Below are 60,948 nucleotides of genomic sequence, written 5' to 3'. Positions count from 1 at the left end.
AAAACCTAAATAAACCAATAAACAGTGAGGAAATTGAAACAAATGCAATGAATTATCCCCGACATAAAAGGTCATGACCAGATGGCTTTACTAGTCAATTTTAGAAGCGTTCAAAGAAGATTTGGTACCTATCTTTCTCAAACTCTTCTAGAAAATTGAAGTAAAGGCAATACTCTTTAACACATTTTATGAGACAAACATAACCCTGATTCCAACACGTGACAAGGAAAACACAAAATATAAAGCTACAAATATCTCTGATGAATACAGATGCAAAAATCTTAAACAAAAAATAGCAAATTGAATATAAAAATACCTTAGAAAAATAATACATCACAGTTCAGTGGGATTTTTTTCTGGGTATAAGAATGGTTCAACACATCTAAATCAATCAATATAATACACCATGTTAACCAAATACAGGGCAAAAAAATGATCCTATCAATAGATGAGGAAAAGGCATTTGATAAAATACAACATTTATTTATGATTGAAAAACTCTATAAGTGATGTATAGAAGAAAAGTATCTCAACATAGTAAAGGTCCAGTATGAAAACCGTCAGCCAATATTATACTCCATTGTAAAAAATTGAAAGCTTTTTCTCTAAAATCAGAAAAAAACAAGGTTGTTTACTCATATCACTCCTATTCAACATAATTTTGGCAGTTCTAGACAGAGCAATCAGTCCAATAAAGGAAATAAAGGCATCCAAATCAGAAAAGAAGAAGTAAAAGTGTCACTTTTGCAGATGACATGATTCTGTATACAGAAAACCCCCCAAAACTCTTAAAAACAATAAATACTGTAATGTGCCAAAATATAAAAAAAAAATCTGCTGCTCTCTTATATGCCAACAATGAATCCTTAAAAAATAAAATTTAAAAACTCCATTTTGTTTTAAAATTGCAACAAAAATAATAAAATATTTAGGAATAAACCTAAATATGTATGTGCAGTACCTATTTACTGAAAACTATAAATCTGTATTAAAAACAATGATAAATATGCAATGCAATGAAAAGATACTCGATGTTTATGGATTGAAAGAATCAGCATAGTTGAAATGGCTATATTACCAAAAGCAATATACAGATTTAATGTAATTCCCATTAAAATTCCAATGTCATTTTTTTTTTAAAGAAATAGAACAAGAAATCATCATATTTTTATACAATCACAAAGATCCTGAATAACCAATGCAAAGTGAAAAAAGAAAATGAAGCCAGAGGTATCATACTACTTGACTTCAAATTATACCACAGAGCCAGGATAAAAGAACATGGTATTGGCAATAAATTACACTGACCAATGGGACAAATTGAGAGTCCTGAAATAAAACCACTTGTATAAGGAAAATAATTTTTGACAAAGGAGCCAAAAACACAAAATGAAGAAAAAAAGTCTCTTCAAATTGTGCTGAGAAATTGGAAACCACATGTAAAAGGAATGATACAGATTAGTTAGTCCCCACATGCAAAAATGAACTCAAACTGATTAAAAACCTAAATATAAGACCAGAAACAAGAAATTACATAAAGAAAACTGGAATAACTATACTTATGAACCTTGGTGTTAGAGTGGATTCTATGCATTTGACCCAAAAGCAAGAAAAATAAAGGCAAAAATAAATGAATGGAACTACATCAAACTAAAAACTTTTTGTATAGTGAAACAGAATACCAGCAAACAATAGAAAAGCCAACCAAATGAGAGAAGATATTTTTAAATATCTCTGACAAGGGGTTTAAATCCAAAAAGGGTAAAGAACTTAAACAAATCAACACCAAAGAATAAACAATCCAATAAAAAATGAGCAGAGGACATGAACAGACATTTTTCCCAAGAAAACATACAAACGGCCAAAAGGTATATGAATGTCAACTTCACTACCCATTAAGGAAATGAAAATCAAAACTATGGTGAGATAGCACCTCACACTGTTACAATATGTTTCGTTATTACTAACGAAACAAGTAATAATAAGAGTCGAGGAAGTTGTGGAGAACAATAAACCCTCATTCACTTCTGGTGGAAATAAAAAATGTAGTCACTATGGAAAATAGTGTGAAGGTTCCTCAAAAAATTAAGAATAGTGTTACCACACGACCCAGTATTCCACTTCTAGGCATCTACACAAAAAATTTGAAATTATTTATTTGCAATGATTTATACACCTGTAAGTTCATTACAACATTATTTATGGTGCCCAAGACATGGAAACAACCAAAGTGTCATTTGATAGATAATTGGATAAAAAAGACATAGTACCAATACACAATGGAATATTACTCAGACATAGAAGAAAATGAAATATTGTCATTTACAACAACATAAGTAGATTTTGAGAATATTGTGCTAAGCAAAGTAAGTCAATCAGAAAAAGTCAGGAACTATATGATCTCATTCGTTTACATTTGGGACATAAAACTGAAGCAACAAATAAACAAGAAAAACAAACAAAAACTCATAGACACAGACAATAGTATGGTGGTTGGTTACCAGAGAGAAGGAGGTGGGAGAGTAATATGAGTTAAAGGGATTCAAGTATGTTGTGATGGAATAAGATTTGACTTTGTGTTGTGAACACACAAGGCAATATACAGATAAAGTATTATAGAACTTACACTTTAATCCTATATAGTTTCATTTACTAATGTCACCTCAATAAATTTAATTAAGAAACCAAATAACTATTGGCAGAAAAAGGAAATAATATGCTTATAGAAACACCTATCAAAGCCAAAGCTCAGTTTTTGAAAAATTATAAAATTGTTAAATACCTGTCAAAATTAGAAAGAGAAAGAAAATATGAGAAAGAGAATAAATTTCAAGACCTGGAAAAAGGGTACATAACTGTGAACCCTCCAGATATTAACGTGATAATTAATAAATATGCACAGTGCCAACAATAAATTAGACATTGAATACTTGGAAAAATTCTTGAAAAACACAACATAACAAGTATGACACAAAAATAAGTATATAATTTGAATAAAGATATATTTATTTTTTAATTAGCTGTGAGGTTTACACCCTACTCAAAAAATTATGTTCCAACATATATGTCTTCACAGGTGAATTATACCAGACAGTAACAGTAAAACAACACACAAACCATCTCTGAAAACAGAAATATGGAAAATATTTCTTGATTCAGTTCATGAGGCAAACAAGTTTTAATAGAATTATTTAACAGGACCATTACAGATAATAAGTAACAATATACTATAAACAAAATATTACTAACTAAATTCATATACATACTTTAAGAACAAGAGAGATATGTTATAGAAACACAATTTTATTTTACCATTTGATTATTAATAAATGTGATTTACTATATTAAGGACAAAATATAAAATATCTTGTTATTTCAAAAGAGGCAGAATAAGCACCTAATAAAATTCAATAGCTATTCATAGTAACAGTAATAATGATAAATATTTAGCAAATTGAAAGAAAATGTTTTTAATTTTATAAAAATATTCACAAACTCTTAACAGTAATTATAATAACTAATATTAAATCCTGAATAATTCTTATCTGATATATTTAAACAGATGAGAATGTCAGCTGTCAGTTCTACTGATCAGTACTAGAGCTCATAGTGCAGGTGGGCAAGACAATGCAATAAAGGATCAAAATAAACAATTGGATTTTTCATATTTATAGATGTCATAAAAGTATGTATAAACTATCCAAGAGGAAATACAGATAAAATGTAAAAGTTCCTAAGTTAATTTTATAGATACTAGGAGCCAGTTATAAATATTTTAAACATATTTTTATGCAGTAGCAAAAATCACAGAAACATATTGATGCACAAACACTATCGTCAAAAAAGAAAAAAAAGAATAACTTGAAAAGCTCATGTATCATGAAACTGAAATTGTCTTCCTAAAAGTCATTTATTTAGAAGTCATATGAAAATCATGAGTAAATTAACATGTTCCAAGCTGAGGATACTTAGAGGAAAATTATGAGTTCAGGAAACTACATCGGAAAGATGATGATTTGGGGGAGAGGAAGGAGGTTAAGAAGAATAAAGAAAATAAAGAAAATTTAAGAACAACATGAAAAGACTGTTGCAAGTCATGAGATGGCAAAGAAATCAGAATTTTCAAGGAATTTAAAGATTAAACTAAATTGATTTAAAAGGAACAATGAAAGCTGAATTTATATATATATAACTAAGGTATCCAGAAGTAGCCTAATCTCCATGAAGAGCAGGATTTGATCATTGGCTCTGTCAATTCATCATTCTGTTTATTTGTGCGCTTTATTCCTCGTTGGCTTTACTCATGGAAAATAATTCTGTGGCAATTTTGAGCTTTGAAGTTGGTATACCATCCAGACAAAAAAAAAAAAACCCCATCTTTTCTCATCCATCAAATATAATCGGTCAGTGTTAGCTGGTTTGGACCAAATTAGGTCACATACAAACTGTGAACATATTATTCCAATTAAGCAGGCTTCCATCAGAAGTTGACTTTACTCTCTAAAGGACATTTGGCAGTATCTGAAGATATATATGGTAGCCAAAATTGGAAATGTACTACTGGCATCTTGTAAGTAAAGATGCTGCTAAAATTTGTATTGTGCATAGGACAACCCTCCATAACAAAGAATCATCTGCCCCCAAATGTCAATAGTAAAAGGCTGAGAAATCTTTAGACCAGGAGTTCTCAAACTTAAATGTATATCAGAATAATCTGAAAGCCTTGTTAATACACAACTTTTTAGTTTTCTTTTTTGGGTTCTTTTGTAGTAAGTTATAGTGGGGTCTGAAAATTATATTTTCTAACAAACTCATAGGTACTGCTGCTGGTGGTGACTCATAGTCCACACTCCAAGAAACATGGATTATTTAGGGCCCTCCACTGTAGCTGAGGGTGCAGTAAAGCATACAACAACAGGCCTACTCTACCAGATGAGGTGGAGTTTAATGCATTCTGGAGAAGTAATCCACTATTCTAATGCCTAGAGGATAAACCTATATTTTCAGCCATTTCCTTCCAATCTCAACTTCTAAAGTTGACATTGTCCTAAAATTTTGAGGTGGGAGAAAAGCTTCCAGAAGTCCTCACTTCTCTAAAAGTTCTGCTTGCTCTGACTTCCCTTTTTAAATTCTTTACAAAATAAATTCAAATGCTTTCCACCTTTCTCCTGCTGCTGTTCTAATCAAATGAATTTGGATTTTTAAAGTAGTGATTTTAGAAAACTATGTAATAAGCCAGTGGTAGTATTCAGCCAGTTTACACTGGTTCATCAGAACTGCTACCTAATTTTTTATTGTTTGGCAAACTGGTTGTTAAAATGGCATTTGTAATCAGGGTTCTATCCAATGTGGAATCCTGGGCAGTCACTCAATGTGGAAATCACAAGTTAACATTCTTTACTCTTTTTTAACATTCATCTGTGCAACATCATATTATAAGCATCTGTGGTAATGTTCATTCCATCCATAGGTAAAAATATTGCAAGTGAGGATGCTAATCATAAAGCAATATAGAAATATCTTTTTATTATTAATTAATTTATTTACTTATTTATTTACTGTGACAGAGACAGAGAGAGCAAGACAGAGGGACAAACAGATAGGAAAAATAGAGATGAGAAGCATCAATTCTTTATTGTGGCATATGGGTTGTTTATTGATTGTTTTTTCATATGTACCTTGACTGGGGAGGGGGGCCACAGCAGATCGAGTGAACCCTTACTCAAGCCAGTGACCTTGAGCTCAAGCCAGCAACCTTGGGCTTCAAGACAGCCACCTTTGGGCTCAAGGCAGAGACCATGGGATTATGTCTATGATCCCATGCTCAAGTCAGCAATACCATGCACAAGCTGGTGAACCTTGCTCAAACCAAATGAGCCCACATTCAAGCTGGCAACCTCAGGGTTTCAAACCTTGGTCCTCTGCATTCCAGTCTAATGCTCTATTCACTGTACCACCACCTAGTCAGGCTGAAAATATTTTAAATAACAGTTGTATTGCTTTTTTGTCTAGTATTATTCAATTTTTTCATGAATATTTAAAAACTGTTTCTTCTAATATAATCTAGTTTTATGTACCTCTTTTGTTGTTCTTATTTAATTATAAATGCATAAAATAATAAAATACCTTTTGTTATATCATTTTTAATACTTAAAAGGATTATTAGGGCAGAGAACCTGTTGTTAAATTATCTGAATCCTACCACTAGAATAAGCAAAATAAATAAATAAAATAGATAAATCAAAGATCAAAATGAATTGATGCACCATAGATCTCCAAGTCCCTGAAGGCAAGAAAAGCCCTCTTGATTCTGACTTGTCTATTTAATAACTTTCTTGCACTATTATCCCTCACACATCCTACATCTCATTCATTCTAAGAAATTAGTGAGCAGAATCATATTCAGATAAATCTTTGTAGATAAACTCTAGTTATAGTATGAGCATGAGGGTGTTTTCCAGAGGGGTTCAGGGCATAAAAGAGGAGAACATGATATATATATATATATATATATTTGCTATATAAGAAATACTTTATTGATAATAAGAGGAAAATATAAAATATCAAATATAAAGAATAAAAGGAGGAAGGAAGTAATTTTGAGGAAAACTATTAACATGGCAGCTATATCAACTCAGATAATTTTACTGAACCAATACATATGCAAGTTAAAACTCTTGCCAGAGATCCATTTAGAACAAGCTTTCCCTCAAGCGACTTTCAAATACAAAAGAAAAAGAAGTCACTGCTATGTTGAGGACACGGAGTAAAATGGATCTCTGCATGACACCAGACAAGGGAAGATACTTCCATTGTAGAGCTAGGGAAAGAGAAAGAAGCATCACAAATGGCCTTGAGGGTTAGAAAGTCATCTAGATAATGACAGAAAAATCACATTAAAATGATTGGTATCTCTGCAAACACAACTATTCCAGCATAATTTTAGTTAGCTTACTTTGGCAAATGTTATTTCAGCACAAGTAGAAAAAATATTTTGAAACAGGAAGACAAAGATACTTCACCATTAAATTATATACAGAAGCTCCTTGATCTACAATGTAGAAACATGCCAAAAAATCCATTGTAAATGGAAAATATTGTATGTCAAAAAAGCTTTTAATGCATGTTGAGCAGATAAAATATATTATTCTCACTGTGTTAAAGATGGTGCTGCCCTCGTGGAAGCCCATCACCCAGGTGATTGCTTGGGATGGGCATGATTATGTTAATATGTGTTGGGGGAGGGCTTTCATGCCAAAAGGCTTTAAAGGAAAGAGAGATCATGTTGTTCCGGGAGAAGAGTGATTCCGTTCTAGGAGGAGCCCATACTGTAAGAGAGCAGAGAAAGGCCATGTGGAGGAGGCCAGGAGAAGCAGCCAAGATGACAGAATGCTGAAGGAGAAGCCAGTTTGTGCAGAGTTTGTGCAGAGAGAAGGAGTTGGGGAACAGAGGTGAATAAGGCTAGTGAGGTAGAAACCTTTGATTCTAGGAAACTTGAATAAGTCAGTAGCTTTGTGAGCACTGAATGAGTGGGTTTTGGATCCAAGTGTGTGTTTTTACTTGCCCTCTGGGTGCAAGCTAGGTTTAAGAGAATGACCCACTAGTTTTTGGCTTCGTTGTTTCATTACCAACTGTCCTAATCAAATACAAACCTGCACAGGGCAGGCAGCTATGATGGTGGCAGTGGCTACTGGTTTTACAATGCACCTGACTAGGTGGTTGCATAGAGCATCAGCCTGGGATGCTGAAGACCTAGGTTTGAAACCCCAAGGTCACCAGCTTGAGTACAGTTTCATCTGGCTTTAACGCGGGCTCACCAGCTTGAATGCTAGTTCACAAGCTTGAGTGTGGGATCATACACATGACCACATGGTTACTGGCAGACCTAAAGGTCACTGGCTTAAGCCCAAACTTGCTGACTTGAGCAAGGGGACAGAGTTTCAGCTAGAGCCTCCCAGTAAAGGTACATATGAAAAATCAATCAATGAGCAACTAAGGTGCTACAACTTCGAGTTCATGCTTCTCACTTCCCTTCCAGTCTGTCCCTGTCTATTCTTCTCTCTTGCTAAAAATAAAAATAAAAAAGCATTTAATGTAAGTAGTTTACTCCATAGCAAACTAAACTATGCATACCTTAAACATGCTTGAAACACATTAGCCTACATGTGGGCAATATCATCTAACACAATAAGCACACAGTAGAATATTGGTGGTTTATCCTCATGACTTTGTGACTCCATGCGTAGTAAGGTACCAAAAAGCTGCAAAACTAATATTGATATTCTAGGAGAAAAGGTGAGGCTTTTCTGTCCTGTCCTTCCTTTGGGGAGGGGAGGGGAGGGGAGGGAAAAGAATGTAGAAGTTTCTGGCTTGCAAAGACAGTGGGTCATTTAGTTCTAACTATCGAATAAAGGTTAACTGAGGAACTTCTTTTACCTTTTAATAAGAGACAGAATTTACATACCTCCCTTCCTGGAATCCTGAGAGTAAAATACCTCTAAGCAAAGAAGGAGAGAGAGACACTGAAAGCTCTGTAAATATCTTTGATTATATTACCTTAAAAATCTTAATGTTTTTGTGTATCCCCTAAAAAATGTTGTAAACTTGTGCCATGATGTCATGCTCCACTCAGCCTGTGTGTGATCAAGGGTATATATCCAGGCTCTGAAATATATTTATGCACACAATTTATGCACACGGGGTCTGCAAATGCCCCATGTCAGTCATATGCAGCCAGCATATTTAATAAATCTCCTCCTTTAATAAAACCCTTCAAAATTCATCTGGACTTCATGTCTGTTGGGCAGATAAAATATATTATGCTCATTTTGTTAAAGATGGCACTGCCCACGTGGAAGTTGTTGCCCAGGTGATATTAATGTGTGTTGGGCGTGGGCGGTGGACAGGCAGGATCCTTGTGGCCTGGGGCTTGGTTTTGGGACTAAGCCTTTCCCATCCTTTATGATGTGGGATGGTACAATCCTATCATGCCTCAGTGACTTTGTATTAGAGACTTCCCTATTTTGTATATGGGTTAAAGGTTTTGATTTCTACACTATAAAATGGGGGCAGAATGAGAGCTTGCGCTCTTGGTTCCTGACATTAGCATTAGAGAGGAGAGAGCAGAGAGGAGAGCAGAGAAAGGTCATGTGGAGGAGGCTAGGAGAAGCAGCCAAGATGGTGGAGTGTTGAGTGAGAAGCCAGTTTGTGCAGAGTTTGTGCAGGGAGAAGGAAAGAGACAGGGAACAGAGGTGAATAAGTCTGGTGAGCTAGAAACCTTTGATTCTAGGAAACTCGGATAAGTCAGTAGCTTTGTGAGCACTGAATGTGAGTGGGTTTTGGAGCCCAGTGTGTGTTTTTGCTTGCATGCCGGGTGCAAGCTAGGATTAAAGATGATGGCCCATCAGTTTATGTCTCCATTGTTTCTTTATCGACTGTCCGAATCCAATGGTAACCTGCATGGGCCAGGTTGCTGGGATAGCGGCCGTGGCTACTGGCTTTACAGTGTCTTTATGTAAACCCGCAGAAGTGAGGTACAGTACTTTTCGGCATCTGGGGTACAGTACTTTACAACACATGTGGGTAGCTAAGGAAAGAATAAAAATTCAAGTACCATTTCTACTAAATATGTATTGCTTTCACACCATTGTAAAGTAAAAAAATGTCAGTCGGGGACCATCTGTACTTTATCTATTATAAGATACATTCTTTCTCCTATCTTACATCTCTGAAATCTAGTTGGAGTCCACTATTAATACCATTTATAGTTCTTAATTCTTTTTTGCTACTGTGTAAATTATGATATATCTCACAACCTACGAAAACTCTGAGTTGATAAAATATGATAATTATTTTATTAAATATGATGACATTGACTCCTGCGCTGACAACTTGAGCTTCTGGTCTTCTGGGTATTTATTCCAAATGGGAAAGGAGACATGATGAAATCTCACTGGATATTCTGATATGACCTGTTAAGAACACAAGCAGTTTTAGCTCTACATAAGATATATTAGCACACCCGTTTCATACCAGAATTATTCATAATGACCAAAAGATAGAATCAACCCAGATATCCATCACCAGGTGAATAGATAAACAAACATGTTATATAAATACAATAGAATATTATTCAGTGATTTTTAAAAAGAAAATAAATTCTGACACATGCTATAACATAGCTGAATCATAAGTACATTATGCTAAATAAAATAATCCAGTCATAAAAAAACAACAAATAATGATTCCGCTAACATGAGGTATGTAGAGTAGTCAAATTTATATAGGCAGAAAGTGGAATGTTGGTTGCCTGGGCCTAGAAGACCAGAAAATGACAAGATGTTCTTTAATGGGTATACAACTGTAGTTTTTCTAGATCAGGGGTAGTCAACCTTTTTATACCTACTGCCCAATTTTGTGTCTCTGTTAGTAGTAAAATTTTCTAACTGCCCACCAATTCCACAGTAATGGTGATTTATAAAGTAGGGAAGTAACTTTATTTTTTAAAATTTATAAAGCAGTGTTACAGCAAGTTAAAGCATATAATAATAATTACTTACCAAGTACTTTATGTCAGATTTTTGCTAAGTTTGGCAGAATAAATCTTTGTAAAACAACTTAAATCTATCTTTTTATTTATAATTTGGTAGTTCCGCTACTGCCCACCATGAAAGGTGGAACACCCACTAGTGGGCGGTAGGGACCAGGTTGACTACCACTGTTCTAGATGAAAAGAGTAGTAGAGATTAATTGCACAAAATGGAAGTGTAATTAATACTGTTAAGCTATGCATTTAAAAATGACTGAGATAATAACTTTCATGTCATGCATACTTTACCACAGTTAAAAAAGAGATTTACATAAATAGGTGGGAAGTGGGGGGAAGTGCAGAGGCAGGGACACAGGGAGCAGATGGACAGCTGTCAGAGGGACAGGGGAAGAGAGGACTGGATCAAAGAAGGTGAAGGGATTAGCCCAAAACATAAATAGATAACACATGGATACAGACAACAGAGTGGCAGTAGGCAGAGCGAAAGGGGGTGGAGAGAAGGGAGGAGGGCAGAGGGAGCGGAGTGGGGCAGAATGAGACTGAGCTGGGGAGAAGAAGCAGGATATGGAGTGCAGATGGTGGTATATTGAGTTGTACATTTGAAACCTGTATAGTTTGGTGAACCATGTTAACCCAATAAATTAAAAAATAATTGAAAGGAAGATAGAGGCTGAAGTGATATAAATATATAAAAATGGTATAAAAGAGTGGGAGGTGAACAAAAAAGAAAGATTTTTAAAAACATACCTTCGCCTCAAGTACCATAATGCAAGACATATCAAAAGAATGAAGGTGGGCGATATTATTGCCAAAATTATCACCATCGTGTAGGTAGGATGTCCTGACAATTGAAAGAAGACACACAGATGTCACTGCAAAACTCATTCTCTGACTCTTCTTGCCCTTCTTTTGCTCACCTGAGTGTCAGCTCCATCACTTAGCAGCTTTTGATGTAAACGCATGGCCAACTTCCACTCTCAGATTCTCTAATACAATCATCCATACCTATCTTCAATCATTTCTTCTTGTCTCATGTCACTCAATTTATAGGCCCATAATTCTTACCTTCTTTGTAACAGGTGAGTGATTTTCAATTTTTTTTATTTGGTGACACACACTAATTACTAAAATTCTGTGGCACCCCACCAAAATATATTTTAAGCTGATCTGATTAGAAAAATAAGTAAAATTTGATCCAGGCACACCAAATGGATATTATTTTGTTGGTTGTCATTTTTTTAAAATAAGGCAATCTAAGAAACAAAGAGTTTAGCACTCATTACTAAATAGTCAAGTACTGAGTGTTTTAAAAATCCTGTGGCACACCAGTTGAAAACTGCTGCCTAGGTCACCTATGTCTTTCTCTCTCTTGTTTTTCCTCCTTCTTTCCTTTTCACCCTCTCTCCCTCCTTGCTTCTTGATCACATCCATTAAGTCTCATCATTTTGCTTGCCCCTCCCTACATGTTTGTGTATCATCTCCTCCCATATCCAGCCAGGGACAGTTCTTCTCACCCCAGTGGAGGACGATGTCCTGGCCTCCCAGGCTGCTGTGCTTTACTCGGCAATTCAGGTTAGCCTCCTCCCCAGCCACAATGTCCAGGGTTACTCGGAGATACCACGTCCCGTCAGCATTGGGCAAGATGTCACCTTGACGAGTTTCTGGATGCTCCTGCTCACCCCTCATCCACATCACCCGTACAGGTTTGGGGTAAAATCCTGAGACATGGCACACCAGCAGCAGATGACCAGGCAAAGGAGGGGGGCCACTGGAAAGCCAGGCCTCAGGCTTCACTGGGGCAGAAAGGAGCAGGACAGTGTCACATTATGACACTAATCTAGAGCATAGGAACTCAGAAACCCACAACTTTGGATAGTGAACCCTCCCTCTCCTTTGGAACACCCCAAAATTTATTGATTAAGCTTCTCTCTCCTAGGAAAATACTCCCATAAAATTTAAAGAGGTGATGGAAAGTGAAATAGAAAAGTCTTGGAGAGAGAACAGGACTAACCTTGTCTCTGCAGTTCTGCCTTCCCTGCATCGAGAACACCCAAGAGAAATCGAGGACAGGTGTTTGAGAGGAGTGTCTCTATGATATTAAGGAGACCTTGGTATTCAGAGACAAGTGCGCAAAACATCTGTGCTCTGCGTCCGCCCTCCTTGGCAGGCACACACATATTATTCTGGAGGCTCATGAAATCCAATCCTCCCAAAGCGTTTCTCAAGAAGCTTACAGTGGTCTCCCCAGAATGCAGCTCACAGCCACCTATACCCTGGAACTCAAAGGGATCTGGATAGAAGAAAAAAGAGAAACAGATATTTAAAAGCCAACAAGGAGAAAAGGGATGGAGAAAGAACCTACTCTTTTGATTTGGGTGAGCAGAAATGTTTGAGATGTGAAAGAAGCCAAAAGCCATTCCACTACCGTCACGTTCTACATAATGACTTTCAGTGAATAATAAACTATGTACAAGAGGGTAATCCCATAGATTGTAATGAAGCTTAAAAATTCCCATTGCTTTCTGACATCATGTCCATTTGTTAACAGCATAAAGCGTTGCTCATGTGTTTGTGGAGATGCTGGGTTAAAAAACCACTGAGAGAATAAAAGTACAATATGTACAGGACATAATATTTGATAATGATAATAAGTAATGTGACTAGTTTATGTATTTATTATATTTTTAATTTTAATTTTAGAATGCACGCTTCCTACTTACAAAAACTGTTGTAAAAGTATGTCATGTTATATGAGCAATAGCCTTATACCTCTTATGTTTACAGCATAATTTACTCTTCTGTTTGATTTAATGATACATATTTTTTGTACTGTAATGTGCTGTATAGTATATTAGCCTTGAAGCAAATAAATATACCATATAGCCTAGGTGTGTGATAAGTTATCTTATCTAGGTATATTTAAGTGTTCTGTATGATAGTTATACAACAATAACATTGTCTAATAATGTATTTCTCAGAACATGTCCTCAATGTCAAGTGTTGTATGACTGTATTCAGAGACTGTTAATTTTATTTTTAATTTTTATTGATTGATTGATTTTAGATATGGAGGGAGGGAGGCAAGAGAGAGAGAGAAGAAGAGAGAGAAAGAGAGAAACATCGATTATTTTCCACTTATACATGCACCCATTGGTTGAGTCTTCTATATGCCCTGTCTTGAGGTTAAACCTACAAACTTAACATATTGGGATAGTGCTCTAAACCAGTGGTCCCCAACCTTTTTTGGGCCACGGACCGGTTTTATGTCAGAAAATATTTTCACGGACCGGCCTTTAGGGTGGGATGGATAAATGCACAAAATAAAATTATGCGACCCGCGTAAAAACTGTGGTATTTTTAAATATAATTGTCGAAATTACAAGACAAGTTTCAAGAGTGAGTTAGACGGATGTAACAGAGGGAATCTGGTCATTTTTTAAAAAATTAAACAGGCCCTGGCTGGTTGGCTCAGTGGTAGAGCGTCGGCTTGGCGTGAGGAGGTCCAGGGTTCGATTCCCGGCCAGGGCACACAGGAGAAGTGCCCATCTGCTTCTTCACCCCTCCCCCTCTCCTTCCTCTCTGTCTCTCTCTTCCCCTCCTGCAGCCAAGGCTCCATTGGAGCAAAGATGGCTCAGGTGTTGGGGATGGCTTTGTGGCCTCTGCCTCAGGCCCTAGACTGGCTCTGGTTGCAACAGAGCGACCCCTCGGATGGGCAGAGCATTGCCCCCTGGTGGGCGTGCCGGGTGGATCCCGGTCCGGCGCATGCGGGAGTCTGTCTGACTGCCTCCCCGTTTCCAGCTTCAGAAAAATGCAAAAAAAACCCAAACAAACAAACAAACAAAAAAACACTTAAACATTGTTCAGACTTAAATATAAATAAAACGGAAATAATGTAAGTTATTTATTCTTTCTCTGTGGACCGGTACCAAATGACCCATGGACCAGTACCGGTTTGCGGCCCGGGGGTTGGGGACGACTGCTCTAAACCACTGAGCTACACCATCAAGGCTATTCAGAGATCTTTCCATAGAAGATAACAGGGAAGAAGTAAACATATCATAAGTGGTGAGAAAAGGCTGTTGTAGTAAAGTACAGTGGGTGAGAAGGAAGAAGGGGGTAATGTGAGGAGCATGGTGGTGAAGTCAGGAGTAAGTACACATTCTAGGATGAATGGGAGAATTACATTGAGAGGAGGAGATGCTTTTGAGATGGACTGAAAACAAAGGAAGTCACACTTTAGTTCACTCAGGGACAGGTGGGAAAAGTGAGGGCTTCTTCCTTGGGGTTTAGGAGAGAATATTTATATACAAAAGGAGTTCTTTATCAGACAAGGGTGCAAGAAGCAGGAAGAATCTGAAATACCTTGTGGAGGTATGAAATCTAAGAGGAAGACTGCTCTAGAGATGTGTGTGCAAACAGTTGGATTAACTGGGAAGGAGAGAGAAAGATCCTGGGGTGCAGCAGCATGAACCAAGAGAGAGAGAGAGAGAGACAGAGAGAGAGAGAGAGGGAGAGAGAGAGATATTATTGGTAATCTCTCCAGATCAGAGAACAGCACTCACATGTCAACTCAAATTCACTGACACGATCTTGTATTTGCCGACTGAATCCGATGAAATAAACTCGAAATGCTTCCACCACCTCAGTCAGCTCTGCATCACTGAAGTTGCCCTTGGACCAAGGCTTCAGGAAAATGGCGGTGCCTGAGTCACTATCCCAGCCATGAATCTGCAAATCTTCCAGCCAGCCTGAGCCTTGATTTTGTGTCCAGGTGCTGTTGACAAATGATGATATCTGGATGACATGGAAAGAGGTCGGCCCATGGAGAGCTGTGGGTAGTGGAAGGATTGGAAATGTGAAAAAAAAAGAGAAAAGCAGCAGGGAATGGGGGTGGGGAAAAAGAAAACCAGAAATATCTAGGAAAAAATAAAAGAAATAGAGTTTGAACAGAAAAATGGCAGAAACAGTTGCCTGTGCCAGGGCCTCCAGCTCCATCCTCAGCATCCAGAATAGAAGAAGGGGGCTGGAGATGGGCTGGCCCAGACCCTCAGGGGTATGCACAGCATGCTTTCATCCAGACCTCCCACACCCAGAGTTACAGCCAGAGTTACTCTTACCATGCTCATGTCCATGTTTGTTGTCAGCACCTGGGATGAGATCTGTTAGCAACAGAAGTGGCAAAAGCAGCATTTCACCAGTAGCTAAAAGTTCTGACTCTTTGAGCTGCTGTTTGATCTCTGAACTCAGCAAACTTATTATTTCCTCAGTTCTCTATAGTGACTTCCTCTTCCAAGGGACAAGTCTCTGCCTCATCCACGTTGCACATCAGAGAAAAGCTGTGCCTCCCACACCCTGACCCTCCCACTCTGCCTGTCATTTCCACTCCAGCCCTTGACTTCCAGATTTTTATTCTTATCTCCCTGGCTTCCAGATGTTCTTCTTCAACTCAGCTTTCTTTATACTACACTGAAAAAGCCACCATATAGTTTTGAAAGGTTATTTTACTTCTTCAATCTTTTATTGTAACATCTTTTAAATCAGAAGGCTCTATGAAACAATTGCCTGCCTTAATCTAGGAAAATTCTTTTGGTTCATCCACCCAACCTCCATCGACCTCTGCATGGCCCTCTCTTCTCTTGCACGTTCTCAGTGGTTCCTCTTTCTCATTTTATCCTTCTGTCTGGTCTCCCTAACAACACATTTATGTGTGTGTGTGTGTGTGTGTGTGTGTGTGTGTGTGTGTGTACAGATGACCATTTACAAAAGGCAAAAGGTTATTTTTACATATTTTCAATGTTTTAAATTCTTCCAACACTTATAATTGATTTTAAAGAGAAGAAGGGTAAGAGAGACAGAGAGAAAGAAAAACAGAAACATCAATTTGTGGTTCCACTTATTTATGTATTTATTTATTACTATATGTGCTGTGACTGGGGATTGAACCTGCAAACTTGAACTATCAGGATGATGTGCTACCTGGCTGGGGTCTGAAAGGGAACACATTTAAAACATTTGCCAGTACAATGGAAGTGAAGACACATATCCTAAAATCAAATATAGTAAATACTACTGTCTATACTTCTAGCAAAATTATCTTATGCCATAGTAGTTTCTGGCAAGGAAAATTACATTTTCTACCAGTATATGATCTTCGTTTCAGTAGCGAGGAAAAGTCAACAATCAACAAAGTAAAGGGATTAAAGGGAAGGAACACTTTCTGGTGAATCACGTGGAAGACTACAGTTTGGAAGAAAAAGTGGGAGGAATTCTGCTGCTGAAAATGTAAAAATAATAAAGGAATTTTGAAATAATTAATTTGAAGTGGCTAGATGAGGAGCCTGTTAGAAAGATAGCAGACCAGTCAGGAAGAGCTCACTCAAGAGTGGTTAGGTCCTGGTTAGGCCACAAAGAAGAATGGCAGATTCTGGTTGAGAAAGGCTGAGTCTGAGACCAAGGATGTTGGAATGAACATCTAAAGGTGTCAGCTGTTCCAAGGAGCATGAATACGAGAGTATATTCAGGAGTGTGAAGAGATATGTGCATGGAGGTTCTTCTTTGTATGTGGTGAGGTGGGGGAACAGTCAGAATTGTGGTAAAAGAAGAAGCAAAGAAGGAGTGAGCCAAGGGAGACCAACCACAAGGTCAGGAAGATTGAATAATGATCAGAACCCATATATCATCTTCCCTGGTCAGGACATTCATGGATATATGAGCTTGAAAAAGAAAACTCACATTCTAACCGAAACTGACTGGAAATGCCTGCACTTCCAATGCAAAGCTATGCATGTACTACTGCAATAACAACTGCAAGTTCTTCAACTCTCCTTGTTAAAATTAATTTGTTACCAGGTCAACAGAAAAGGAATGGTGCTTAGCAGTGTCCTAGCAATGAGTCTGTCCTTGCCCTGTGAGCCTGAGCCCTTGGTGTGCTACCAGCTTTGGTTGACAAAAAAGAAGATCTGGAGCATGTGATAGGAGGGCTGGATTAGTGTGCTAGATTTTGGGTACCTGAAAGAGAGAGAATTAACAATTAAGAGAGGTTGAAAGAAGTGGTGATGAGGGACCCATGATAGAAAAAAATGGGAATAGTTACAAAGTTTACATATAGTCTCATACCTCTTCCTTCAATTCAGCTTCTTATCTCCAAAATCAGACACAGACTGGAGTCAAGATCGGTGCCTGACACTCACCTGGCATGCAGATTTCAAGGACACCGAGTAGGAGCATTACTCTCTACATCCAGATCCTCTCTAGTACTTCTTTCTACTCTGTTTTGCCCAAGCACAGGTATCTTTCCACCTAGGTTTTCTTTCCTACTGTGCTTGACCCATGACAGAGAATTCACTTAAAGAGCAGGGGCAGAAGCAGCAACATTGGAGCTGTGGTAGGTAAGGCTACCTCAGCATAACGAGTGCACGCAAACTCAGATATCAGCTTCCCCTCCAAACCCTTTTGAACTCTTCTGTCACTTACCTTGCCATAAACGGACATCTCCCTATGCTCACTTCCCTGTCAGAGAAACCCAACTGCCTCCCTGCCCCCCTCAGACACAAGCCTCCCACAAGGTCTCTCTCATTTCCCCTCCTTCTCTTCCAATATTAGGATTCCAGATTTGCTTTTTGCTCTTGTCTGCCTCCTGACCTTCCCATTGCACCAACATGTATAAAAGGTGTCTTAGTTTTTAACAAAGTATGTATTTGGTGTTCTAACTAAAAATATAGTACCTCTTAGCCTTGGAGAATTCAAGCCCACAGTTGAATACTCAATGTAGTCTTCTATAGAAAGAAGGAACAGAAGGTCCTCAGTAGTGCCCCGTAGCCTTTTCAGCAGTGTCCCCACTCCTGATCTCTGTGTGGTCTCCTCCTCTAATCAGCATCCCAGCCTTCTTTCTTCTTCTTCTTGGTCTTCTCTGTATTTCTCCACTTTTCCACAATTTTTTTTTTTTTTGTATTTTTCTGAAGCTGGAAATGGGGAGAGACAGTCAGACAGACTCCCGCATGCGCCCAACCGGGATCCATCCGGCACGCCCACCAGGGGGCGACGCTCTGCCCACCAGGGGCCGATGCTCTGCCCCTCTGGGGCGTCGCTCTGTCACGACCAGAGCCACTCTAGCGCCTGGGGCAGAGGCCAAGAAGCCATCCCCAGCGCCCGGGCCATCTTTGCTCCAATGGAGCCTCAGCTGCGGGAGGGGAAGAGAGAGACAGAGAGGAAGGAGAGGAGGAGGGGTGGAGAAGCAGATGGGCGCTTCTCCTGTGTGCCCTGGCCGGGAATCAAACCCGGGACTTCTGCACGCCAGGCCGACGCTCTACCACTGAGCCAACTGGCCAGGGCCTTTTCCACAATTTTATCCTCTGGAGTCTACTCTCTCTCTTCTCATGATCTCACCTCTTCTTTCTGCTCCCTCATGATCCTCTGTCTTTTTATCCTGATCCTTACAAAATCATTATCAAAAGAAAATAGAGGCCCTGGCCGGTTGGTTCAGCGGTAGAGCATCGGCCTGGCATGCAGGGGACCCGGGTTCGATTCCCAGCCAGGGCACATAGGAGAAGCACCCATTTGCTTCTCCACCCCTTCCTCTCTGTCTCTCTCTTCCTCTCCCGCAGCCAAAGCTCCATTGGAGCAAAGATGGCCTGGGCGCTGGGAATGGCTCCTTGGCCTCTGCCCCAGGCACTAGAGTGGCTCTGGTCGTGGCAGAGTGACGCCCTGGAGGGGCAGAGCATCGCCCCCTAGTGGGCAGAGCGTAGTCCCCTGGTGGGCGTGCGGGGTGGATCCCGGTCCGGCGCATGCGGGAGTCTGTCTGACTGTCTCTCCCCGTTTCCAGCTTCAGAAAAAAAAAAAAATGTAATTGGATAGAGTCATTATGAAAAAAGTATGGAGTTTCCTCCCAAAATAATATGTGGGATAGGAAACAGAAAACAAGAAACAAACAAAACAAACACATAGTCACAGACAGCAGTAGGCTGGTTATCAGAGGGGAAGGGGAATAAGGGGAGGTTGACAGGGTAAAGGGGATCAAATATATGGTGATGGAAAGAGACTATACTTCAGGTCATGGGCACACAAAGCTAATATACCAATGATTTATTATAGAATTTTACACTTGAAACTGATATAATAATTAACCATTGTTACCTCAATAAATGTAATTTTAAAAATTTATTTAAAATATATAGTTAACCCTAAATAATTGTTTAAATGAACATGTAAAATTTAATGCATTTGATTAATATTACAGCAGGAAGTTAATAATCAAAGAATTGAATTTCATATTACCTAATTCCCTGGGGATTCAGATAAAAAAGGAAGATAAATAAGGTTTACATAAAATCATGGCTTATTGACCACATGAAAACAATATAAAATAGTTTTTGTCAGAATTTCTTAAAATTATGATTTTTATAGCAGACTTGATTTTGTCACAGTGGAAGAACACATAAGAGTTATCTCAAAAACACTAAAAATGTTTTAAAAATATTTGTTTTACAAGATGAATACTTTCATTTTCATTCTAGAAAACAATGAAACAATTCAACTGTGAAGAGAAACCTTAAAGACGTCCTTCATAAAAACAGCAGAGCCTCGTGGTACAGTGGATAGAGTGTCAAACTGGGATCAAAGCATCCAGGTTCAAAACCCCGAGGTCACTGGCTTAAGTGTAGATTTACCAGCTTGAGCATAGGGTTGCTGGCTTGAGTGTAGGAACATAGACATGACACCATGGTCACTGGCTTGAGTCCAAACATTGCAGGCTTGAAGCAAAAGGTCACTGGCTCAAGCCTAAGGTTGCAAGAAATTACTTTTTCTGCTGTAGCCCCCCGGTCAGGGCACGTATGAAAAGCAATAATGAACAACTAAGGTGCCATAATGAAGAGTTGATGTTTTTCATTTCTCTCTCATCCTGTCTGTTCCTATCTGTCCCTCTTTCTGCCTCTCTCTCTGTGTCCCTGTCACAAAATAAATAAATAAATAAATAAATGCAGATAAAGTGCCTAATTATCCACAATCTGAAATTCATATGAAAGAAATATAAGATGTTTGCAAATACTAGAAATGTAAACATAAAAGTATGAAAACTAGATAATTATATATATATTTTTATTTTTAAAATTATATTTTCTTTATTAGAATAACATTGGTTTATAAAGTTATATAGGTTTCACATGTACAATTCTATAATATGTTCTATTTTGCAATGTGTGCTCACCACCCCAAATTAAGTCTCATAAATCAGCATGTATGAGAAATATCACATTCAGGCAGAACCAGCTATATAAGTTGTGGGACCAGTACAAAATGAAAATGCAATATCCCTTTTCAAAGATTATTAAAAACTTAAAGATGGCAACAATCGCACAAGTCACTTGCTCATCAAGCAGGCCCTGAATTCAGATTAGGCATTTGGTCATGGACACAAATACAATATCTAAATTCTATTTTCAAAAAATGGAGACAAAAAAATAGAATAAGTACTTAAATAACAATTGTTCAGAGTATGAAATATTAATGCACTTAGGAAGATCAGTCAAATTTTGGAAGTACAAAATAGATTTCTTTTTTTCCCCTACAGAATTTTAAAAAATTTAATTTATTGGAGAACATTGGTTAAAAATTATATAGGTTTCAAGTGTACAATTCAATAATACATCATCTGTATATTTTATTGTGTGTCAGATCTCTTTTCATCACATTTATTCCCCCCTAACCCCTTTACTGCCTCCACCACCCTCCTTTCCATCTATTCTGGTAATCACCTTCATGTTTTCTGTGTCTATGTGCGTTTTTCTCTGCTTAATTCCTTCATTTTTTTTTTACCAGCTGCCCAAAATTCTCCTGACAGCTATTAACCTATACTTTGTATCTATGAGTTGCTTCTATTTTGTTTATTAATTTACTTTGTTCATTAGAATCCACATAAGAGTGAGATCATATGGTATTTGTTCTGTGATTTTAATTGAGTCATTCAGGGAAACTTCCAGGGAAGATTCAGAAATAGGAATGTGAAATAGAGTTTGAAGGATCAACAAACAGGTGCCCTCAGAAAAGAGATTGTCAAAGATCAGGGGCCGGGGGTGGGGAGAGGTTTCTAAATGAGTCAGAATCTGTTTCAGAAAACTATTTTAACAAAACCATGCTTTGTTTATTAGTATGAATCATGTTCAAGAAGAAGCAGACCAGATTTTCATGGATAAGGTTAAACATATATCAGCAGAGTTGGAACAGGCTCATTTACCATTTCTTCAACAATTTGTTTTTGGCCCATGATTTCTGTGCCAAGCAGTGGTGGTTTCCTGATTTCCTGCATTCCCGGGTGTTCCTTCAATGAGAGAGCCAGGGTTCGGGGAAAGGGGAGAGTAGATATTCTGATCTGAGCTAAGTGCGAAGAAGAGGATATTTATCTCAAAGACAGGAAATCAGAGAGAAAAAGAATAATAGAAGAGAAAATAAAGAAGTGTATAAGAGGTTGAAGAAACAAAACAAGACGTCTCACCTGTGCTATTTAAATCATAAGTTCACAACAACCAGTATAACCAGGGTAACTGTTACAGCCAAACAGATCAGTTTCAAAGGGATAGAATGTCCTTCTGATTGGGGACTAAATAATGTCAATCTATGAAATACACTCTATCCTACCTCAGTTAATGCCTCTCATTTCACAGAGTTGGGACCTTACAAGAGTTTTCTTTGCATTTTCTAGAACCCTCATTTCAATTCTTTCTAGTCAATGTGTCTCCTTACATTTTTCTTTAGTACCTCTAATCCTCTTTCTCTGTTTTCTTGAAATAAAACTGCTTTGAATCTTTACACTTCTTTATGATTTGTATTCTCCCACTTTTATTCTCTTGTGCATAGGAGTCCTATCCATTCTCCAATTGCTCATTCATTAGCTCTGGAACTATGGGAAGACTATCATTTCAATGGGGTCCTCGTTCTTTCTCACCCAGTGGATGATTAATTATATCATGGCTTCCCAGGTTGTGTTTCACTCGGCAACTTAGCCCAGCTACCTTTGCAGTTGCCACATTCAGGGTTACTTGAAGATACTATGTTCCATCTGCATTGGGCAAGATTTTACCTTGTTAAGTACCCTGTTGCACCTGTTGACCCCGCATACACATCACCCACACAGGTTTTGGATGAAAGCCAGAGACATGGCACAACAACAGCAGACGACCAGGACCAGGCCTGGAGCATTTGGTCACCCAAGCCTGTGGCTTCACTGGAAAAAGGTGAGAAGTAGTGGAGTTAGGTATCTCAAGTCAGAACTTGTGACTCTGGTACCTTAGAACCCTTGAACCCACACTCACTTTTAAGCCTCTTATTCTGGGTTTCAAAAGGAAGATAAAGAGAAAAAACTCAAATAGAAGAATGAAGCAGTGAGGCTGTGAGGGGAGAGGAGGTTGGGCTCACCTTGTCATTCCAGGTCTCACTTCCCTCCTTGCAGGAGGCCTGACTAGAATCGAGGGCCTGAGAATGTCACTGAGAAGGCCAATCAGAACTTTAACAATGCTGTACCAATTAAGCACATTACAGACATTCTGAGCCTGACTCCCAGCTCCTGGAGACGGCTTCCAGAAATTTCCTTGGAAACTCAAGAAATCTGATCTTTAATATTCTGTATTTAAAAAACTCTCTGGGGCCTTCCCAGGAATGCATTCTGAAGCTGCCTGATACCTGGATCTCAAAGGGATCTGGGGATACTCAAGGAAGAGAGAGTCAATATGGAAAAAAATTGTAGGGAGGAAACATCAACAATATAGAAAGTAGAGGGATTCAAGGAAAGAAACATATTCTGGTGAACCACATGGAAGACTAAATTTTGGAAGAAAAAGCAGGAATAAATCTGTGGAATGAAAATGTAAAAATAATAAATAAATATTGAAATAATTAATTTGAAAGGGCTAGATGGGAATACTGTTAGAAAGACAGCAGACCAGTCAAGAACTTTTCTTCACTCTGCTTTGCCCAACCACAAGTATGTTTCTACCTGGGTTCTTCTCATGCACTCTGCTTGGCCCATGGCAGATAATTTTTGGAAGAGCAGGGGCAGAAGCAACAGTATTGGAGCTTTGTTTGATAAAGAATGCCTCAGCAAAACAAATTGTCCTCAGAACTCAGATAACACCTTCCCCACCAAACCCTTTTGAACTTTTCCGTAACATCCCTTGCCACAAAAAGAAACCAACCTCTCCCTCTGCTCACTTCTGTGTTGGAAGAACCCAACTGCCTCCCTCAGCCATGAGCCTCCCACAGGGTCTCTCATTTCCCTTCTATCTCTTCCCTGTCTGGATTTCAGATTTTCTTTTTACTTTTGTCTGCCTTGTAGCCACCCCATTGCACCAACATGTATAAAAGGAGTTGTGGCTTGATAACCATGTCTGCAGTCTGTGGTCAGCCTGCAGAGAACTCAAGCCCACACTTGGATTCTCAATGTCCATTTCTATAAAAAGAAGTAACAGAAGGTCCTCAGTAGTGCCCTGTGGCCTTTTCAGCAGTGTCCCCACTCCTGATCTCTCTGTGGTCTTCTCCTCCTATGATGTGCTTCCCGTCTTTTCCTTCTCCCTTTTCTTGATCTTCTCTGTATTTTTCTATTTCCCCATTATTTTTTCTCTGGAGTCTACTGCCACACTTCTCATTGCCTTATCTGTTCCTCCTGTTCACTCAAAGTACCCTCTGTCTTTATATCCTGTTCTTCCTAAAATTATTGTCAGAAAAAAAAATAGTTACTTTGAATGTAGCTGTATAATTCACAGGCAAATCTCCATAACCCACTTTGAAGCAACAGCAGCAGTGGCAATACAGATTATCAGGTAATCTCAGTAAAATACCCTTTTGCTCAGTTTCCCTAGTCAGACCAACTGTCACTGTTAAGGAAGCATAAGAATTTTTGACCCAGAAGTGGTGAGCTGGTCAGTAGACAGATTTTTATTCATGTTGCATAAGTGGGTCTAGCGAGGATGCACAGGACTTGGGCTTCCACTCTACACTAAGTGAGTTGAGTGTGTCTCCAGTTTCCCTGGATATGAGGAGCAGTCATGCAGCCTTCCCTTCATGGTTTATGTCTTGGAAGCACTGGTGCCTCCTTGATGTGTCTAATTAGAGAAGTATTCTATAGGAGGCTGTTATGAATTTCTTTACAGTTCATGCTTGCGAGGCTAAAGACACACCAGATTCAAATAACTGGGCAGAGGGCTGAAACTCTTAGGTGGAATCAGCCCCGAGAAACAGCGCCACTGCATATTTACTGAGTTCCAAAAGCCATAGCTTAGCAGATAAAACTAGAAAGTTACACAAACCATTTTTCCTATCTGTTTTATCTCCAACCCCGCACATCTACTGTTTCTTTTCATGAACAGGTCACAAGAATAGTCAGAATCCCAGAGCTTATCAATTACAAAGGACATCTGGTTCTTGGAGGCATTCCAAAAGGAATCCTGTGTACATGCACTCAAGTAACCCTGGCCAATGTCTCTTTATGGTCAATATACTCCAAGATCTCTTATCTCCAATTAATCTTTGCTCTGCAGTTAACTGCTGTCTACATTGGTGCAGAGTCGTCTATTATAAGAGGCACTCCAGGGACTGGGGTGTTCATGGGAGAAATAATAACTGTTGAGTCTTTACTTTTGTTTTTTACATTGATATTTGCTATGGCAGCCTGCAGGCAGTTTAAATACTACCCTTGCTTTTCATAGACACATTCAACTAACTTTAATCAGAGCCCACCTGGTTGCAAAATTTATGTCAGACACTAAGATTTCAGAGAGAATTTCTTTTTTTGTGTGTGTGACAGAGACCAATAGGGACAAACAGACAGGAAGGGAGAAAGTTGAGAAGCATCAATTCTTCATTGCGGCACCTTAGTTGTTCATTGATTGCTTTCTCATATGTGCAGACCAAGTGGCTCCTTGCTGAAGCCAATGATCTTAGGCTCTAGCTGGTGAGCCTTGCTCAAACCAGTTGAGCCAGCACTAAAGCCAGTGAACTTGGGGTTTTGAACCTGGGTCCTCCATATCCCAGTTTGATCCTCTATCCACTGCTCCACTGCCTGGTTGAGCTCAGAGAGAATTTCTTAAGAAAAAACAAAACAAAACAAAAAATACCAATCCACAACCTCTATGTTTATAATATAAAGGACTCACAGAATAATTATCCAAGTTATAGAAAATGTTTAGACCCTGTGTCATTCATTGTTTCTGACTCTAAAACACTGGTTTTACACACCTCATGTTCAATACTGTGGGAAAAAATGTCAGAATTCTAAGGTAATGAAATAATCTTAAAGTTTTTTGTTCAGGGAAATTATCATTCTCTTGTGAGGACTAAATAACTCTGTTTGGAATACTCAAAAAATCAAAGAATATGCCATATAACTCCATTATGAAACTAATGGTCTAATTAAAACCAAACATTAACCTGAAAAATGCAGTAAGTACCAATATAAATTTATATTTATAAATGAATGGAGTGCATATAACTTAAAAGTTTCTGCACAACAGAAAGAACCATCAACATGACAAAAGGTAACCCAAAAACCTTAGAAAATATGTGCAAATAAAATCTCATAGTAAGGGCTAATATCCAAATATACATTGAACTCATACAACTCAACAACAGAACAGAAAACAAAAAGTCCAATTTAAAAAATGGGTAGAAGTCTTGAAAACACACTTTTCTCAAGAAGACATACAAATGGTTAACAGATACATGAAAAAATGCTCAACTTCACTAGCTACGAGAGAAATGCAAATCAAACCACAGAACTATCACCTCACACCTGTTAGAATGACTGTTATCAACAAGATAAGACAGAACAAGTGTTTAAGTGAATGTATAGAAAAAAGGCAAAACCACTGCTCGTGAAAATGTAAATTAGTACAGTCACTATGAAAACAGTATGGAGTTTCCCCCCAAAATAATATGAGTGATAGAATGCAAAAAGCAACAAGCAAACAAAATAAACAAAGAGTCACAGACAAGAGTAGAGTGGTTATCAGAGGGGAAGGGGAATAAAGGGAGGCTGAAGAAGGTAAAGGGGGTCAAATATATGGAGACTGAAAGAGACCAGACTTTTGGTCATGAAACATAATGGAATGCACCAAAGATTTATTATAGAATTGCATACCTTAAATAAATATAATGTTATTGACCAAGGTCATCTCAAGGAATGTAAGTTTAAAAATTTCTTTAAATAATATAAATATATAGTTAACCTTAAATAATACTTTGAATGCACTGAAAAATTTAGTGCATTTGATTAATATTTCAGAAAGAAGTTAATAATCAAAGAATTTTATTCTATATTACTTAATTCCCTGGGGAGACAGAAAAAAAAGGGAGATAAATAATTTTTATATCAAATCCTATCTTATTGACCACAAGAGAACAATATAAAGTGGAGTTTTCCAGAAAAATGTTAAATTATGACTTTTATAGAAGACTTCATTTAGTCAGGGTGGTGGAGAGCACTGGCCTTTTCCTTATCTTGAAAACGTGAAAATATTTTAAATATTTATTTTTAAATGATGAATACATTCATCACATTCTAGAAAACAATGAAGAGATTCTATTGTGAAGAGGAACCTTAAAGAAGTCCTTTAAAAAGACAACAAATAAAATACCTCAAAGTACAGAGCCCTAAAATCATGCAAAAGGTAAATACTGCAAAGCCAAATATCTGGCCAAATAGCTCAGTTGGTTAGTTTTGTAGCAAAATGCAGAGGCTGCCATTTTGATCCCTGGTCAGGGCACATACAGGAACAGATCAATGTTCTTGTCTTTGTCTTGCTCTCTCCCTTCTCTTTCTTGTTTTTTTTTTTAAATTTTTTTAAAAATTAATTTTAATGGGATGACATTGATAAATCAGGGTACATATGTTCAAAGAAAACATCTCTACATTATTTTGTCATCTGATTATGCTGCATTCCCATCACCCAAAGTCCAATTGTCTTCTGTCTCCTTCTAACTGGTTTTCTTTGTGCCCCTCCTCTCCCCCAACTCCCTTCCTTTCCTCCCTCCCACCCCATATCCCCCACACTCTTGTCCATGTCTCTGAGTCTCATTTTTATGTCCCACCTCTGTATGGAATCATACAGTTCTTAGATTTTTCTGATTTACTTATTTCACTCAGTATAATGTTATCAAGGTCCATCCATGTTGTTGTAAATGATCCAATGTCATCATTTCTTATAGCTGAGTAGTATTCCATAGTATATATATACCAAAGCTTTTTAATCCACTTGTCCACTGATGGATACTTGGGCTGTTTCCAGATATTCGCTATTGTGAACAATGCTGCCATAAACATGGGGGTGCACTTCTTCTTTTCAAATAGTGCTATGGTGTTCTTGGGGTATATTCCAAAAAGTGGGATAGCTGGGTCAAAAGGCAGTCCAGGCCATGGCCGGTTGGCTCGGTGGTGGAGCGTCGGCCTGGCGTGCAGAGGTCCCAGGTTTGATTCCAGGCCAGGGCACACGGGAGAGGCGCTGGTCTGCTTCTCCACCCCTCCCCCTCTCCTTCCTCTCTGTCTCTCTCTTCCCCTCCCGCAGCTAGGCTCCATTGGAGCGAAGAAGGCCTGGGCACTGGGGATGGCTCCTTGGCCTCTGCCCCAGGCGCTAGAGTGGCTCTGGTCGCAATGGAGCAACGCCCCGGAGGAGTAGAGCATCGCCCCCTGGTGGGCAGAGCGTCACCCCCTGGTGGGCGTGCTGGGTGGATCCCGGTCGGGCGCATGTGGGAGTCTGTCTGACTGTCTCTCCCCATTTCCAGCTTCGGAAAAATACAAAAAAAAAAAAAAAAGGCAGTCCAATTTTCAATTTCTTGAGGAATCTCCATACTGTTTTCCACAGTGGCTGCACCAGTCTGCATTCCCACCCGCAGTGCAGGAGGGTTCCCTTTTCTCCACATCCTCGCCAGCACTTATTCTTGTTGTTTTGTTGATGAGTGCCATTCTGACTGGTGTGAGGTGATATCTCATTGTGGTTTTAATTTGCATTTCTCTAATGATTAGTGATGTTGAGCATTTTTTCATATGCCTATTGGCCATTTGTATGTTCTCTTTGGAGAAGTGTCTATTCATTTCTTTTGCCCATTTTTGATTGGATTATTTGTCTTCCTGGTATTGAGTTTTACAAGTTCTTTATAAATTTTAGTTATTAACCTCTTATCAGACGTATTGTCAAATATATTCTCCCATTGTATGGTTTGGCTTTTTGTTCTGTTCTTATTGTCTTTAGCTGTACAGAATCTTTTTAGTTTGATATAGTCCCATTTGTTTATCCTGTCTTTGATTTCACTTGCCCGTGGAGATAAATCGGCAAATATATTGCTGTGAGAGATGTCAGAGAGCTTACTGCCTATGTTTTCTTCTAAGATACTTATGGTTTCAGGGCTTACATTTAAGTCTTTTATCTATTTTGAGTTTATTTTTGTGAATGGTGTAAGTTGGTTGTCTAGTTTCATTTTTTTGCAGGTAGCTGTCCAATTTTCCCAACATCATTTATTAAAGAGGCTGTCTTTAACCATTGTATGTTCTTACCTCCTTTGTCAAATATCAGTTGTCCATAGAGCTGTAGGTTTTTTTCTGGGTTCTCTGTTCTGTTCCATTGATCTATATGCCTGTTCTTATGCCCGTACCAGGCTGTTTTGACTACAATGGCCTTTTAGTATAACTTGATATTCGGAAGTGTGATACCTCCCACTTTATTCTTCCTTTTCAAGATTGCTGAGGGTATTCGTGTTCTCTTTTGGTTCCATAAAAATTTTTGGAATATGTGTTCTATATCCTTAAAGTATGTCATTGGTATTTTAATCAGTATTACATTGAATTTATATATTGCTTTGGGTAATATAGACATTTTAATGATGTTTATTCTCCTAACCATGAGCATGCTATATGCTTCCGTTTGTTTGTATGTTCCCTAATTTCTTTTATCAATGTTTTATAATTTTTCGAGTACAAGTCTTTAATCTCCCTGGTTAAATTTATTCCTAGGTACTTTATCTTTTTGGTTGCAATAGAAAAGGGTATTGCTTCCTTAATTTCTCTTTCTGACAGTTTATTGTTAGTGTATAAAAATGCCTCTGATTTCTGAGTATTAATTTTATATGCTGCAACCTTGCTGAATTCATTTATCAGGTCTAGTAGTTTTTTGACTGCAACTTTAGGGTTTTCTATATACAATATCATATTATCTGCAAATAATGATAGTTTTACCTCTTCTTTTCCAATTTGGATGCCTTTTATTTCTCTTTCTTGTCTGATTGCTGTGGGTAGGACTTCCAGAACTATGTTGAATAAGAGTGGTGAAAGGGGGCAACCCTGCCTTGTTCCTGATCTTAAGGGGATTGCTTTTAATTTTTTCCCATTGAGTATGATGTTGGCTGTGTGTTTGTCATAGATGGACTTTATCATGTTGAGGTATGTTCCCTGTATTTCCACTTTGCTGAGAGTTTTGATCATAAATGGGTGCTGGATTTTATCAAATGCTTTTTCTGCATCTATTGAAATTATCATGTGGTTTTTCTCCTTTCTTTTGTTTATGTGATGAATCACATTGATTGATTTGCAAATACTGTACCAGCCTTGCCTTCCCAGAATAAATCCCACTTGATCATGGTGTATGATTTTTTTCATATATTGCTGGATCTGGTTTGCTAATATTTTGTTGAGGATTTTAGCATCTAAATTCATCAGAGATATTGGCCTATAATTTTCTTTCTTTGTGTTGTCTTTGCCTGGTTTTGAAATCAGAATTATACTTGCCTCATAAGAGGAGATTTGAAGTCTTCCTTCCTCTTGAATATTTGAAATAGCTTGAGAAGGATAGGAGTTAGTTTTTTTGGAATATTTTGTAGAATTCACTTGTGAAGGCATCAGGCCCAGGACTTTTCTTTTTTGGGAGCTTTTTGGTAACTGTTTCAATCTCATTTGGTATAATTGGTCTGTTTAGGTGTTCTGATTCTTCCAGATTAATTTTTGGAAGATTATATGTTTCAAGGAATTTGTCCACTTCATCTAGGTTGTCTAGTTTTTTGGCATCAGTTCTTCATAGTATTTTCTTACAATATTTTGTATTTCTGTTGTGTCAGTTGTTATTTCTCCACTCTCATTTCTAATTTTATTTATTTGAGCCCTCTCTCTTTTTTCTTGGTGAGTCTGGTTAAAGGTTCGTCAATTTTGTTCACCTTTTCAAAGAACCAGCTCCTGGTTTCATTGATTCTCTGTATTGATTCTTTAGCCTCTATGTCATTTATTTCTGCTCTGATCTTTATTATTTCCTTCCTTTTACTAGCTCTGGGCTTTACTTGCTCTTCTTTTTCTAGTTCTTTTAGATGCAGGGTCAAGTTGTTTATTTGAGCTTTTTCTAGCTTCTTGAGGTATGCCTGTAATGCTATAAACTTCCCTCTCTGGACTGCTTTTGCTGTGTTTCATAAATTTTGAGTTGATGTATCCTCGTTATCATTTATTTCTAGGAATTTTTAAATTTCTTCTTTGATCTCCTTGTTAACCCATTTGTTAATAACATGCTATTTAGTTTTCAAGTGTTTGAGGATTTTTCAGTTTTCCTGTGTGGTTGATGTCTAGTTTCATGCCATTGTGATCAGAGAAAGTGCTTGATATGATTTCAATCTTTTTAAATTTGTTGAGACAGCTTTTGTTCCCTAACATGTGGTCTATCCTAGAGAATGTACCATGAGCACTTGAAAAGAATGTATATTCTGCTGCTTTAGGGTGAAAGGTTCTGATGATTTCTATTAAATCAAATTGATCTGGTGTGTCCTTTAAGTCTGCTGTTTCTTTGTTAATTTTCTTGAGGATCTATCTAGTGATGTTAGTGGGGAATTGAAATCTCCTACTATTATAGTATTGCTGTTGATCTCGCCCTTTAAATCCATCAAGTCTGCTTTATATATTTAGGTGCTCCTATATTAGGTGCATAGATAATTATAACAGTTATATCTTCCTGTTGGATTGCTCCCTTTATCATTATGTAGTTACCTTCTTTATCTCTTACTATAGTCTTTGTTTTAAAGTCCATTTTGTCTGATATAAGAATTACTACCCCAGCTTTTTTTTCATTTCCATTTGCATGAAATATTTTTTTTCATCCTTTTTTCTTCATTATATGTGCATCTTTTGTTTTAAGGTGTGTCTCTTGTAGACAGCATATGTATGGGTCCTGTTTTTGTTTTCCATGCAGCTACCCTATGTCTTTTGATTGGATCATTTAAACCATTTACATTTAAGGTTATTATTGATATATAATTTTTTATTGCCATTTTATTCTTTAAAACTCTATTCCTCTTTTGCTATATTTTTTTCCTTTGATCTGTTTACAACAGGCCCCTTAGTATTTCTTGCAGCCTTGGTTTGATTGTAGTGAATTCCTTGAGTTTTGTTTTTTTTTTTTTTTTGTCTGGAAATCCTTTTATTTCTTCTTCAATTTTAAATGATAGCCTTGCTGGATAAAGTAGTCTTTGGTTGTAGGCTCTTGTTCTGCATTACTTTCAATATTTCTTGCCATTCCCTTCTGGCCTCAAGTGTTCTGTTGAGAAGTCGGAAGTCATCCTTATGGGGGCTCCTTTGTAGGTGATAGTCTTTTTTCTCTAGTAGCTTTTAATATTTTTTCTTTATCACTTAGCTTTGGTATTTTAATTATGATGTGTCTTGGTGTAGATTACTTTGGGTTTCTCTTTAATGAAGTTCTCTGTGCTTCTTGAACTTGTGAGGTGTTTTCCTGCCTTAATTGAGGGAAGTTTTCATCTATGATACATTTGAACAAAGTCTCTATCCCTTGTTCTTTCTCTTCTTCTTCAGGAAGCCCTATGATGTGGATGTTATTTCTCTTCATGTTGTCACAGAGCTCTCTTAGAGTTTCCTCAGACTTTTTGAGTCTCTTTTCTTTTTTCTGCTCTGCTTCCTTGCCTTTATTTATCGTGTCCTCTAACTTGCTGATTTGATTCTCAGCTTCATCCATCCTGCTTTTAATTCCTTCCATTGTGTTCTTCATTGCTGATATTGTATTTGTCATTTCTTATTCTTTTTTATTATTTCAATGTCATTTTTTATATTTGCTATCTCTTTATTTAGGTGTTTGTAATGACTATCTATTGTTGTTCTAATATCTTTGAGCATCCTAACAATTGTTATTTTATACTTTGTATTTGGTAATGTGGTTATATCTGACTCATTCAGGTCCTTTTCTGGGGATTTCTCTTGATTCATTTGTGTTGCATTTCTCTGCTTTCTCATTTTGTCTGTGTAAAAGAAGGTTTTGACCATTGGAGTCCACTGGGTGTGTCTTCTGTGTTCCCTATGTGTGGTCTGTCTGCAGGCCCAGCACCCCCTCTGCTGTTGCTGCCTAGGGCGTTCAGGTGTGGCCTTTGCTGGTACCTGCCCCTTGGGGCTGTTGCTGTGGTATCTTCCTCTCCTTCACGAGGGTGGCTGTGATCACATGCTCAGGTATACAAGCCTCAGTGGACTTGGCCTTCGCCCCGCCCCTGCGGGTGGCATTATGCTTGGCCCTGAGGGCAGGGGTGAGCACCTTTGCTAGCTGCGGGTCTCTGCCTTATTCTGGGCTTTTGCCCTGCCCTTGCAGGAGTAGCCTGCTCTGGGATGGCTGCAAACCTTGGCTCCACAGGCTGGGCAGGGCTGCATGCCCACGCTCTGCCTGTTCTGGGCTTTTGGCTCCACTCCCGTGGGAGAAGCTGGCTCCCAAGTCAGGCCACTAGCCTGGGTTCCGTGGGTGGGGCAGGGCTTTGCTCCTGCGCCCTTGCTCAAGGGTGGGTCTCCGCCCCTTCCAGGGCTCCCGCCCTTCCCCAGCAGGCTGGATTGAAGGCCGCCTGCAGCTGGGCTTGACCACTTTGGACATTCCTTCCTCTCCAGCTGGGCAAGACTGAACTCACCCCTGGGCCTCAGTGGTGGCCTGACGGCTCTTGCCCTTGACAAAACTGCACTTCTGTGTCCCGCCGCAGCCTGCCCTCAGGCACGCCCTCAGCCGTGTGGGTGGGGGCACTGCAGCTCAGACCCTAAGACTCACTACTATAGCCCCAAAAGCTCCTTCCTTCTAAGCAACTCTGCTCTGAGTGCTATGGGAGAGCTTGTTTGGCTGCTGTCCTGCTTCTCTTTGCTGGTATTGCTGCTTCCAAGGGAAATATTCACTTTAGATTTGGGAAGTGACTCAGCCCAGGGGTTAGGGTGGCTGTCTCCCAAAATGTTTCTCCCTGTTCCTCAAAGATTACACTCTCTTCCTGCTACTCTGGTCCTTTCCTCTCTCCCCATCTCCCAGGGCCCTGGATGAGTGGTTGTGAGAGAGGTTTACTGCGTGGTCCCTTTAAGAAGAATCCTGGGTCTGAGAAAGCAGTCTCTTTCTCACAAACAGTATCCTGTCTTGTTCCCAGCTAAATACTGTCCTTCGCCTCTTCTAGGCTCTGGGGCTGCAGGCTGAGGCTTTGTTCCTGGAACTCTGAACCCTCCCCTCTCTGCTAAACTCACTTCCCACCACACGAGTCTCTTCCGGCTGCCATTCGCTCCGGGAAGTTGGGCAGCCCTCTCTGTGTTTCTGCTTTTCTTACCAGTCTCAGTGTGCCTTCTTCAGTGATCCTTGGTTGAAGAGTTCTCTTACTTTAGTCCAAAGTTGTTTTTTCCAGATGATGGTTCTTAAAATTAGTTTGTAATCCACTTTGGTTCTGGGAGGTGGGAGTTGGTATGTCTGCCTATTCCATCGCCATCTTGTCTCTCTCTCTCCCTTCACTTTCTAAAATCAATAAAATATAATTTTTAAAAAATGTAAAATAATACAATAAAATGAATGTTTATAAATACTGTAAAGGAAAACAAAGCATACAAAGTATGTTAAATATTTTTAAAATTATATTAAAGTTATGGGTATAACATGGTTTAATAAAATTATATCGTTTTCAAGTGTACAGTTCTATAATACTTTCTCTGTGTTTTGCAATGTGTGTAGTCATATCTTCTTATGTTAAATCAGCACGTATTTGACATTCTTTACTTGTTTTTACTTCACCCTGCACTTTTTTCCCTCTGGGAATCACCATACTGTTTGCTGTATATTTTTTGTTTGTTTTCTTTGTTCATTTGCTGCTTCAATATTTATATTCCACATATGCATAAAATCCTATGCTTCTTGACATTTTCCATTGACCTTCTTTCACTTAGCATACTATTCTTAAGATACATTTATGTTATTGAAAATAAAATAATTATATTTATTTTTCTCATGTGTGTGTATGATTTCATTATATTTATGTACCACATCTTCTTTGTTTAATCATATATTGAGCAACACTTCTGTTGTTTCCATGTCTTGGCACTGTGAATAATTCTACGATGAACATAGGAGTACATATGTCTTTAGAAATAAGTGCTATCAACATTTTCAGGTATATATCAACTGAGAAATTACTGGGTCATATGATTTATTTATTTATAATTTTTTGAGGAACCTCCATACTTTTTAAAATAGTAGTTATAACAATTTACATTTCCATCAGCAGTGTATGATAATTTCATCTTCTACATCACCTCTTCAAAACTTATATTTACTTGTCTTACCTATAGTAGCTAAAGAATTATTTATGAACACTGGTTTCATTGAATTTCAAGGTTTAAGAGCAGTCAGTCATATAACAGTAATCCAAGAATTTCTCATAGCAGAAAAGATATGTTTGCCTGGGAAGATACTACATTCTGAAAACAGACACAATACTTGAAAGAAAAGGAGATTATGGAAAAATTAACTAGACACTCAACTCTACTTTTTTGTTCTTGCTAGAAACTAAAGGATCAATTGCCTCATGTATACAGAAAGGTAAAGGGTACAAGTGTGTATTCTGAGTAGCAGCCCTCTCGTTCTACAGAAAGTTCTAATACATATGACATATTTTTAAAATTTTATCTGAAAAAAATAAAAGCATAATATCATACATATTTTTGCTATAAAGTAATCATGGACCTATTTGCTTTACACATAACAAACATACTAGAAAGTAGGAAATGTATAAAATCTTACATTAGAGAACTAAACATTGAAGCTTAGGGAACAAAGGGAAAAGAAAAAGAAATACATCATAGGAGAAGGCCCTGATAACAGGTGCCATATTGAAAAACTGTCCTGTTTTTCAATCAAGTGAACAATTTTAAACATGAGAGTGATGTGATTAAAATAGCATTTAGAAAAGTTTCTAATTCACGTTGAGATTTGCAATCAGACAGTGATGAAAGCTAAAAAGGCAGATAAATTTAGTGCCCTGAACAAAGGCAGTAGCAGTGAGGCTTCAGAGTAGAAAGAACAAAGCATGGTGGTAAGCAGAATTAGTCAAACAAAGTGTGATCAGGAAGACATAAAATGGTGTCATTTATGAAGATAGAAAACACAGTTTGGCAGTGTTGGGCAAACAAGTTTGTAGTAAATGTTTTGTAGGAATGCTGGCTTATACTGGGACAGCACCATGTATGTATAGTCTATGGAAGCCTGTGGGTGCTTGCCCTCAGGGCAGCTGATTGCAAATTGCAGATTGCCTGCCTCCATGGAGAAGGGAGATTTTTTGCTGGAGAAGGGTTTTTTTCCGCTAGCCTGTTTTGGGTAGTGCATTCAGAGAGGGAGAGAAGGAGTGCTGAGGGGCATGGAAGCCCTGAAATGCCTGTTTGGCTGAGGACTACTGAGACTGGTGGGGTCTTGAGATGGGAGAAAGGGAAGTGGTCTTCCCTGCCTGTATGCTTATCCACCATTATGAGACTCTAATAAACGGAATGGCCAATCATTTTCTGGCTCCTCAGTTCTTTTACTGTCACCCAGAATCTAGTGTGAACCTGCATGGCCATAGTGACAGCCACTAGCTTTATAGGGAGGGAAGGGGGTATTGAGATACACAGTCCATTTGGGTTATGTTGAAATTGAGGTTTCATCTTGAAGTATTTTGGTGATTCACAGCATATAGATTTTTGCAAGAAGGTGTTAAGGGCTAAACAGTATCTGCTGAGCACATGGCCATAGAATGCAATGTAGAGTTCTGTAAATCTGTCATTTTCAAATAAAATTTGATGTTAATTTTTATTTTTTGTGTCTTATAAAATGTTCAAGTCTCTTGAATGAATTCACAGGCTGTCCTTAGGTTACAACAATCTTAACATTCAATGTTTCAAGTTTATTATTCTCACTCTCATAAAAACTAAAAAAAGTGAGATATGAGTGTTTCTGCTTACATGATTAGTGTCATACTTTCAGACTATGTGGGCAAAATAGTTTAGTTGCACTGTGGAAGAATATGCAGTAATGGGGCAAATAAGTGAGGAAGTCAGTGTCCCCTGGTATGCTTACCTTTGCTATTTTGGACTGTGGAAAGCACAAATGTATCATTTGTGTTAGGCTAGAACAGGCATGGCCAACTTCCGGCCCATCCGGCCTGCATAATGAATTTATGTGGCTCATGATTAAATTTTTAATATTATCTGCATAATGCGCTGTGGAAACAAAATAAGTGGTACTTTTAAATCGTTATACATACACTACAATACTTAACCATGTTACAACAATGAAAGTTAAAATCTCAGCTACTCAGAAGCAGAAGCATCTTTAATTATTGGAAATCGAGATATTTAAGAAGACTGTGATACACGGAAAAGAATTCCATGTGTGACTAATCTAGGGTTAACTTCCAATAATTGGTTGAATGGATTCATGATACTTCTTTATGTTTTAAAAAATTCCATTATAAAGATTTACAACTTTTGTACTTGTCTGTGCAATTTTTATAAGCAATTGAATAATGGAAAATATGGAAATTTTAAAAAACTTGCCAAGAAATATTTAGTAATCTTCAGCTCAACTTATATTTGTGGACAAATATTTTCTTTAATGAATCTAAATAAAAGTACAACAAGATCAAGTTTGAATGATTTACATTTGGAGGCTGTGTTAAGAATAGCTACTACAAGTATAGAGTCAGACATTAAAAAAATAATAGGTGATGCAAAGCACCTCAACACATCACATTAGTTTTTTGTTAATTTGTTGTACTAAATTACTTACATTTATTCATAAACAAATTACATAATAAAATTTTGTTTACCTAAATGAATTGTCTTGTATTTAACATTTTTTAATTTTAATATTTCATCCAGCCTGTGAATAAAGTTTTCTTTCTAATCTGACCTGGGGGCAAAAACTGTTGGCCATGCCTGTGCTAGAATATGTTTTGATTTACAACAAAATTTGGCTCAAGTTACTGTTGTAGGAACAGAAGTATGCCAAAACCAAAGGACCCCCAGTATTTATATTTTCTTTATTTATTAAATACTGAGCACTTACTGTGTGCTAGATATTTTTTTCTTTTTTTTTTTTTTACTCTTATTAATTTTTAGAGAGGAGAGAGAATGAGAGAGAGAGAGAGAGAGAGAGAGAGAGAGAGAGAGAGAGAAGGGGGAGAAAGGAGCAGAAAGCATCAACTCCCATATGTGCCTTAACCAGGCAAGCCCAGGGTTTTGAACTGGCGACCTCAGCATTCCAGGTCGACGCTTTATCCACTGTGCCACCACAGGTCAGGCCAACATTTTTTAAAGTATATAGTGAGATGATAAAAAAGGATTGGAAAGATGGACCAAGTCAAGGATATCAAAGAGGATTCTCATAAAATGATGACACATTTGCATTCTGAGAGATTAGGAGTTAACCTAAAAAAAAGAACACAGTGTATACTAAAACCCATTAAACACAGGGAGTATATACTAGTTGAGGAACCAAAAAAAAAGTACAATTCATTGACATATGTTTCATAACACAAAGTTTCTCAAATATTATTAAAATCTGCTGCTTTGTATTAAGTATATTTTTTTGAGAAAAATGGACAGAAGATATTTTAGGATATAATTATGCACTATGGCAAAGAAATCAAGAGAAGGTTGAGCAATGAATAAGAAACTAGAAGAAATGAGAACAAAAACCAGATGATCCTATCAATAGATGCAAAAAGGCATTCAATAAAATACAATATCATTTTATGTTTAAAACTCAACAAAATCAGTATAGAAGGAAAATATCAACATAATAAAGGCCATTTATGACAAACTATCAGTGAACATCATATTAAATGGCAAAAAACTGAGGACTTTTCCTTTAACATCAGGAACAATACAAGGCTGTCCATTCTCTCCACTCTCATTCAACGTAGTACTGAAAGTTCTAGCCAGAGCAAACAGACAAGAGAAAGAAATAAAAGGCATTCATACTGGGAAAAAAGAAGTAAAGGTTTCACTTTTTGCAGGTAAATTGAAAATATTATATGTCAAAAAGCATGAATACACCTGACCACGTGGTGACACAGTGTATAGACCATCAGCCTGGGATGCTGAATAACTAGGTTTGAAATCCCGAGGTCACCAGCTTGAACACAGGTTTTTCTGGCTTGAATGCAGGCTCACCGGCTTGAGTGCCAGGTCACAAGCTTGAGCATAACATGACCCCAATGTCACTGGCTTGACCTAAATGTTACCGACTTGAGCCCAAGGTCAATGGCTTGAGCAAGGGGTCATAGTCTCAGCTGAAGCCCCTCAGTCAAAGTACATATGAAAAATCAATCAATGAGCAACTAAGGTGCCACAACTATGAGTTGATGTTTCTCATCTCTCTCCCTTCCAGTCTGAAAGTCCCTGTCTATCCCTATCTCTTGCTACAAAAAAAAAGCAAAAAAGATAAAAAAAAAGCATTTAATGTAAGTAGCCTACTGCACAGCATAACTAAGTTCATGTACCTTAAACGTGCTCAAAACAGATTAGCCTACATGTGAGATATATCATCTAACACAATAAACACACAGTAGAATATTGGTGGTTTATTCTCATGATCTCATAACTCCATGTGTGTAGGTAAGGAAAAAAATCAAAGTTCAAGTACCATTTCTACTAAATATGTACCGCTTTCACACCATTATAAAATAAAAAAAAATGTCAGTCCGGGACCACCTGTACTTTATTTTATCTATTATAACATATATTCTTTCTCACATCTTATGTCTTTGAAATCTGGATGGAGTCCACCATTGATACCATCTTATCATTCTTAATTCTTTTTATGCTACTGTGTAAATTATGATATATCTCACAACCAATGAAAACTCTGAGTTGATAAAATATGATAATTATTTTATTAAATATGATGACATTGACTCCTGGGCTCACAACTTGAGCTTCTGGTCTTCTGGATCCTTATTCCAAATGGAAAAGGAGACATGATGAAATCTCACTGGATATTCTTATATGACCTGTTAAGAACACAAGCAGTTTTAGCTCTACATAAGACAAATTAGTACACCAATTTTATAGCAGAATTATTCATAATGACCAAAAGATGGAATCAACCCAGATATCCATTGCCAAGTGAACAAATAAACAAACATGTTATATATATACAATAGACTATATACTTCAGCCTTCCTTAAAAAGAACATAAATCCTGATATATGCTGCAACATAGCTGAACCATAAGTACATTATGTTAAATAAAATAATCCAGTCATAAAAATACCACCAAATAACAATTCCTCTGACATGAGGTATGTAGAGTAGTCAAATTTATACAGGCAGAAAGTGGAATGTTGGTTGTCTGGTCCTAGAAGACCAGGAAATGAAAAGATGTTGTTGAATGGGTATACAACTTTAGTTTTTCTAGATGAAAAGAGTACTAGAGATTAACTACACAAAATGGAAGTGTAATTAATACTGTTAAGCTATGCATTTAAAATGACTAAGATAATAACTTCAATGTCATGTATACTTTACCACAATTAGAAAACAGATTAACATAAAATAGGTGGGAAGTGGGAGAAAGTGCAGAGGCAGGGACACAGTTGTCAGAGGGACAGGGGAAGAGAGGACTGGATCAAAGAAGGTGAAGGGATTAGCCTAAAACATAAACAGATAACACATGGATACAGACAACAGAGTGGCAGTAGTCAGAGGGAAAGTGTGTTGAAGAGGTTGGGGGAGGAGGGCAGAAAGAGACTGAGCTGGGGAGAGGGAGCAGGATGCGGAGTGCTGATGGTGGTAATATTGAGTTGACACTTGAAACCTGTATGGTTTGGTGAGCCATGTCAACCTAATAAATTAAAAAATAAATGAAAGAAAGATTGAGGCTGAAGTGATATAAATAAATAAAAATGGCATAAAAGAGTGGGATGTGAACAGAAAATAAAGACTTTTTTAATTTTTATTTATTTATTCATTTTAGAGAAGAGAGATAGAGATAGAAAGAGAGAGAGAGAGAGAGAAGAGGGGAGGAGCAGGAAGCATCAACTCCCATATGTGTCTTGACCAGGCAAGCCAGGGTTTTGAACCAGCGACCTTAGCATTCCAGGTCGATGCTTGATCCACTGCACCACCACAGGTTAGGCCAGAAAAGAAAGATTTTTAAAAACTTACCTTTGCCTCAAGTACCATAATGTAAGACATATCAAAAGAATGAAGGTGGGTAATATTATTGCCAAAGTTATCACCATTGCAGAGGTAGGATGTCCTGGCAATTGGGAAAAGACACACAGATGTCACTGCAAACTCCATTCCTGAGTCCCCTGCCCTTCCTTTGCTCACCTGAGTGTCAGCTCTATCATTCACCTGCTTTTGATTGAAGGGTGTATCCAACTTCCCCTGTCAGATTCTCTAACACAATAATCCACATCTACTATCATTTCTTCTTGTGTCACTTCAACCAATTAATAGGTTTGTGACTCTTACCTCCTTTATATCTTAAGTGAGTGATTTTCAACTTTTCTTTTTTACCAAATGACACACACTAATTAATATTCTGTGGCACACCAAAAAATATATTTTATGCTGACCTGATAAAAAAAAATAGATAAAATTTTGATCCGTTCACACCAGACAGATAGATATCACTGTGTTGGCTGTTGTCATTTTTTAAAATATGACAATCTAAGAAAAAAAGAGGTCAGCACCCCTAACTAAATATTCAAGTACTATGTTTTTTAAAAAATCTTGTGCCACACCATTTGAAAATTGCTACCTTAGTTCATCTCTCTGTCTCACTTATTTTTTCTTCCTCTTTCTTTTTCTCTCTCCTCCCTCCTTGTTTCTCTGTCACACCCATTAAGTCTCAGCATTTTGCTCACCCCTCCCTCCATGTTTTTGGACCATCTCCTTCCATTTTTGTCCAGGGCCAATTCTTTCTCACCCCAGTGGAGGACGATGTCCTGGCTTCCCAGGCTGCTGTGCTTTACTCGACAATTCAGGTTAGCCTCCTCCCCAGCCACAACGTCCAGGGTTACTTGGAGATACCACGTCTCATCAGCATTGGGAAGCATGTCACCTTGACGAGTTCCTGGATGCTCCTGCTCATCCTTCATCCACATCACCTGTAGAGGTTTGGGGTAAAATCCTGAGACATGGCACACCAGCAGCAGATGACCAGGCAGAGGAGGGGGGCCACTGGAAAGCCAGGCCTCGGGCTTCACTGGGGCAGAAAGGAGCAGGACAGTGTCACATTATGACTCTAATTAGAGCATAGGGACTGAAAAAAACATAAGTTTGAACAGTGACCCCTCCCATTACTTTGGAATCAAAATAACTTATTGATTAAGCTTCTATCTCTTAGAGAACTCCTCCCTTAGAATTTAAAGAAGTGATGGAAAGTGAAATAGAAAAGTCTTGGAGAGAAAACAGGACTAACCTTGTCTCTGCAGTTCCGCCTTGCCTGCATTGAGAACACCCAAGAGAAATCGAGGACAGGTGTTTGACAGGAGCTTCTGTACAATATTAGAGATACCTTGGTATTGAGAGAGAATTGCACAGAACCTCTGTCCTCTGCTGCCACCCTCTGCAGCAGGCACACAGGAATCATTCTGGAAGTTCATTAAATTCACTCCTCCCAAAGCTGCCCTCCAGAAGCTTACAGTGGTTTCACCAGAATGCAGCTCACAGCCACCAATAGCCTGGATCTCAAAGGGATATGGATAGAAAAAAAAGAGAAAAACATATTTAAAAGCCAATAAGGAGGAAAGAGATGGGGAAAGAACCTACTCATTTGATTTGGGTGAGCAGAAATGTTTGAGATGTGAAAGAAACCAAGAGCCAATCTAATACCGTCACATGCCACAAAATGACTTTTCAGTGAATAACAAACTACATACAAGAGGGTAATCCTGTAGATTATTATGAAGCTGAAAATGTCCCATTGCTTACGGATATTGTGCCCATCGTTAACAACATAATGCATTGCTCATGTGTTTGCGGAGATGCTGTGTTAAAAACCACAATGCAGCTGGTTGTATAAGAAAATAATAATGCAATATGTATAGTACATAGTATTTGATAATGGTAATAGATAATGTAACTAGTATATGTATTTATTGTATAAAATATTTTATTTGTTATTTTAGAATGCATGCTTCCTACTTACAAAAAAGTTTGTTGTAAAGGAGTATGTTGTGTTATACCAGCAATAGCCTTATACCTCTCATGTTTACTGCATCATTTGATAGCATAATTTACTCTTCTGTTTGATTTAATGATACATATTTTTTGTACAGCAATATGCTGTGTAGTATATTATCCTTGATACAAAATATATACCGTATACCCTAGGTTTGTAGTAGGCTATCCTATCTAGGTATGTTTAAGTGCACTCTGTGATAGTTACACAACTATAATATTGTCTAACAATGTATTTCTCAAAACATGTCCTCACTGTCAAGTGTATGACTATATTCAGAGGCTGATTTTTAAAAAAATTTTATTGATTGATTGATTTCAGAGATGGGGTGGGGGAGTGACAGAAAGAGAGAGAGAGAGAGAGAGGGAGAAAGAGAAAGAAACATCCATTATTATCCACCCATATCCACTCATTGGTTGAGTCTTCTATGTGCCTAGACTGGGAATTGACCCTGCAAACTTAACATATTAGGATAGCACTCTAAACTACTGAGAAACCCAGCCAAGGCTATTCAGAGACCTTTTCATAGAAAAGAACAGGGGAAAAGTGGTGGAAAATATACAGTGGGTAAGAAGAAAGAAGAGCGTAATGTGAGGAGCCAGGTGATGAAGTCAGGAGAAAGTACACATTCCAGGATGAACGGGAGAAATACATTAAAAAGAGGGAGTAGGGAGGAGATGCTTGAGCAGATGGACTGAAAACTAAGTCACACTTTGGTTCACTCAGGGACAGGGTAGGAAAAGTGAGGGCTTCTTGCTTGGGGTTTAAGAGAGAAAATTTGTGCACAAATGAAAGGGGTTCTTTATCATACAAGGGTGCAAGAAGCAGGAAGAATCTGAAATACCCTGTGTAGTTATGGAGTCTAAGAGGAAGACTGTTCTAGAGATGAGTGTGCGCACATTTAGATAAACTGGGAAGGAGAAGAGAAAGATCCTGAGGTGCAACAGCATGAACCGAGAGAGATACAGAGAGTGAGAGAAAGAGAGACAGAGAGACAGAGAGAGAGAGAGTGAGAGAGAGAGAGAGGGAGAGGAATTATTGGTTATCTCCACAGATCATAGAACAGCACTCACATGTCAACTCAAATTCACTGACACGACCCTGTACTACTGGAGTGAATTCGATGAAATAAACTCGGAAAGCTTCCACCACCTCAGTCAGCTCTGCATCACTGAAGTTGCCTTTGGACCAAGGCTTCAGGAAAATGGCAGTGCCCAAGTCGCTATCCCAGCCATGAATTTGCAAATCAAATTCAAACTCCCAGCCAGCCTGAGCCTTGATTTTGTGCATAGGTGCTATTAACAAATGATGATATCTGGATGACATGGAAAGAGGTTGGACCCTGGAAAGCTGTGGGTAGTAGAAGAATAGAAAAAGTGAAAAAAATCCCAGAAAGATACAGAAAAAAATAAAAGAAATAGAGTTTGAACAGCAAAATGGCAGAAACAGTTGCCTGTGTCAGGACCTCTGGCTCCATCCTCAGCCTCCAAAATAGAAGAAGAGGACTGAAGATGGGCTGACCCAGACCCTCAGGTGTATGCACAGCATGCTTTCATCCATACCACCCACACCCAGAGTTAGTCAGAGTTACTCTTACCATGCTTGTGTACAACCTTGTTGTCAGCACCTGGGATGAGATCTGCTAGCAACAGAAGTGGCAATAGCAACATTTCGCCTCCTGGTGATATAGACACAACTTCTGCCTCTTACAGCAGGTGTTTGCTCTCTGAACTCAGTAAACTGTTCATTCCTCAGTCCTCTATAGTGACTTCCTCTTCAAGGATCAAAACTCTGCCTCATTTATGTTGAACATCAGAGAAAAGTTGTGCCTCCCACACCCTGACCCTCCCACTCTGCCTGTCATTTCCACTCCAGCCCTTGACTAACAGAATTTCTTCATATTCTCCTGGCTTCTACCTCCTCTTTCTGACCTCAGTCCTTTTTATACTACCTTGAAAAAGCCATCATATGGTTTTGAAAGGTTATTTTACTTCCTCAATCTTTTATTGTAACATCTTTTAAATCAGAAGGCACTGTGAAACAACTGCCTGCCTTAATTCAGAAAAATTCTTTTGGTTCATCCACCCAACCTCCATCTTTCTCCACATGGCCCTCTCTTCTCTTGCACATTCTCAATGGCTCTTCTTTCTCATTTTATCCTTTTGTCTGGCCTCCCTAAACACACATTTGTGTGTGGATGTGTGTTGATGAACATCTACAAAAGGCAAAGCATATTTTTTTCCATTTTTTAATGTTTTTAGTTCTTCCAACACTTTTTAATTGATTTTAAAAAGAGGAAGGATTAGAGATAGAGGAGAGAGAGAAAAAAACAGAAACATCAATTTGTTGTTCCTATTATTTATGCATTAATTAATTAATTATTACATGTGCCCTGATCAGAGATCAAAATTGCAACCTTGACATATCAGGATGATATGCTACCTGGCCGGGGACCTAAAAGGAAAGCATTTAAAACATTTGCCAAAACAATGGTACAGCAGACCCATATCTTAAAATCAAATAAAGTAAATACTACAGTTTATACTTCAAGCAAAATTATCTAATATCATAGAAGTTGTTGACAAGGAAAATTACATTTGCTACCAGTATATGACCTTCTGTTCATGACATAGTAGCAAGGAAATCAACAATGTACAAAGTAAAGGGATTAAAGGGAAGGAACAGTTTCTGGTGAATCATGTGGAAGACTGCAGTTTGAAAAAAAAAAGTGGGAGGAAATCTGTGGATGAAAATGTGAAAATAATAAAAGAATGTTGAAATAATTAATTTGAAGTGGCTTGATGGGAAGACTGTTAAAATATAGCAAACCAGTCAGAAAGAGCTCACTCAGGAGTAGTTAGGTCCTGGTTAGGCCACAAGGAGGAAGGGCCGATTCTGGTTGAGAAAGGCTGAGTCTGAGGCCAAGGATGGGGGAATGAACATCCAAGGTGAGAGCTGTTCCAAGAAGTATGAATATGAGGGTATATTCAGGAGTGTGAGGAGATATATACATGTAAGTCCTTCTTTGTATGTGGTGGTGGGGGAACAGTCAGAACAGTGGTGAAAGATGAAACAAAGAAGGAATGAGCCAAGGGAGACCAAACACAAGGTCAGGAAGATTAAATAACGGTGGAGCCCATGTATTTCCTTCTCTGGTCTGTGTTTTCAGGCAAATATCAGCTTGGAAAAGAAAACTCACATTCAAACTGAAACTGACTGGAAAAGGCCTGGACTTTCAAGGGAAAACTATGCATGTACAACTGCAATAACACCTGCTTGTTCTTCAACTCTCCTTGTTAAAATTACTTTGGGAACAGAGCAACAGAAAGTGAATGGTGTTTAACGGTGTCCTAGCGATGAGTCTGAATCTTGCCCAGTGAGCCTGAGCCCTTGGTGTGCTGCCAGCTCTGGTTGGGAAAAAATGAAGTTCAGAGTGTTTGATTGGAGGGGTGGCTCTACTTTTGCTAGATGATAGCGTGCTCTATTTGGGGTACTTGAAAGAGAGAGAATTGACCATTGAGAGAGGGTGAAAGAAGGAGAGTTGAGGGACCCATGTAGGCAAAGAAAAATGGGATTAGTTACAACGTTTGCACATAGTCTCATAACCTCTTTTCCTGACCCAGCTTCTTATTCCCCAAATGAGAAACAGACTGGGATCAAGATTGGTGCCTGGCAGTCTCCTGGCATGCAGATTCCAAGAGTGCCCAGTAGGAGCATTACTCCCTGCATCCAGATCCTCTCAAATACTTCTTTCTACCCTGCTTTTCCCAAGCACAGGTACCTTTTCACCTGGGTTTTCTTTCCTACTGTGCTTGGCCCATGCCAGAGAATTTCCTTGAAGAGCAGGGGCAGAAGCAGCAGCATTGGAGCTCTGTTAGGTAATAATGCCTCAGCAGGATGAGTGCCTGCTGACTCAGATATCAGCTTCCCCTCCAAACCCTTTCTAACTTTTCTGTCACTTACTTTGCCACAAACCGACATCTCCTTCTACTCACTTCCCTGTCAGAGAAACCTGACCACCTCCCTCAGCCACAAGCCTCCAACAGGGTCTTTCTTATTTCCCCTCCATCTCCTCCACTATTAGGATTCCAGATTTGCTTTTGTCTCTTCTTTGACTCCTGACCTCCCCATTGCACCAACATGTATAAAAGGGGTCCTGGTTTTTAACAAAGTATGTATCAATAGTTGGTGTTCTGACTAAAAAATATAATACTTCTTAGCCTTGTATAACTCAAGCCCACACTTGAATACTCAATGTCTTTTTTTATAAAAAGAAGTAACAGAAGGTCCTCAGTAGTGCCCAGTGGCCTTTTATGCAGTGTCCCCACTCCTGATCTCTCTGTGGTCTCCTCCTCTAATCACCTTCCTAGCCTTCTTTTCCCTCTTTTTCTTAGTCTTCTCCATATTTCTCTACTTATCCACAATTTTATCCTCTGGAGTCTACTGCCTCTCTTGTCGTTATTTCATATTTTCTCCCTGTTTTCTCACTACCCTCTGTCTTTTAATCCTGATTTTCACAAAATCTTTATCAGAAGACAATAAGCACTTTGAATGTTGCTGTATAATTCACAGGCAAATCTCTGTAATCCACAATGAGGAAGGAGCAGCAGTGGCAATACAGATTATCAGATATTTAAGAAAAAATACTCTTTTGCTCAGATTCTCCAGTCAGGCCAACTATCACTGTTAAAGAACCATGAGTATGCTTGATCTGAAAGTGGTAAGTAGATAAATCAATGTATTTTCATTCATGTTATGTGAGTAGGTCTATAGGAGATGCACAGGGCCTTGGGCTCCCACTCTACCCTAAATGAGTTGAGTGTGTCTCCAGGTCCCCTGGGAATGAAGAGCATTCATGCAGCCTTCCCCTCACAGTTCATTTACTGGGGAGTTCGCTCAGTGTGTCTAATTATAGAAGAGTTTTATTAGAGGCAAGAAGTGACTCCAGGGACTGGAGGCTTCATGGGAAAATTAGTTAATGTGCTGAGTCTTTACTTTTGTTATTTTCATTGATGTTTTGCTGTGCAACCTGCAGGCAGTTTAACTACTAACGCTATGGTTTTCATAGACACAATCAACTGACATTTAGTCAGAGAACACCTGGTGCAGAAACATATGTCAGAACCTAAGATTTCACAGACAAATACTTAAGAGAAAATAAAGCAAAAGCTAAAAAAAACAAAACAATGTAAAAAATTCTAATCTAAAACCTCTACATTTATAAAGGACACATAGAATTGTGCTCCGAGTTACTGAGAAAAGTTTCCACTCAGTCTTGTCCACTGTTCCCAACTCTAAAACAGTGGTTTCAAACACTTCATGTTCCAAGATTTTGGGAAATATGTCAGAATTCTAAGGTAATAATATAATCCTAAATTTTTTTGCTCAGGGAAATAATCATTCTCTTGTGATGTAGCCAAATAAGTCTATATTTGAATACTCAAAAACTCAAAGAATATGCTTCATAACTTGCTTATGAAACTAATGATCTAAATAAAATAAAATATTAAAACTTGAATAATGCAATAACTACTAATATAAATTTATTTTTATAAATGAATAGCTTACATCAAGTGAAAAGTTTCTGCACAGCAAAAAAAGCAAAAAATCTACAGAGCAAAAGCATAACCAACAAAAAATTAGAAGATATGTACAGGCATACTCTTCAAAAAGAGGCTAATATCCAAAGATATGAAGAACTCAACAACTCAAAAACACAACAAGAAACAAAAAGTCCAATTTTAAAAATGGGTGGAAAACCTGAAAAGACATTTTTCTCAAGAAGACATACAAATGGCCAACAGATACATGAAAAAATGCTCAACTTTACTAGTTACAAGAGATATGCAAATGAAACCACAGAGCTACCATCTCACACCTGTTTAGAAGGGCGCTTATCAACAAGATAAGAAATAACAAGTGTTAGAGAGGATGTAAAAAAAAAGCCTCATCCTCTGCTGGTGAAAATGTAAATTGGTACAGTCACTATGGAAACAGTATAGAGTTTCCTTAAATATATGTGGGAAAAAAAATGAAAACAAGAAACAAATAAAACAAACACATAGTCACAGACAGCAGTAGGCTGGTTATCAGAGGGGAAGAGGAATTAGGGGAGGTTGAAGAGGGTAAAGGGAGTCAAATATATGGTGATAGAAAGAGACTAGACTTCAGGTCATGGGCACACAAAGCTAATATACCAATGATTTATTATAGAATTGTACACTTGAAATTGATATAACATTATTGACCAATGTCATCTCTATGAATGTAATTTAAAAATTTTATTTTTAAAATAAATAGTTAACCCTGAATAATTGTTTGAATGTACTTAAAAATTTAATGCCTTTGATTAATGTTTCAGAAAGAAGTTAATAATCAAAGAATTATATTTCACATTACTTAATTCCCTGGAGAAGGAGATAAATAAGTTTTATATCAAATCATATCTTATTGACTATAAGAGAACAATATGAAGTAGAGTTTTCAGAAAAATATGTCAGTTTATGATTTTTTAATTCATTTTAATGGGTGAAATTGATAAATCAGGGTACATATGTTCAGAGAAAACATCTACAAGTTATTTTGACATTTGAGCATGTTGCATACCCTTCACCCAAAGTCAAATTGTCTTTCATCACCTTCTATCTGGTTTTCTTAGTATCCCTCCCTCCCCCCACCCTCTCCCTCTCCCCTCCCCATACCCATCACACTCTTGTCCATGTCTCTGAGTCTCATTTTTATGTCCCATTTATGCATGGAATCATAATAGTTCTTAGTTTTTTTCTGATTTACTTCTTTCACTCCATATAATGTTATCAAGGTCCATCCATGTTATTATAAATGATACGATGACAACATTTTTTATGGCTGAGTAGTATTCCACAGTATATATGTACCAAAGCTTTTTAATCCATTTATTCACTGATGGACACTTGGGCTGCTTCCAGATCTTCACTATTGTGAACAATGCTGCAATAAACATGGGGGTGTATTTCTTCTTTTGGAACAGTGCTATGGTGTTCTTAGGGTATATTCCTAAAACTGGAATAGCTGGGTCAAAATGCAGTTCGATTTTTAATTTTTTGAAAAATGTCCATATTGTTTTCCACAGTGGCTGCACCAGTCTGCATTCCCACCAGCAGTGCAGGAGGGTTCCCTTTTCTCCACATCCTCGCCAGCACTTATACTGTGTTGTTTTGTTGATGAGCGCCATTCTGACTGGTGTGAGGTGATGTCTCATTGTGGTTTTAATTTGCATTTCTCTAATGATTAGTGATGCTGAGCATTTTTTCATGTGCCTATTGGCCACCTGTATGTCCTCTTTGGTGAAGTGTCTATTCATTTCTTTTGCCCATTTTTTGAGGGATTGTTTGTCTTCCTGGTGTTTTATTTTACAAGTTCTTTATAAATTTTGGTTATTAACCCCTTATCAGACATATTGTCGAATATGTTCTCCCATTGTGTAGTTTGTCTTTTTATTCTGTTCTTATTGTTTTTAGCTGTGAAAAGGTTTTTAGTTTGATATAGTCCCATTTGTTTACCCTGTTTTTTACTTCACTTGCTTGTGGAGATAAATCGACAAATATATTGCTGTGAGAGATGTCGGAGAGTTTACTGCCTATGTTTTCTTCTAAGATGCTTATGGTTTCATGGCTTACATTTATGTCTTTTATCCATTTTGAGTTTATTTTTGTGAATGGTATACGTTCATGGTCTAGTTTCCTTTTTTTGCAGGTAGATGTCCCATTTTCCCAACACCATTTGTTAAAGAGGCTGTCTTTACTTTATTGTATCTCTTACCTCCTTTGTCAAATATCAGTTGTCCATAAAGGTGTGGGTTTATTTCTGGGTTTTCTGTCTGTTTCATTGATATATATGCCTGTTCTTATGCCAGTACCAGGCTGTTTTGAGTATAATGGCCTTGTAGTATAACTTGATATCAGGAATTGTGATACCTCCCACTTTCTTCTTCCTTTTCAAGATTGCTGAGGCTATTTGTATTCTTTTCTGGTTTCATATAAATTTTGGGAATATGTGTTCTATATCTTTGAAGTATTGATATGTCATTGGTAATTTAATTGGTATTGCATTGAATTTATAAATTGCTTTGGGCAATATAAACATTTTAATGATGTTTATTCTTTCTAACCATGAGCACGGTATATGCTTCCACTTCTTTGTATCTTCCTTGATTTCTTTTATCAATGTTTTATAATTTTCCAAGTAGAAGTCTTTAATCTCCTTGGTTAAACTTACTCCTATGTACTTTATATTTTTGGTTGCAGTAGGAAAGGGGATTGTTTCCTTAATTTTTTTTTCTGACAGTTCATTGTTGGTGTATGCCTCTGATTTCTGAGTATTAATTTTATATCCTGCCACCTTGCTGAATTCATTTATCAAGTCTAGTAATTTTTTTGACTGAGACTTGAGGGTTTTTTATACACAATATCATATCATCTGCAAATAATGATAGTTTTACCTCTTCTTTTCCAATTTGGATGCCTTTTATTTATTTTTTCTTGTCTGATTGCTGTGGCTAGGTCTTTCAGAACTATGTTGAATAAGAGTGGTGAAAGGAGGCACCCTTGTCTTGTTCCTGATCTTAAGTGGATTGCTTTTAATTTTTGCCCATTGAAAATGATGTTGGCTGTGGATTTGTCATAGATGGCCTTTATCATGTTGAGGTATGTTCCCTCTATTCCCACTTTGCTTACAGTTTTTATCATGAATGTGTGCTGGATTTTATCAAATGCTTTTTCTGCATCTACTGAAATTATTATGTGGTTTTTCTCCTTTCTTTTGTTTATGTGATGAATCACATTGATTGATTTGCAAATATTCTACCAGTCTTGCCTCCCAGAATAAATCCCACTTACTCATGGTGTATAATTTTTTTCATATATTGCTGGATCCAGTTTGTTAATATTTTGTTGAGGATTTTAGCATCTATATTCATCAGGGATATTGGTCTATAATTTTCTTTTTTTGTGTTGTCTTTGTCTGGTTTTGGAATCATAATTATGCCCACCTCATAAAAGGAACTTGGAAGTCTTCCTTCTTCTTGAATTTTTTGAAATAGCTTAAGAAGGATAGGAGTTAGTTCTTCTTTGAATATTTGGTAAAATTCACTTGTGAAGCCATCAGGCCAAGGATTTTCTTTGTTTGAGAGTTTTTTGATAACTGTTTTAATCTCATTTGTTGTAATCTGTCTGTTTAGGTTTTCTGATTCTTCCAGATTTTTTTTTGGAAGATTGTATGTTTCAAGGAATTTGTCCATTTCCACTATGTTGTCTAGTTTTCTGACATATAGTATTTTCTTACACTATTTTATGTTTCTGTTGTGTCAATTGTTATTTCTCAATTCTCATTTTTCATTTTATTTGAGTCTTCTTTCTTTTTTTCTTGGTGCATCTAGTTAAAGGTTCATCTATCTTGCTTACCTTTTCAAAGAACTAGCTACTGGTTTCATTGATCCTCTGTATTGTTTCTTTAGCCTCTATGTCACTTATTTCTGATCTTTATTATTTCCTTCCTTCTACTACATCGGGGCTTTACTCACTGTTCTTTTTCTAGTTCTTTTAGATATAGAGTTAAGTGGTTAATTTGAGCTTTTTCTAGCTTCTTAAAGTGTGCCTGTAGTGCTATGAACTTTCCTCTCAGTACTGCTTTTGCTGTGTCCCATAAATTTTGAGTTGTTGTATGCTCAATATCATTCATTTCTAGGAATGTCTTTATTTCTTCTTTGATCTCATTGTTAATCCATTCATTATTTAACAACCTGCTATTTAGTTTCCATGTGTTTGAGAATTTTTGAGCTTTTCTGTTGTGGTTGATTTCTAGTTTTATGCCATTGTGATCAGAGAAAGTGCTTGATGTGATTTCAATCTTCTTAAATTTGTTGAGACTTCTTTTGTGCCCTAACATGTGGTCTATCCCAGAGTATGTACCATGAGCACTTGAAAGAATGTATATTCTGCTGCTTTAGGGTGAAAAGTTCTGAAGATATATATTCAATCCAGTTGATCTAGTGCAGGGGTTGTCAAACTTTTTATAAAAACCACCCACTTTTGCAGTGCTGGTCAACCTAGTCCCTACTGCCCACTAGTGAGCATTTCAGCTTTCATGATGAGCAGTAACAGAACAACCAAATGGCGCCGCACTTGGCCCACCATGAAGGCTAAATGCCCACTAGTGGGTGGTAGGGACTAGGTTGACCAGCACTGCAAAAGTGGGCGGTTTTTATAAAAAGTTTGACGACCCCTGATTTAGTGTGTCCTTTAAGTCTACTGTTTCTTTGTTAATTTTCTTTCTTGGGGATCTATCTAGTGATGTTTTGGGGTATTGAAATCCCCTACTATTATAGTATTGCTGTTGATCTCGCCCTTTATATCCGTCAAAGTCTGCTTTATATATTTAGGTGCTCTTATATTAGTGTGTAAATATTTGTAATGTTTATATCTTACTGTTGAATTGATCCCTTTATCATTATGTATTGGCCTTGTTTATCTCTTACTATATATAGCCTTTGTTTTAAAGTCCATTTTTTCTGATATAAGTGTTGCTACACCAGCTTTTTTTTCATTTCCATTTGCATGAAATATTTTTTTCCATCCTTTTACCTTCAGTCTATGTGCATCTTTTGTTTTAAGGTGTATCTCTTGTAGACAGCATATGTTTGGGTTGTTTTCTTATCCATGCAGTTACCCTATGTTTTGTGATTGGATCATTTAATTCATTTACATTTAAGGTTATTATTGATATGTAGTTGTTTATTGCCATTTTATTCTTTAAAGTTGTATTCTTTTTTTGCTATATTCTTTCCCCCCTTTGATCTGTTTACAACAGGCTCCTTAACAATTCCTGCAGCATTAGTTTTGTTGTAATGAATTCCTTGAGTTATTTTTCTGATATTGTATTTGTCATCTCCGACTGATTTTCTTTTAATATTTCAATATACTTTTTTATACTTGTTATTTCTTTATTTAGGTGTTCATAATGACCATCCATTGTTATTCTAAGATCCCTAAGCATCCTTATAATCATTATTTTAAACTCTGCATCTGAAAGTTTGGTTATTTCCATATCACTCAGTTCATTTCCTGGAGGTTTCTCTTGGGGTTTCATTTGGATTGCACTTCTCTGTCTTCTCATCATGTCTATGTGTTTGGGTGTTTTGTTTGTAGAGCTGGTTGAGTTTAGGCTTGGTGTTGTATGCCTCCAGTTTTCAGTTGTGTTATTTCTAGGTCTTCTTGAGTTGGCATTAGCTATTTTTTTAATCCACTTTTAGATTTGGGCCACTTTGAAGTCTTGATTTGTTTGTTTTCTTTCTTTTTTTTTTTTTTTGTATTTTTCTGAAGCTGGAAACAGGGAGAGACAGTCAGACAGACTCCCGCATGTGCTCGACCGGGATCCACCCGGCAAGCCCACCAGGGGCGATGCTCTGCCCCTCCGGGGTGTTGCTCTGCTGCGACCAGAGCCACTCTAACGCTTGGGGCAGAGGCCAAGGAGCCATCCCCAGCACCCAGGCCATTTTTGCTCCAATGGAGCCTCTGCTGTGGGAGAGGAAGAGAGAGAGACAGAGAGGAGGGGGGGTGGAGAAGCAAATGAGTGCTTCTCCTATGTGCCCTGGCCGGGAATCGAACCCGGGTCCCCCCGCACACCAGGCCGATGCTCTACCGTTGAGCCAACCTGCCAGGGCCTTGTTTGTTTTCTTAACAGGTGACAGTCTTGTTTACTGATCTCAGCAGAGGGCTTATTTCAAACTGTATCTAGGAATGTGGTGGCTATAACCTGAGACTCTGAAGGCCTCTTCTGCTAGTTACTTTCTCTGGGGGCAGGGTGTTTTCTCAGCTTCAGTAGGGGGGTATATCTCAGATCTCCATGGAGACCTGAGTTACTGCCCCTCCTCCCCACTTCTTGTTTTCAGCTGTGTCTTGTTGTGCTGATTGGAGATGTAGAGATGTCTGGAGATCTGTGACCCAGAAGCACTTTGTGTTTTGTGAAAGGATCAGCCCCTCCTCCAGCTATGGCTGCCTCCAGCACTGGATGAGTCAGCTTCTCAGGTCATCCCCTGCATTCCTCTGTCCCTCACCGTCTGTCTCTCTCTCTCCCCTTTCTTTTTGGAAGACAAGCTGGCCCTTTCAACACACCTCATCCTTTGGTCACCAGGCTAGTGGCTGTGAGCAGTATTTTCTGCTCTTTTCCTTGGAGTGAGAGCCCTTCTGGGCTCTCAGCCTCACTCTCCCCTCTGCTCCTATAAGCATGGGAGATTCAGGTGCTCCCTACCAAGTTTGTTGTGGCTTCTTCTTTGTTCCTTGGTTTTTGAGAGCTGTTCTTGTATTCCAGAGTTGGTTTTTCATGCTGATTGCTCAGCAATTAGTTTGTAATCCAGTTTGGTGGTGTGAGCTGGGAGCCTGTGCATCTGCCTAATCTGCTGCCATCTTCAGGTCCCTCCCCTTGAGTTATTTTTGTCTGGGAAGCTTTTTATTTCTCCTTCAATTTTAAATGATAGCCTTTCTGGATAAAGTAGTCTTGGTTGTAGGTTCTTGTTCTGCGTTACTTTGAATATTTCTTGTCATTCTCTTTTGACATCAAGTATTTCTGTTGAGAAATCAAATGTCATTTTTATGGGTGCTCCTTTGTAGGTGATAGCCTTTTTTTCTCTAGCAGCTTCTAATATTTTCTCTTTATCACTGCTTTGGTATTTTTATTATGATGTGTCTTGGTGTAGATTTCTTTGGGTTTCTCTTTAATGGAGTTCTCTGTGCTTCTAGAAATTGTGAGAGTTTTTTCTGCATTAATTTAGAGAAGTTTTCAGCTATGATATGATTGAATAAAGTCTCTATCCCTTGTTCTTTCTCTTCTTCTTCAGGAACCCCTATGATGTGGATATTATTTCTCTTCATGTTGTCACAGAGCTCTCTAAGAGTTTCCTCAGAGTTTTTGAGTCTCTTTTCATTTTTCTGCTCTGCTTCCATGCCTTTGTTCAACTTGTCCTCCAACTCACTGATTCATTCTTCAGCTTCATCCATCCTGTTTTTAATTTCTTCCATGTGGTCTTCATTTCTGATATTGTATTTGTCATCTCTGACTGATTATTTTTAAATATTTCAATGTCCTTTTTTCGTCTTGCTATTTCTTTATTTAGGTGTTCAAAATGACCAACCATTTGTTGTTCTAAGATCCCTAAGCATCCTTACAATCATTATTTTAAACTCTGCATCTGGAAGATTGGTTATTTCCATAACACTCAGTTTTATTTTCTGGAGGTTTCTCTTGGGGTTTCATTTGGATTGCACTTCTCTGTCTTCTCGCTATGTCTGTGTGTTTGGGTGTATTGTTTGTAGAGCTGGTTGAGTCTCGGCTGCTGTTGTCTGTTTCTAGTTTTCAGTTGTATTATTTCTAGGTCTTCTTGAGTTGGCATCAGCTGTTATTTGTAATCCACTTTTGTATTTGGCTTTTGTAGTAAAGCTGCTTTGAAGTCTTGATTTGTTTTTATTTTCTTCTCAGTTTTCTTAACATGTGGTAGTCTTGTTTACTGATCTCAACAGGGGGCTTATTTGAAACTGTATCCAGGAATGTGGTGGGTGTAACCTGTGACTCTGTAGGTCTGATCTGCCAGTTACTCTCTTTGGGGGCTGGGTGTTTTCTCAGCTTCAGTAGGGTGAGGTGTATCTCAGATCTCCATGGAAACCTGAGTTACTACCCCTCCTCCTCACTTCTTGTTTTCAGCTGTGTCTTCTTGCCCTGATTGGAGCTGGAGAGATATCTTAAGATGTGTGATTCAGATCTACTTGGTAGTCTTGTATTATATGAAAGGATCAACCCCTACCCCAGCTATAGCTGCCTCCAGCACTGGATGAGTCAGCTTTTCAGGTCCTCCCATGCATTCCTCTGCCCATCACCATCTGCCTCTCTCCCCACTTTCCTTTTGGAAGATAAGCAAGCCCTTGCAGCGCACCTCATTCCCAGGTCCCCAGGCAAGTGCTGTGAGCAATATTTTCTATTTCTTTTCTTGTAATGAGAGCCCTTCTGGGGCTCTCAGCCTCAACCCCTCTCTGTTCCTGTAAGCAGGAGAGACCCACTGCTCCTCAATGCTCCCTACCAGGCTTGGTGTGGCTTCCTTTTTGCTTCTTGGCTTTTGAGAGCTGTTTTTGTAGTCCAGAGTTGGTTTTTCACACTGATTATTTCTAAGTTAATTTGTAATCCAATCTGGTTTTGTGAGCTGGGAATCTGTGCATCTGCCTACTCTGCTGCCATCTTGGAATCTCAATTTATGATTGTTATAGGAGACTTGATTTAGTCATACTGGTGGAGAGCACTGGCCTTTTCTTCATCTTGAAAAGTTAAAATATTTTAAGTATTTAATTTAAAATGATGGTTACATTCATCATCATTCTAGAAAACAATGAAGAGATTCTATGACATTTTGAAGAGGAACCTTTAAGAAGTCCTTTAAAAAGACAACAGACAAAATGCCTCAAAATCCACAGCCCCAAAATCATGAAAAAAAAATAATGCAAAACCCTGGCCAGATAGCTCTGTTGGTTAGAGTTTTGTAGCAAAACACAGAGGTTGCTGTTTTGATACCTGGTCAGGGCACATACAGGAACAGATCAATGTTCCTGTCTTTGTCTTGCTCTCTCCTTTCTCTAACTAAAACTGATAAAATAAATTTTTAATAAAGGTAAAATAATACAAATAAAAGTGAATGTTTACAAATAAATAGTATAAATGGAAATAAAACATATAAAGTATGATAATTAGATAATTATTTGTTTATTTTCAAAATTATATTAAACTTATGAAGATAACATGGTTTAATAAAATTATATAGTTTTCAAGTGTACAATTCTATAATACTTTCTCTGTGTTTTGCAATGTGTTTTTACCACCATAAATTAAGTCTTCTTACATCTGCATGTATTTGACATTCTTTACTCGTTTTTACTTCACCCTGCCTTTTTTCCCTCTGGTAACCACCATGCTGTTTGCTGTATATTTTTATTTGTTTTCTTTGTTTACTTGCTGCTTTCATATTTATATCACACATCTGCATGAAATCCTATGATTCTTGACTTTTTTCATCTGACTTCTTTCACTTAGCATACTATTCTCAAGATCCATCCATGTTGTTGCACATAAAAGTATTTTATTTATTTTTCTCATGAGTGTGTAGTATTTCATTGTATTTATATACCATGTCTTCTTTATCCAATCATATATCAAGCAAGACTTCTATTGTTTACATGTATTGGCACTGTGAATAATTCTACAATGATCATAGGAGTACATATGTCTTTAGAAATAAATGTTGTCGAATTTTTCAGGAATATATCAACTAAAAAGTTGCTGGGCCATATTTTCTCTTTATGTTTGATTTTTTTGTAAAGCTTCCATAATGTTTTTATAGTGGTTATAACAATTTACATTTCCATCAGCAGAGTAAGATGGTTTCTTTTTCTAAATCACTTCAACATTTATTATTACTTGTCGTACCTGTAGTAGCTAAAGAATTATTTTTACATTGGTTTCATTGAATTTCAAACTTTAAGAACAGTCCATCACATAACAGTAATCCAGGAATTTCTCTATTAGTGGAGGGATATGTTTGCCTGGGAAGACACTCCATCCTGAAAACAGGCACAATACTTGAAAGAAAAGGAGATCATGGAAAAAGTAACTAGACACCCCACTGTACTTTCCTGTTCTTGCTAGAAACTAAAGGATCAGTAGCCTCATGGACACAGAAAGGTAAAGAGTACAAGTGTGTATTCTGAGTAGCAGCCCTCTAGTTCTACAGAAAGTTCTAATACATATGACATATTTTAAAAATTTTATCTTAAAAAAATAAAAGCATAATATCATACATATTTTTGCTATAAAGTAATCATGGACCTATATGCCTTACATATAACAAAACATACTAGAAAGTAGGAAATGTATAAAATCTTACATTAGAGAAGTAAATATTGAAGCTTAGGGACCAAAGGGTAGAAAAAGAGATACATCATAAGAGAAGGTCCCAATAGCAGGTGCCATATTGAAAAACTGTCTTCTTTTTCAAGCAAGTGAACAATTTTAAACATGAGTGATGTGATTAAAATAGCATTTAGAAAAGTTTCTAATTCACGTTGAGATTTGCAATCAGACAGTAATGAAAGCTACAAGGCAGATGACTTTAGTGACTTGAACAAAGGCAGTAGCAGTGAGGCTGCAGAGTAGAAATAACAAAGCATGGTGGTAAGCAGAATTAGTCAAACAAAGTGTGATCAGGAAGACATAAAATGGTGTTATTTATGAAGATAGACAACACAGTTTGGCAGTGTTGGGCAAATAAGTTTATAGTAAGTGTTTTTTAGGTCTGCTCACTTGTATTGAGACAGCACCATGTGTGTATAGTCTATGGAAGCCTGCGGGTGCTAGCCCTCAGGGTGGCAGGTTGCAAATCGCAAATTGCAGTTTACCTGCCTCCATGGAGAAGGGCGATTGTTTGCTGGAGAAGGATGTTTTTTTCCTAGCCTGTGTTGGCTAGTGCATTCAGAGAGGGAGAGAAGTAGTGTTGAGGGACATAGGAGCCCTGAGATGCCTGTTTCGCTGAGGACTGCTGAAACTGGTGGGGTCCTGAGATGGGAGAAAGGGAAGCGGTTTTCCCTGCCTGTATGATCATCCACCATTACAAGACTCTAATAAAGGGAATAGCCAACCATTTTCTGGCTCCACAGTTCTTTTACCATTTTCCTGAATCTAGTGTGAACCTGCATGGCCATAGTGACAGCCACTGGCTTTATAAGGAGGGAGGGTATTGAGATACGCAGTCCATTTGGGTTATGCTGAAATTGAGGCTCCAGCTAGAGGTATTTTGGTGATTCACAGCATATAGATTGTTTCAAGAAGGTGTTTTGGGCTACATAGTATCTGCTGAGCACATGGCCATAGAAAGCAGTGTAGACTTCTGTAAATCTGTCATTTTCAAATAAAATTTAAAGTTAATTTTAATCAATATTATTTTTTTCTTATAAAATGTTCAAGTCTCTTGAATAAATTCATAGGCTATTCTCTGGTTACAATAGTCTCAACATTCAACATTTCAGGTTTATGATGGTCACTCCATAAAAACTTAAAAAAAATGAGATGTGAGTGTTTTTGCTTACAGCATCAGCATCGTACTTATAGACTATGTGGGCAGACTAATTTGGTTGCGCTGTGGAAGAATATGCAGTAATGGGGCAGATAAGTGAGGGAGTTCGCATTCCCTGGTATGCCTACCTATGCTATTTTAGACCGCGAAAAGCACAAGTGTTTGGTTTGGGTTAGGCTAGAGTGTGTTTCAAATTACACCAAAATTTGGGTTATGTCACTGTTGTAGGAACAGAACTGTGTCATACTTCGAAGACCCCCTGTATTTATTTATTTTTATTTATTAAATATTGAGCATTTACTCTGTACTACACATTTTTAAATTATATAGTGACATAATAACAAATGATAAGGAGGATGGACCAAGTCAAGGATATCAAAGAGGATTCCCATAAAGTGATGACACATCTGCATTCTGAGAGATTAGGAGTTAACCTGAAAAAAAGAGCACAGTGTATGCTAATACCCAGTAAAAACAGGCAGTATATACCATTTGAGGAACCAAAAATAAAGTATAATCCATTGACATATATTTCATAACACAAAATTTCTCAAATATCATTAAAATCTGCTGCTCTGTTTTAAGTATATTTTTCTTTTGAAGAAATGGACAAAAGATATTTTTAGGATATAATTATGCACTATGGCAAAGAAATCAAGAGAAGGTTGAACAATGAAAGAGAAATAATAGAAGAAATAGGAAATCTGTGCTATTAGATATTACCATCTTATTCCAGATTATTATGTACAGATGCAAAAGTTGGATAATGAAGAAGGTTGATAGGAAATAAAATGACACAT

The 60,948-nt window shown here is 37.9% G+C and overlaps 1 protein-coding gene and 1 pseudogene across 2 annotated transcripts; both read right to left on the bottom strand.

Moving 5' to 3' along the window:
• Positions 1-6,599: 6,599 nt before the first annotated feature.
• On the bottom strand, positions 6,600-15,778 carry LOC136400734 (T-cell surface glycoprotein CD1b-2-like). Of its 2 annotated transcripts, none has more exons than XM_066377883.1 (6): positions 15,667-15,778; positions 15,112-15,378; positions 12,561-12,839; positions 12,064-12,342; positions 11,297-11,390; positions 6,600-9,971 (listed from the first exon to the last, which is right to left on the bottom strand). In XM_066377883.1, the coding sequence occupies exons 1-6, from the start codon at positions 15,737-15,739 to the stop codon at positions 9,950-9,952; spliced, it is 1,014 nt and encodes a 337-aa protein (XP_066233980.1). In that variant the 5' UTR covers positions 15,740-15,778; the 3' UTR covers positions 6,600-9,949. The 2 variants fall into 2 exon arrangements, with proteins under 2 accessions (XP_066233980.1, XP_066233981.1); XM_066377884.1 differs by having other exon boundaries at positions 15,112-15,343; positions 15,667-15,738.
• A 23,953-nt stretch (positions 15,779-39,731) lies between these two features.
• LOC136397867 (T-cell surface glycoprotein CD1b-2-like) lies at positions 39,732-44,752 on the bottom strand (annotated as a pseudogene).
• Between the last annotated feature and the right edge of the window lie 16,196 nt (positions 44,753-60,948).

Source organism: Saccopteryx leptura, chromosome 3, assembly GCF_036850995.1.
Source record: "Saccopteryx leptura isolate mSacLep1 chromosome 3, mSacLep1_pri_phased_curated, whole genome shotgun sequence".
NCBI lineage: Eukaryota > Metazoa > Chordata > Mammalia > Chiroptera > Emballonuridae > Saccopteryx > Saccopteryx leptura.
The sequence above is the reverse complement of the archived record's forward strand: the minus strand, read 5'-3'. Positions and strand labels throughout refer to the sequence as shown.

Coding starts and splice junctions, on each gene's coding strand:
- LOC136400734 (XM_066377883.1), bottom strand. CDS start 15,739: ATGCTGCTTTTGCCACTTCTGTTGCTAACAGATCTCATCCCAGGTGCT. Junction 15,379..15,666: donor CAAACATGGACATGAGCATG/GTAAGAGTAACT, acceptor CACTACCCACAG/CTCTCCATGGGCCGACCTCT. Junction 12,840..15,111: donor CAGTGAATTTGAGTTGACAT/GTGAGTGCTGTT, acceptor TCTTCTATCCAG/ATCCCTTTGAGTTCCAGGGT.